This window comes from Pelophylax lessonae (assembly GCF_965119305.1).
Source record: "Pelophylax lessonae genome assembly, chromosome: 8".
Lineage (NCBI taxonomy): Eukaryota > Metazoa > Chordata > Amphibia > Anura > Ranidae > Pelophylax > Pelophylax lessonae.
Window position 1 is genome coordinate 140,859,771 of NC_138775.1, and position 72,089 is coordinate 140,931,859.

The 72,089-nt window shown below is 42.1% G+C and overlaps 1 protein-coding gene across 1 annotated transcript; it reads right to left on the reverse strand.

Moving 5' to 3' along the window:
* Positions 1-5,943: 5,943 nt before the first annotated feature.
* RGS21 (regulator of G protein signaling 21) lies at positions 5,944-45,576 on the reverse strand (the record flags this gene model as incomplete). The annotated part of the gene is made up of 3 exons (XM_082266084.1): positions 5,944-6,144; positions 29,549-29,715; positions 45,534-45,576. 3 exons carry the CDS (start codon positions 45,574-45,576, stop codon positions 5,944-5,946), a joined length of 411 nt encoding a protein of 136 aa, XP_082122210.1.
* Positions 45,577-72,089: the final 26,513 nt, after the last annotated feature.

The window sequence follows — 72,089 nt, forward strand, 5'->3', positions numbered from 1 at the left end:
TGAGCTATGTGAGAGAGACACTCTCAGCTCAGAGCCCTGCAGCCAACAACCCTGTTGGGGAGCCATAGTCTGGGCTCTTGGGGCCCCCCACACAGTGGTGGAATACCAGGGCCCGGTCACGAGTCTGGCATTTTGCGACCTTGGTAGTTCCACCATTGATCTGCATGTGACAGACCCAACCAGTACAGGGGCTTTTGGAGGGGACTGCAGGCTTGCCTAATGACTAAGGGCCCTGGCATTCAAGGGATGTACAAGCATTTAGGTAGATGTGCTGTTAAAAAATGCAGAAGGACATATTTACATTTAACAGTCAAGGAAGTCATGATGGTCTCTGCCAACTTGAAACTAAATAAGCAAGTATTTGTGAAAAGAAAGCTGGTTAATGAAATTTGGACATCCCTGGTCTTCTTGAAAACTGTTTCTGAACAGTCTGGGATTCCTGATTATTCAAAGCATCGTCTAGGTGTTAATTCCCATTCACCTATTGTTTCTGTCCGTTGGCTACTTTGACCAACTCTTGGAGGTATCTATGATGAGATTAGCCTTGTGTCAGCTCTACCTTGTTATATAAACTATTGAGTGATGTTTTGGGTAAATATTTGGTTTTATTGTTCATGTGGTGACTGACCTATTTTTTGGTATAAAAACCTGTATTTCTGTTCAATAAATTCCTTTGGAGGTTTTTGGATGATTTACTTACAAATACTCGACCGACCTTGCAGTCTCGCAGTGTGGTTATGAGTAAGCGACTGGGAATGTCGTGAAACGCGTCAACCTTGCACGTCTGTCTGTACACTGTCTGTCTGCCTTCACCTTGAGGAATAAAGGAACTACTTTTTAATTTCAACTTGTGACCAGAGTGCGGTCTCATATTTCTAATTTCTTAGGGGACAGGGGTCAACAGGGCAGAGGACAGGAATCAGCAGGATGGAGAACAGGGGTTATGAGGGCAGAAGACAAGGGTAACAAGGGCAGAGGACAAGGGTAACAAGGAAAGAGGACAAAGATCTGCTGGACAGAGGAAGGGGGGGGGGGTCAGCAGGTTACATAGTTACATAGTTAGTGAGGTTGAAAAAAGACATCAGTCCATCCAGTTCAACCTATGATGCGTGTGTGTGTTTGCTTTTAACCGTACATTGTATACCCCTGTATGTTGTGGTCTCTAAGGTGCCCATCTAATAGTTTTTTGAAACTATCAATGCTCCCTGCTGATACGACTGCTTGTGGAAGAGAATTCCACATCCTTACCGCTCTTACAGTGAAGAACCCCTTACGCACTTTAAGGTTAAACCGCCTTTCTTCTAGTTTTAGTGAGTGGCCACGTGTCTTATTGTATCTCCTTTCTCTGAATAGTTTGTTCCTTATGCTAGGGTCGCCAGTACAGTATTTGTACATTGATATCATATCCCCCCTCAATCGTCTCTTCTCCAGAGAGAATAGGTTCAGTGCTTGTAGTCTTTCCTCATAGCTGATGTCTTCCATTCCCCTAATTATTTTTGTTGCCCTTCTCTGGACTCTTTCCAGTTCCAGCACATCCTTCCTGAGGACCGGTGCCCAGAGCTGGACAGCATTCTCTAAATGCGGTCGGACCAGAGTCTTGTAGAGCGGGAGAATAATCTCTTTATTTCTGGAGTGAATCCCCTTTTTTATACATCCCAGTATTCTGTTGGCTTTGCTTGCAGCGGCTTGGCATTGCATGCCACTGCCAAGCCTGTTGTCTACCAGTACCCCCAAGTCCTTTTCCATCCTAGATCAGAGATCAGCAGGAGGACAGGGGTTAATACAGCAGAAAATAGGGGTCACAAGTGCAGAAGAAAGAGAGTTAGCAAAGCAGAAGAGGATAGGTCACTGCTGGCAGATCACTCAGCAGAGCTCCTCTTCCCATCACCACACTGAACACAGCCTGGGCAGTCAGCAGATCTCCTCCCCACACAGCACATAGCTGAGATCAGATTCCATTACAGACACAGCCTTGAGCTCCTGCTGCTGTCAAGCACAACCAGTGGGGAGGGAGCAGGGGGTGGGGCAGAGCCACACTCTGCATGTCTATGGCAGGCTCAGGAGTGAGCCCACACAAGTGCCCCCTAACAAGCTACTTGCTATGGTGGGCACTCGGCAGAGGGAAGGAGCGCAAGCGGGGCTCCCAAGAAGAGAAGGATCGGGGCTGCTCTGTGCAAAACCATTGCACAGAACAGGTACAGTAACTGCTAAAAAAAACTTTAGGCAAAAAGGCGTTTTTTACTGATCTAACTGCAACCTATTGTTTTTGTGTACACACAGATGCGTACACATGTTCTGCGTATAAATAGGAAGAAAAAACAAAGCTAAAATCTGAGTTGCCAGTTAGTATTTTATGCACGTACGCGCATACAATGTTAGTTTGAGGAGGTTAAAATTCCACTCTGAGATAGAATTTATTTTATTTGTGTATGTGCATACCGAAAAATACAAGCAAAATAAACACAAGAAATTTTAGCCAGGAGTATTGATGTTCAAACATCATTCCTATGTGCAAGTACCCAAAGAGAGAGCATACGGGCTTCATGAAATCACCTTTAGAAACACTTTATTTGTAAAATCCCAAAAGATGCATACAGAAATGTTAAAATGTTAAAATTATAGGTATGTAATTATAGGTATGTAACCTTCTGGACCTCCTCACATCTCTATCAAGCTCCAAAGTCCTCAAAATGATCAATAGAAGTTATCATTTGATAATATACAGTGGGTCTATGTTAGCTGTTGCATTTTGAGGGACAATCCATCTTCCTCAGAGTTCGTAAGATACAGTGGACCCTATCTGGGAAATGATTAAGGGTCCATTCACAATGACTTGCACTAAAATGTATGGAAAATGCATGTACATTTCCATTAATTTGAGTCGCGTTTTAACGTGTGCTGATGTCCGTTGACATACATTTTGACGTCCATTGACAGGCATGCGCAGTGTTATGGTGTGATTAGGACACATTGGAAATTATTGTTTTTCAGATGATCTTCCATTGATCTACATTTGTGCTAAAACGCAGATCAACGTATTGGTGTGAATTGGCCATAAGTTTCCTGCACCATTTTACCACTGCAGGAAACCAGCCCAAGTAGTGTGCTCCATATTGACGGCGCTGACAGATCTGTTTCAAGTCTATCTGTGCCCCCCCTGCCAGAGTCCAATAGAAACTGGTGTGCGTTCTGCCACTTAATTAACTAAGAGATCGCAGCAGTTTTCAGTATAGAGAAGTGCCACAGACCCCTGCCAGGTTGGACTTGGCGTATGAGGTGTTAGCTGCCAACAGACAGCTGATATCCCTCTCACTGCTTGTGCAGTGATTTCCCTGCATGAGCAGAGTCTGCACAGCTTTCCGCCTTTCCCCTGATCGTAGCTGAGTGTGGGGCAGTGACAGGGAACATCAGTCCTCATTCCGAAAGGAATGAGCCTGCACCACTGTTTGGTAATTCCCCTGTGTGGGACACAAAACTATCACCCCATGGTATCAGGCCTTCATCAGAGTTGCTGATGGTGCTAATATTATGCTGATAAAACTTTAGTGCACAACACTTGAGAATTCCCAAAATGTGACAGTCAACTAACAGGTAGACAACTTAAGATTCAGCTCATGTCTGTCTCCAGTGCTCAATCACCCTCTTACCTCCACCTCTTATTATGGCAATTTTTTCAACATAGTTTTAGAGTGAGGATGCATGTATGTCTGGATTTACAGAAAGCGCTGATGACTAAAAACGACTCACTCTGCAATCCAGAGACTCACATTCTTATTATTCAGCTTCTTTCAGAGGTATTATTCAATGCAGAAGCTTGTATTACCTTAAAGCGAAGTTCCACCTTCAGAAAGTTTTTTTCACTAAAAATACCCCCGGGACAGTCATAGCCTCTGAACTGTCCCGGGTCACACTTACATTTTAGAAGAAATACTTACCTTGAAAATGTCTTGTCCAGCGCTGCCATCTCAGGTGTGGGCAGCTGAAGCCAGCGTGTCCTCTTTGGCGTCCTCTTCTGTGTCCTCTTCGTCCCAGAATGCCCTGCACCAGCCCCGCTCGTCATGTCCGGTGCAGGCACGTCATTCCTGCACAGCTTCTGGGCATGCCCAGAAGCTGTTTAGCAGGGAATGACGCGCCTGCACCGGACATGACAAGTGGGGCCGGTGCAGGCGCATTGATTCCTGGGAGCGATGATGCTCAGCTCCCAGGAATCAATGCAAGCAGGAAGTGACGGCGCGGGCCTCGGCCGCAGAGAGAGGAAGAGGAAGTAAGGTTAGTATAAATAAAATAAAATTCATCACAGAAAAAAACAGGTTCTTTTCTTAGAATTTCAGTAGTGCAGGGATGGTGATGACCTCCTGTCATGTATAATATATAGCACAAATAACCAGATAGGTCAGATAAAGTGCATAAGTTGAATTAATGAAAACTTAAAACATTTAAAACAAAATCAGAGTCCTTAAAAAGTCCTTTGTTTTAAAATAACAGAGCAATATAAAGTGCATTGATGAAGTGCTGCATACAACAGACTCCAGAGGCTCTTCTCCCTTCTCACGATCAAACACTGTTGTATGCAGCGTGTACCGCAGATTGTGCTTTCAGGCTGTCAGATCCTCACCCAGATCGTTTTTGAGCAATTCTTTGACCAGTTCATGTACAAGTGAGTGTGATATTTTATGTTTAAATAAATTTTGTTTAAAAACGGTATCATGCTATGGAGGTGTTCTTTGCTTTTGTCTTCCACACACTGTGATTGAGAGGAGGAGTTTTGCAGCAGTAGCAGATACCTGGAGGAAGTTTGATGTTTTTCACGCTGTATCTGCCTATTCCATGAGAGTGGTTAGGCATGGTCTTCTGATGAGTCTGCACTTTGGCTATTCCTCCCGGCACTGGTGGTGGTAAAAATATATGGTGGTTCCTATAACTCACACCAGCGACCCTTCATCAATGCATTTTATATTGCTCTGTTATTTTAAAACAAAGGACTTTTTAAGGACTCTGATTTTGTTTTAAATGTTTTAAGTTTTCATAGATGCAACTTATGCACTTTATCTGACCTATCTGGTTTATTTGTGCTATATTTTATACATAACAGGAGGTCATCATCATCCCTGCGCTACTGAAATTCTAAGAAAAGAACCTGTTTTTTTTCTGTGATGTATTTTATTTTATTTATTCATTTTCTTTTGAAGTAGCAGCAATTGTTTACTATACTATTATATTCAGGTTTTACCTGCAGTCCTTAAGTGCAGATGATCACATTATTATTTATTTATTAACTGAATTGTTTTGTGGTGTTAGTTATATAAGTAAGGTGATTATATTTTCTTCTAAAACAAGGAAAGTAAAGAAAAAAAAATCGTGATTATCCATGTATTTTGCAGGTGACACAGAGCAAGCAGATGGGGCAAAGTGTCTTTTAAGGGTGGAACTCCACTTTAATGAATGCCAATAGTAAAATGAAAATGGTCTGTTGCATTAAAAACTGCTTGGCACTGTTATGGAGTCTACGCAGTAGATAACCTCTATCCTATTAGATTGTAAACTCCCTCAAGCAAGGCCCCTCCAACCCTTTTAACTAAGTGTAACTGTTCCGTCTCTCTTTATATCGTAAAGGGCTGTGCTATATACAGTATATATCCTGTATAATCATAATCTCTGGAGTTATAAACCTAGTTTAGATGCTAATCCTCATTGCCTATTGGCAATCATTTTCTGGTTTTGACTTTCTTAGATATGGAGATATTGCAATGCCAACATGCTTTGTACGATAACAAGGGATGATGAACTAGAAATCTACCTTTACAAAAAAAAAAAAAAGAAATGAAACAAGACGCAATACTGACAATTATGTTTATTTAAATGTTTTTTCAAAATACATCTTTCTAAATGACACTGACTAGTAAAGTGATATAATAATTGCTCCGTGTGGTGCCACATTCATTATTAGAAGGATAACCACCTTTTTTGTCCATTATTTTCTTGCTTCTTCGTCAACTCTTTATAATGTTCTGACCTTAAAAAACGAGGAAATGAGTCCTTTGCCATAAGGCACAAGATAAGTTCCTGAGCATCATCAAAACAATTAACTGTTGGCTGTGACATTTTCTGGGAGATCAGTTCTCTTGTTTTGTGGTCAATATTTACCTAAAGGAGATAAAAATACGTGTTATAAGGCCAGGGTATTACCTGATCTTTACTCATAAAGGAAATGAAATGTTGACTCCATCATATGTATTATTAGTTTAGCATGTTTGCTGGCAAGATACCATGCTCACATTCAAAATGAACAATAGCTTGCAAATAAGAGCAAGTCAGATCAGATAAGTGCAAAAATAGTATAAAGCAGGGGTCTCCACACTTTGTAAACAAAGGGCCAGTTTACTGTCCTCCAGACTTTGGGGGGGCTGGACTGTGGCCATTGGGAGTAGAAAAGGTCAGGACATCAGAGGTTAAAAAAAACAAACAATACCCCATCTCTGGTGTCAGTGGGAGGAAATGTGTCCTGTCGTTGGTGTTATTGGACCCAATTTCTGGTGTCATTGGGCGATATTGTGCCTAACCCTTAGTGTCATTGGAAGGAATTGTGTTCCATCAATGGTGCCATTAGGCCCACTGTTGGTGTCATTGGGCCACATTGATAGTGTCATTGGGAGAAATTGTGTGCTATCATTGGTGTCATTGGTGGAATTGTGTCCCATCATTGGTGGCATTGGCCCACATTGCTGGTGTCATTGGGAGAAATTGTGCCCTATAATTGGTGTCATTGGGCCTAATTGTTGGTGTAATTGGGAGAAATCGTGCCCCATCATTTGTGGGCCAGCATTGATGTCATTGCAAGGAACCATGCCCCTTCATTGGTGTCAGTGGGGGGGAGTTATGCCCCAAGGGCCAGATAAATACAAGTAAATGGCCGCATCTGGCCCCCAGGCCACAGTTTGGAGACCACTGAAGACTAGGTCTGAGCACATAGGACTCCTAAAGTTAATTCACAAAGATGTTGAGGCTAAAGCTGGCCGTACACTGTTTGAAATTTCAATCCATGTGTGAGCTTCCCTGCTTGATAGAATTAGATTGTTTAATCAACTTTCGTCAAAGGGACACGTTGAAAAACTTCCCAACGATCAGTGGTTGCAGACACTGATCAGTAAATTCTGACAGTGACGGGTGGCACTGTCAGAATAGAATGTCCCAGTGAGGATTGTGTGGATGGGGGAACCTGTCAGTTTTCATGTCTGGTGACTAAATCAAAAAACACTAATTGTGTATGGCCTGCCTAAAATGCTTCTGAAACTCCTATAGCGTAGTTTGCACTTCATGTATATTTTAGATGCTTTTCGGAGGTGTTTTATAGACTTGAAAGGGGCATTTTTCAAGCTTTGCAAGTTGCAATGCTTACCAAAGGTGGCAAGCAAGATCAAATTCTACCAAGATCAAATTCTACCAAACATGATGTATGTACTAGATCAGCCTTTTTCAACTGGGTTGCTATGGCAACCTGGGGACTGGGGTGCCACCAGAGGTCCTCAGGGGTGCTGCAGGATCCCGGTAGAGAGAGTCAGTCAGATAAGCCCAAACTCCCAGTCCCCAACCAAACTGTACATTGGCACTGGGAGCTCAATCAGTCTCAGAAACTGAAAGTAAAAGGACGGGGAGTGTGTGCTGTGCTCTCTGCCTCCTGCTACAGTGCAATAGCTGGTTGTGTGAGGGAAGGTACTGTACTACAACTTTTAAAAGGGATGTATATATGTGTTTGTGTGTACATGTGTGTATACATGTGTCTGTATGTGTATGTGTGTGTGTATATGTGTCTATGTGTGTGTGTACATGTGTCTACATTATATGTGTCTATATGTGTTTGTGTGGGTATACATGTGTCTGTGTATGTGTACTTGTGTGTGTGTGTGTACACGTGTCTGTGTGTGAACATGTGTCTGTATGTGTGTGTATGTGTGTGCATGTGTCTGTATGTGTGTGCATGTGTCTGTATGTGTGTGTGTGTGTGTGTGCACATGTGTGTGTGCGCTCATGTGTCTGGGTGTCTGTGTGCACACGCGTCTGTATGTGTGTGTGTACGTGTGAATACCTGTGTGTGTGCATGTGTACACCCCCAGCTGCTGCCTGTGCAGCTAATGGGGGAGCAGTTGGGGGTGGTAAAAACAGCTCAACCGCATGTTTTTACCACCTCCAACCTCACATGTGAACAAACCCATTCATTTCAAAGGGCTGCTGTAACCAAAGAAATGCAGGAAAACAGGTTTCCGACCCTTTTTTAAAGTTGTGCCGCACCAAATACACCCCACGTTTGCTAATGTGTGGGGTACCATTAAGAATGAATGGTACCCCTAAAGAGCAAAGCAATTGTCTGTGTGTTAGGAACAAGTGCGATTTTGCTTGCGCTCCGCAACACACAGTGACATGAACCACGTCTTGGACAGGGGTGCCTCAAGACTGAAAATACTTTTCAAGGGCGCCCCAACTGGAAAAAGCTTGAGAGACACTGTACTAGACTGATCGCTGACAGCTGATAAGGACGAATAAATGAATAAATAAAGGTTAAGGACGAATAAATGAAACAAATTTTAAAGAATTTCAATGAAATTCATTATAATTTCATTCAGAAATTCGGATACATCCGAATCTCCGAATAACCAAATATTTGTCCAAATTTGTATTCAGAAAGAAATGAATTACACATGTCTACCCTACACCCCGTCCAACTTACCTAAAATAAACCACAAAAAAATACATCCCCTAGACTGCTCAGTGTGTCAGTGTGACCAGATTGCCTCCTGACCGGACTCCTGGCCTAGGCTGCTTCTCTATACAGTAGATACAGTAAAGCTGCCCATATAGAGTTCACAATCTAGCCATGGGTGGCCGTTTCGGCACCACCAGGCTTTGCAAACTTCAAGTGTATAAATGATGGAGTTGAAAGGACTGCTATCAGATGCAGTCACTGCTGTAAAATACAATAGTCGACAGGGAAAATCCCCCCATATATTCTGTTAAGGGTAGATGGAAAAATTCGAATATATTTCTCTTGTTTAGCAGAACAAGAAAAATCTATGTTGGCATGGCCAGGTTTAGGTGAGTGAGTGTTGTTATGCTAGGACAAGAATATAAAGGAAAAAAGCATGAAAAATTAAAACTGCAGATACATTCAAAGGCTGGTAAACCGTAATATATTATATTTTTGTTCTCGGGTTTAGCTATACTTTGGCTCTATTTATACAAATAACAAGTTAACTGCACTTTCTGTAAAATCTTTAGGGCTTATGGATTTGCTTTTGGGCATGTCAATAAACATTGGTTTTTAATCTTCTGTGGGCCCTCAACTCACATCCACGAGCCAAAAAAAATTAAAAAAACTGTCTGTTATTTTTTTTCCCCAGGGAACCAAAAGGCAACACATTTGTCCTTTATTACATGCATCACAGTCTGCTGGGGGGGGGGGGGGGCAGGATTGTTTGCCTACACCATGTGCATTGCAGTGAAAGTTAATGACAATGCACCACAACACATACAGTGGGTACGGAAAGTATTCAGACCCCCTTAAATTTTTCACTCTTTGTTATATTGCAGCCATTTGCTAAAATCATTTAGGTTCATTCTTCTTCCTCATGAATGTACACATAGCACCCCATACTGACAGAAAAACACAGAATTGTTGACATTGTTGCAGATTTATTAAAAAAGAAAAACTGAAATATCACATGGTCCTAAGTATTCAGACCCTTTGCTCAGTATTTAGTAGAAGCCCCCTTTTGATCTAATACAGCCTGGAATCTTTTTGGGAAAGATGCAACAAGTCTTTCACACCTGGATTTGGGGATCCTCTGCCATTCCTCCTTGCAGATCCTCTCCAGTTCTGTCAGGTTGGATGGTAAACGTTGGTGGACAGCCATTTTTAGGTCTCTCCAGAGATGCTCAATTGGGTTTAAGTCAGGGCTCTGGCTGGGCCATTCAAGAACAGTCACGGAGTTGTTGTGAAGCCACTCCTTCGTTATTTTAGCTGTGTGCTTAGGGTCATTGTCTTGTTGGAAGGTAAACCTTCGGCCCAGTCTGAGGTCCAGAGCACTCTGGAGAAGGTTTTTGTCCAGGATATCCCTGTACTTGGCCGCATTCATCTTTCCCTCGATTCCAACCAGTCGTCCTGTCCCTGCAGCTGAAAAACACCCCCACAGCATGATGCTGCCACCACCATGCTTCACTGTTGGGACTGTATTGGACAGGTGATGAGCAGTGCCTGGTTTTCTCCACACATACCGCTTAGAATTAAGGCCAAAAAGTTCTATTTTGGTCTCATCAGACCAGAGAATCTTATTTCTCACCATCTTGGAGTCCTTCAGGTGTTTTTTAGCAAACTCCATGCGGGCTTTCATGTGTCTTACACTGAGGAGAGGCTTCCGTCGGGCCACTCTGCCATAAAGCCCCGACTGGTGGAGGGCTGCAGTGATGGTTGACTTTCTACAACTTTCTCCCATCTCCTGACTGCATCTCTGGAGCTCAGCCACAGTGATCTTTGGGTTCTTCTTTACCTCTCTCACCAAGGCTCTTCTCCCCCGATAGCTCAGTTTGGCCGGACGGCCAGCTCTAGGAAGGGTTCTGGTCGTCCCAAACGTCTTCCATTTGAGGATTATGGAGGCCACTGTGCTCTTAGGAACCTTAAGTGCAGCAGAAATCTTTTTGTAACCTTGGCCAGATCTGTGCCTTGCCACAATTCTGTCTCTGAGCTCTTCAGGCAGTTCCTTTGACCTCATGATTCTCATTTGCTCTGACATGCATTGTAATCTGGAAGGTCTTATATAGACAGGTGTGTGGCTTTCCTAATCAAGTCCAATCAGTATAATCAAACACAGCTGGACTCAAATGAAGGTGTAGAACCATCTCAAGGATGATCAGAAGAAATGGAAAGCACCTGAGTTAAATATATGAGTGTCACAGCAAAGGGTCTGAATACTTAGGACCATGTGATATTTCAGTTTTTCTTTTTTAATAAATCTGCAACAATGTCAACAATTCTGTGTTTTTCTGTCAGTATGGGGTGCTATGTGTACATTCATGAGGAAGAAGAATGAACTTAAATGATTTTAGCAAATGGCTGCAATATAACAAAGAGTGAAAAATTTAAGGGGGTCTGAATACTTTCCGTACCCACTGTATACACAATGAATTATTGTGCTTTACACTAATGTACATTAATGTGTGAATCATTTGGACCTACTTCCTGGTAAATATGCATGTGTTCTTGCAAAGGACGCATGGCATTTTTCTGGATGGGCTTTCTGATGGTGACAACAGCGACTATGCCTACATAATGTGTTGAAAGAGTCACCTGTAGTCACCCTTTAGTGTGTGCTAGCAGTTAGTGTAGTGTGGGTTAGAAATTAGAGTAGGTAAAACATAGTTTAGCTCAGGGCTAAGCTTGAGCTATGGAACCTGGGCCAGGGTTTACTAGAGTTAGGGGCTGGGTGACTCATCCTGGCAGCTGTCTGGTGCCTCCCCTGGGTCTAGAAGGTTGGAGAATCGTCTAGAATTAGTGGTTGGAGGTTAGGAGGAGCTGCCTTGAATATTTATGGAGCCTCAGCCAATCCTCAGAGACTGGCTGGAAGGGGGCTGAGACTACTCCATAAACAGACATGGGCCATACCAGCAGGGAAGTCGGTGGAAGATGGAGAAGCAGCGCTGAAGGGGCTGTCATTGGCCCTTTAGGTGAACCCCCTAGTCTGGGGGGGGGGTTGTCCTGCCTTGGGCTCGGGTGCTGGAAGGATCCTACCATAACGCACAGAAGGAAGGTTTTCCTGGAAGCACGGAAGCAAGAGAGGACAGAGTGAGTAGATCAGCACTGTTGGGGACTGATAAGGGGGAAGACTGCCACATGTAGCCGGTGTGCTTAAGTCTTTGTCCTTCCCTGAGAGATCTCCTGAGAGTCAGCCAGATGGGCTGGAGAAGAATCAGTCTGGAGGACTGGTGTAGAGAGTTAGCCTGGAGGGCTACTGAAAGGGGCAGCTGGAGCCAGGTGGGTTGGCAGTGCCTGAAGAGGCGGTGCTGGGAGCAGTGGCCACAGAGGAGAAGTGACAAGCTGTATCACTACAATTTTGCTACACAACAAGGGGCTTTTAGTCCCTGCCTGTAAAGGGCTATTGCTACAATATGACTGGGAGCCTGTCAGATTACCCTACCATGATTCAGCTGGTGCAAGCAAGTGTGTGCAGGAGGCAAGAGAAGTAGACTATATATAAACAGTATATAGTAATAAGTCCCTGAAGTTGTTGAAGTTTTGCTGAAGTCAAGTGGGCATCTCCTAACCACCCATATCTATCCAAGTTAATAACCCTCAATAAATAACAAAAACAAAGTAATGGACTGTTCTCTGATTCCGGGGTGCTTATGAAAATTCGGTGTGCCTAGCTGTGCAGGAGTGGGGGATCCAAGTTCATCTGCAGCTCCTTAGGGGCGTGCTACACAGGTATAACAGGTTGACAATGCAGTAACAGGAATGGGGTTGTTGTCATCCTGTAACAGGAAGTGCCATAACAAAGAACTTCATGGCAGGGTCACCCGGTTTTCATTTTAGTAAAAGCTACAAATTTTAAAATACAATTTACAATTTATAAGAGTTTTGTTGCATTCCTCTGTGGATTAGGGTTCTGATGATACGAGATGCTTTTATTTTTCTAATTTTGGCTTGTATTTAATGGACTATTATACCTTAACATTTCCAGTGGAGGTGTGTGGCCAACTGCAGTGCACACACATTACTCTGCTGTGATATAGTGATGGACAAACATCGTTTGGGGCTTTTCGCGAACGTCAGCCGCAAATTTTCTCAAATGTCCGCGAACTGCAAGTTTGCTGCGGGCCCCATTGACTTTAATAGGAGGCGAAATTTAAAAACCTTTAGGTCATATTTGCAGCCACAAAAGACTTACTAGCTGTGCACAAATAGTCCCACCACATGGACAATGTCATAACAGAAGTATTGCAATTGGAAAAGTTGCCCTAAAACTTTTATATATTTTTTTTACAGCAAAACAATGTATTTTTTTTTTTTTATAAATCAGCCAGAACTGACAGCAGCTGGTAAATACATGTCAAATACATATAGGGTCCATTCACACATCTGTAAAATGGGTCCACATCCATTCCACAATTTGGCGGAACGTTTACAGACCCATTGATTTTCAATTCCAGTCTGAAAAATTAGGTATTCACAGGATAAAGAAGTAAGTGTCGGCCATTCCAGGGCCCAAAAATTAGCCCACATGCATTTACCTGACAGCTAACAACGTTGCATTCTGTGGCTGAAGGTACATTAGGCATTCACAGGATACAGAAGTAAGTGTCGGCCAGTACAGGCCCCAAAAATTAGCCCACATGGGTTTACCTGACGGCTAAGAACGTAGTAATCTGTGCCTGGAGGTACATTAGACATTGACAGGATACAGAAGTAAGTGTCGGCCAGTATAGGCCCTAAAAATTAGCCCACATGGGTTTACCTGACAGCTAAGAATGTAGTATTCTGTGGCTGAAGGTACATTAGGCATTCACAGGATACAGAAGTAAGTGTCGGCCAGTATAGGCCCCAAAAATTAGCCCACATGGGTTTACCTGACAGCTAAGAACGTTATATTTAGTGGCTGAAGGTACATTAGGCATTGACAGGATAAATAAGTAAATTTCGGCCATAAAAGGCCCAAAAAATTAGCCCACATGGGTTTACCTGACAGCTAAGAACATTGTATTCTGTGGCTGAAGGTATATTAGGCATTCACAGGATAAACAAGTAAGTGTCAGCCATAAAAGGCCCAAAAAATTAGCCCACATGGGTTTACCTGACAGCTAAGAATGTAGTATTCTGTGGCTGGAGGTACATTACATAGGTTGACAGAAAAAATAATTGTCGGCCATGAAAGGCCCAAAAAATTAGGCATTCAATGAACATGAAATGCCTTTTATGCCGCTGTATTTAGCGAAGACAAGGACCATGAATTGTTGTGGGTGGATGGCGGTCTGGCGGATATTTGTGGCCTGTCATGAGGAATTTAAATGAAACATGGTCTACTGGTCACATGTGTTGAATTCCTCAGAGATCCATGCTTCATTCATTTTTATAAATGTGAGGTAGTCTACACTGTCATGAGCTAGGCGAGTGCGCTTATCGGTCACAATCCCCCCCTGCTGCGCTGAACGTCCTTTCGGACAGGACACTGGATGGGGGGCAAGCCAACAGTTCCATTGCAAATTGTGCAAGCTCTGGCCAGAGGTCAAGCCTGCCCACCCAGTAGTCCAGCATCCACATCGGCCGTTAACCCGATTTAGTCGGACACCTGTCGGTCTAGGCGTTCCCTGATGCTGGATCTGGAGTAAAGCTGTCGATGGGTCGGCTGAAAGAAGGATCTCATATCTGAAGTGACCAACACATCTTCAAACCGCCCTCTTCTTGTAGGCGCTGTTGGATTGCTACCCGCAACTGTCTCTCTGTGCAGTGGCGGCCGGTGTGTTGGGGGCGCATGGAGTTCAATGGGGCTTTTTTTTTTTTGCATCACCTGATTATAGCCAGAGGCTCTAATAGGGCGATGCAAAGGGTGGACCCTGGGCGCAAAGCAGTGCGTCCCCACTCCACCCATTGTGTGACAATAGCGAATGAAAATTCGCTATTGTCACACGGATCCTCCTCCCGGCCAATCAGGGAGTGGGTCTAATACCTGATTCCTGATTGGCCGCAAGCCAAACCCCATGCCATTGGGAGGAGGCGGGAGCGGAAGGACCGGAGGAGACGCGCCGGGGGAATGAGAAGAAGCCACGCCGCCGCTGCTGATGATCCAGGTAAGTAACTGGTCTCTGCATTGAAGGGGGCATGTATGCTGGTCACTAAATTGAAGGGGGCATGTAAGCTGGTCACTACATTGAAGGGGGCATGTACGCTGGTCACTACATTGAAGGGGGCATGTACGCTGGTCACTACATTGAAGGGGGCATGTATGCTGGTCACTACATTGAAGGGGGCATGTACGCTGGTCACTACATTGAAGGGGACATGTACGCTGGTCACTGCATTGAAGGGGACATGTACGCTGGTCACTACATTGAAGGGGGCATGTACGCTAGTCACTGCATTGAAGGGGGCATGTATGCTGGTCACTACATTGAAGGGGGCATGTATATGGGTCACTGCATTGAAGGGAGCATGTACGCTGGTCACTACATTGAAGGGGGCATGTATGCTGGTCACTACATTGAAGGGGGCATGTACGCTGGTCACTGTATTGAAGGGGGCATGTACGCTGGTCACTACATTGAAGGGGGCATGTATGCTGGTCACTACTTTGAAGGGGGCATGTACACTGGTCACTACATTGAAGGGGGCATGTACGCTGGTCTCTGCATTGAAGGGGGCTTGTACGCTGGTCACTGCATTGAAGGGGGCATGTATGCTGGTCTCTGCATTGAAGGGGGCATGCTGGTCAGTGTTTTGAAGGGGGCACGCTGATCACTGTGCATTGAAAGGGGGCACGCTGGTCACTGTGCATTGAAAGGGGGCATGCTGGTCACTGTGCATTGAAAGGGGGCACGCTGGTCTCTCTGCATTGAAAGGCACACTATACCTTAATTACTGAAGGCCCCTTTCACACTTTTGCAACCTCAAAGTCACGCAATTTTTAAAGCGTTTTTTGCCGCAAAGCAATGCCTATTACATTTTTCTGTTTGCGCCCCCCCAAAAATTTTGAGCACCAGCCACCACTGTCTCTGTGACTGGAAATTCCTCTGCCAGCGCACGCAAAAGCAGAATGCAGCATTTCTTGCAGCAAGGCCTGGAAGTGCTGCATTCTGACCGCCCTCTGTGATGGTGGTAACATTTCCGCCATTTTTGTACCGGGGGTGTAAGTACGTTGCCACCCAGTACTGGTCCTTGCCCTTTATGCTTTTTTTTTTTTTCAAATTATATCTTTATTTCTTTAAGTTCAGTTACATATACAGTATATACATTACATTTTAGCTTTCAAGGTTATAATTACAAACCATTTATTCCCTTTAAGGAACCTTAGCCTTTCTTTGGCAATCTATTACCGAACCCAAAAACTCCCATTTCGTTCCTTTTCCTTCTTTCCCCTTTTCCCCCCTGTCCCCCCAAAAAAAAAAAAAAAAAAAAAAAAAAAAAAAGGCAAGGGAAAAGAATGGTGCACAGGTCTCTACACTCCTATCTCATTATATATCTATCTTCTCTGCGCATGTTCTTGTCCTGTACTTGGAAATTACCTTTCTTCTGAATTAACATAATCTCTCCACTGTTTCCATTTCTTCTCATATTTATCAGTTTGTTGATGAGCAGATAGGACCAATTTTTCTAGGTTATGTATTTCCTCAACTTTCCTTAACCACATGTTTATGTTAGGTGGTTCAGTCTCTTTCCATTTAAGAGGGATACATATCCTGGCAGCGTTCACCAGATGTGGTATAATGGATTTTTTGTAATTTTGTATCGGTATGCTGGGGGTATGGAGCAGAAAGAGGGCAGGTTCTTTGGGAATATGACATTTCATAATTTCCTGTATTGACCTCCGAATCTGCTCCCAAAACTCTTCTAGTTTAGGACATTCCCAGAATATATGGAGCATTGTCCCTCTCTCTGTCCCACATCTCCAGCACAAATCTGTATTTAATGTAGAAATTTTATTCATCCTAACCGGGGTGTAATACCATCTGGAAAAAATTTTGTAATTCAGTTCTTGAATTCTAACGCAAATTGAAGTTGAGAATACTGACTTAATTATTTGATTTTCCCGTTCTAGTGAGAAGACAATGCCCATTTCCCTCTCCCATTCCTTCAAAAAAGGAGGTTTACGCCGTTCTACTGATGTCATTAGCAGGGAGTAAATTTTAGATATAACATGTTCCATAATTCCATTTTGAGTGCATAATTTTTCATAAGGTGTTACCTCTTTATCATCCTGGGAGGGGACTTGCAATGTTCCCAAAAAATGGCGTAGTTGGAAGGCACGCCATAGATCTAGGCCGAAATGGCCTGAGACGTCTGTTAATTCCTCCATCGTTACCCAGCCTGTCTCTGTTAGGAAGTCAGATATTTGTGTAATTCCTCTATCTGCTAAGGTCTTAAATTTCCTGTCTTGATATCCTGTCTCAAAGTGGGGGTTTCCTAGTATTGGATACAGTACGGAGTTCTCCCGTATTAATTTATCCTGTTTAAATATTTTTGCACAAGTTTTGATCGTGTTTCCTATAATAGGATGTTTCTTTATTGATACTGGTAGGATCTTATAACACCATGGGGCTCTTTTCAACGAGATCTCACATTGTGCCTGCTCTAAGTTTGGCCAGAGCTTATATTCTCTGTGTCGACACCAGTCAATCACTCTTCCCAGTTGAATGGCTTGGTAATATTTCTTTATGTTCGGGACTGCCAGCCCCCCATCTGTTTTCGCTTTAAATAGATATTTTTTCCCTACTCTCGGACGTTTTGAATTCCAGATGAAATTCATTATCATAGTTTCAATCTGCATCAAGTATCGAGGTGGGATGTGTATGGGAAGTGCCTGAAAAATGTACAGGAATTTTGGTATAACACTCATTTTGATTATATTGCACCTTCCCATCCATGAATGCATTCCTCCTCTCCACCTTAGCAGTAGTAGTTTTATAGATTTTAGTAAGGGAATAAAGTTCAGATTAAACAATTGCGATATATTTGGTGTGATCGATGTCCCCAAGTATTTAAGGGCTGTCTTAGTCCAGTTCAATTTAAAATTTGCCCTTAACTGTTGTTGGAGTGTCCCTGGAAGTTCTATTCCCATTGTTTCGGATTTAATGAAATTTATCTTCATATTAGATTGAGTTCCGTATCTCTCCAGCTCGTATAACAAGTTGGGGAGTGATATAATTGGATTCGTGATCGAGAATAGGACGTCGTCGGCATACGCTGATATTTTATACTGATCCTTTCCCACGCTGATGCCCGAAATATCCGAGTTAATTCGGATTCTGCACAGGAAGGGTTCCAGTGATACTACAAACAGGAGCGGGGACAGGGGGCACCCCTGTCTCGTTCCGTTTGTAATTAAAAACTCTGTAGATAAAATTCCGTTTACCCTCACTTTTGCAGAAGGGACTGAATAGCTCTGTGTTATCCATTTTAACATTTTCTCCCCTATCCCTATATAGCGAAGGACCGTGAACATATACTCCCACCTGACCCTATCGAACGCTTTCTCTGCGTCAGTATTAAGCAGGACTGTTGGTATTTTATTTTGGTGTGTTATATGTAGTAAGCTCAATAGCTTGGTCGTGTTGTCCCTTGCCTCTCGGGTTGGGACAAATCCGACCTGGTCCAAATGGATCAACTTTGTCAGGTATTTCTGTAGTCTGACTGCCAAAATCTTTGTGAAAATTTTAAAGTCAGTGTTCAACAGGGAAATTGGTCTGTAACTTTTGCACGAGGTAGGGTCTTTCCCTTCCTTAGGGATTACCGATATATGTGCATGTATGGTTTCTTTAGGGATTCTATTCTCTGCCCCCCAGGCGTTGAACATATCCCTCATAAATTCCTTCAGGTGTGGCATTAACTTCTTGTAGTAATGAATAGTAAACCCGTCAGGTCCAGGTGCCTTCCCTACTCTAATATTTTTTATAGTTTCCATTATCTCCGCAGATGTTATAGGGGACTCGAGTATTTTACTCTCCTCTTCTGACAACTGAGGCATTTGTGAGGTATATACATATTCCTCCATCTGCGTTTGTGAGGCTGTTTGGGTTTTTAAGTTATATAATGTTTCATAATATTTTTTAAATTCTTGAGTTATCTGTTTGGGGTATGCAAGTTTCTGTCCTGCGTCTGTTACTATATGTGGAACATATGTTGTCAGATTTTGATCTTTGAGTGATTTTGCTAATAGCTTCCCACATTTATCCCCTGCTTCATAGAAAATCCTTTTAGTTTTCTGGATTGCTGCTTTAGCTCTAAAGGATAAGAGTTCATTAATGTCTCTCCTTATTTTCAAGAGCTCATCCTTTCCCTCCGCTGATGGTGCATGTTTATGTTTTGCTTCTGTTTTATAAAGAGCTTGAAATAGATGATCTAATTGTTTAGTTCGCTGTTTTTTGATCCTGGCCCCATGTTTTATAAGAATTCCTCGTATAACTGCTTTGTGTGTTTCCCATATTATCCCTGGATCTGAGTCTGCAGTGGTGTTAGTTAAAAAAAAAAAGACTATCTCTGACTCGACCTCTGCCATAGTCTCCTTATCTTGTAAAAGACTTTCATTCAGTCTCCAGGTTGTTTCTCTCCTTTCTCTTTTGTTTGGTAACTCATAAACTAATGTAATTGGGGCATGGTCTGACCAAGTCGCTGAGCCTATCGTTATGTCTTTTATAGCGTGTAATTGACTGTGTGGGATTAAGAAATAATCTATACGGGAATATTGTTGATGCAAAGAGGAATAGAATGAGTAGTCTCTTTCTCTGGGGTGCATCAGGCGCCATGCATCTATTAATTGTCCTTCCTGTAATATTTTAGCAAAGTGTTTCCGCACCATAGGCGGGATTGAGGATTGGCCCCTGGATGTATCTTCTGAAGGGATCAGGGGAATGTTCATATCTCCTCCTATTATTAAATGTCCCCCCCTAAACTCATTGAGCATGTCCATGCCCCTCCTCAAGAAACCATCCTGCTTTATGTTTGGAACATACATATTAGCTAGTGTGACTTCTGTCTCTCGTATCGTCCCTTTTACAAATAAATATCGGCCATTTGGGTCGCTCAAAACTTGTGTACATTTCCAGGGTAAGTTCCTTGATAGGAGGATGGATACGCCCTTCGACTTAGCCTCCCAATTAGTCGAATGATATACTATAGGAAAAAGATTATTGTTTAACTTAGGGCATTTATCCTCTCTAAAATGTGTCTCCTGTACCATCGCAATATCTATCCTTGATCTTTTCAGATCATCTAACAAAATCCTCCTTTTCTCTGGAGTGTTGAGACCTTTTGCATTAATGGATAAAATCCGTATATTCTCCATTATATAAAAAAAAAAAAAAAAAAAAAAAAAAAAAAAAAAAGGGGGGAGGGGGAAAACTTAGGGGGGGAAGGGGGGAGGAAGGAAAGTACCTTCTTGACCTCTCTACTATAGAGGGGTCACTATATAGCTTCACGCTGGGTTGCTCATCCAATCTATATTGGTTCTTTGAGCAATTTCCTAAATGGGGTTATGTTTGGGTTAGGTTAGAGAATAAAACTCTCCCCTCCCTCTCCCAACCCCCAACACTGATCATTCACAGGGTATTCCGGCATATATATATAAATAAAATTCATTATTTTTGTATATCTACTTCTCCCGGCCTCATTTTCTCACATTCCTTGTATCTCATTTAGAGGCAAAGGAGAAAAAGAGAAAAAAAAAAAAAAAAAAAAAAAAAAAAAAATCCCCACCCCTAGATCTCATAATGTATTTGCCATCTACCATCTGCCCCCCCTCTTCTCCTAGTTCCTCGGTAGATCAGGTATTACCCGATGCTTCCTCCGCCCCTCCCCCCCGCCTCTAGGGCACCCTGTGCTCTGTCACCTTCTTAGAGACCACTGAAATTGGTCGTATTGTGGAATGTATTTATATTCAAAAATAGAAGTTAAACAAAAACTGTGCTATTTAATAAATCAGATTATTACCATTATTACCATTATTACCCTTATTAGTGTTTTATAGGTTACAAAGTGTATATTATACCCAAAAAAAAAAAAAAAAAAAAAAAAAATAATGTTGTGTGCCCAAAACAAAAAAAAGAAAAAAAAAAAAAACAACATACTTTCCCATACTCATAAAAAAAAAAAAAAAAGAGAGGGAAAACACCTTCACTACCACTCTACACTCGTGTCTTATGTGTTTTAAAATTGTGCAAAAAAAAAAAAAAATATGGCCTTATCTCTTATCCTCCTCCCAGGGGGGGGGGGGCGGGGTGTATCCATGTATCCATATACCCTCAAAAAAAGAAAAAAACATGTTGGAGCTGATTGCTTCAGAAAGAAAAGGGGGAACAGCCGACAAAGGGGTGGGGGGGAAAAAAAAAAAACAAAAAAAAAAAAAAAGTTATTGAAGAGAGAATTTTATAATAGCAGTATTTCTTCCTGTCATTTCTTCATTCTCTCGTTCCAATTGGATCCTCAATTTCACTTAGTTCTCTCAGACCTGTCCTTTCTTATTACCATGTCCATTCAACCTCCGTTCACGGGGTCCCCAGTTTGGGTACCCCATTGTTCTGGGGGAAATTGTAAGCCAATCCTCCACCTGAACAGGTTCTGTGCCCAAGAATTCAAATAAGTTGGGTAAATCCGCTGGGGTACGAAGAACAAACATGTCTCGTTCTTTAACAAAAGTCACTGCCAGCGGGTATCCCCATCTGTACCTAAAACCTTGTTGCTTTGCTCTCTCCAGCACTGGCCGTAGTAATGATCTGCGGTAAAGCGTGGTTTTAGACAGATCCGGGAGTATTTTTATTTTAGCCCCTGCGACTTCCACTGTGCCTATGTCCCAGGCTTTCCGGAGGATCTCCTCTTTCTGTGTGTAGTAATGCATTTTACATACTATATCACGGGGTCTGTTGGAGTCTGTATATCTGAACCCTGTCAGTCTGTGGACCCTATCAATTTCCATAGGGGCTGCAGGATGTGAGGTGGGGGCTAGCACTTTTAGAAAAATGTCTCTCACCTTTTCTTGTAAATTTTCCCCTTCCACCTCTGGTACTCCTCTCAGTTTTAAGTTCCCCCTGCGGCTCCTATCTTCTAAGTCTTCCATATGAAGTTGCATATTAATGGTGGCCTCTGATAGTGTCTCTGTGGTCTTCTTTATATCCGCTACTTGGTCCTTTACTTGTGTGATCTCGGTATCTTTTAAAGTAACTCTATCTGATAATTGGACCATATCTTTGCGGAGTTCATGGATATCACGTTGGTGTGTTTCCTCAATCCGCATTATTAATGCCTCTATCTCTGCTTTAGTGGGCAGTGCTTTCAATAAGTCTTTGATATCTAGATTTACCTTTTCCTGCTGAATCCCGGGGTCGGCTTCGGGTTCTCTCGCTGCTGTCCAACCTGGGTTTGTCATGTTCCCCTCTGGCGGCTTCTCTCCTTTCTCCGCATGCTGTGTGCACTGCACTCCCTGCGCATTCTGTTTGGGCTGTGTCCCCACACGTGCCGCCGCCATCTTGGTTTCCGGCACTCCGAGCAGCTGCTGCTGGAAGTATTGCTGTATTCCACCACCTGATCTCCTCTGTAGTTGACGCCGGTCTACTACCGAGCGATCGCTAACCGAGCGGGTCACTGGACGATTCCTGACCGGGTTACTTGTTTGCATGCCGTGTAGCTATGCCGTGTCGGGGCAGTCTGGGAGAGGGATTAGCGGGAGCTCCTACTCACACGTCCTCACATCTCTTCCTCTCCAAGCCACTCCCCCCCAATCAATATTCTCCCTTTATGCTTTTTATACGGGGGTCCCCCTTAAAACACTGGAGCATCAAGGCCCCCATTCGCACTAAACTGGAAGCGGTGTAGTGGCCTGGCTCCAGCTCATCATCCAGGATAATGTCGTCCTCGTTCTCCTCCGCCTACACACGGATTACACCAGGGATCCCAGAAAGGTTTAAAGCATGCTCTTCTTGCTTCTCCTCATCCGCCCCAGCACCATCCTCCTCTGACCCCTCTTAAGACTCCTGTTGTTGACTTGTCACAGATGGAGTAGCACCCCCTAGGAATTCATCCAACATTGTGACTTCCTCATCTTCCTGCTCCTGCTCCTCGACGGCTTGATCAATTACACGACGCAATGCATGCTCCAGAAAGAAGGCGTAAGGTACGATGTAACTGATGGCGCCCTGGCCGTGACTGACCAGTTTGGTGATCTCATCGAATGGCTGCAAAAGGCTGCATGCGTCGCGCATGAGCAGCCACTGGCGAGGTGAAAAAAACTTAAGCTCCCCAGAGCCTGTCCTGCCGCAGAGTTCGTACAGGTAGTCGTTAACTACACGTTTCTGCTGGAGCAGCCTATCAAGCACATGCAACGTTGAGTTTCATCGCGTCGGGCAGTCACAAATAAGACGCCTGACAGGCAGGTTGTGTCGCCGCTGTTAGCAAGACGAGCCATGGCTGTGTAAGATCTTCTGAAATGGCCCGAGATTTTCCTGGCCTGCCGCAAGATGTCCTGGACCCCAGGGTATTTGGCAACGAATCGCTGCACAACCAAATTCAGGACGTGTGCCATGCATGGCACATGTGTTATTTTGCCCTGTTTCATCACACTCAACAGATTGGCATCGTTGTCGCACACCACTTTACCAACTGTCAAATTGAGCGGTGTCAGCCACTGATCTGCCTGTGAACGCAAAGCTAAAAGGAGTGCAGGACCAGTGTGGCTCTTGGCTTTCAGGCACAACAGATGCAGCACAGCATGGCAACATCTCACCTGGCATGTGGAATAGGTTCTGGGGATCTTGGGCCATGCAGCGGAAGAGACGGTAGCAGCGGAAAAAGAGGAGTCAGCCGAGGAGGAGAGGGAGGATGGAGGAGGAGGAGAAGAAGAGGCAGGCCTGCATGCAATACGTGGCGGTACAACCAAATCTACACGGGTGCCACGGGTTACATGCTTGACGGCCGTCAGCAGGTTTACCCAGTGGGCAGTAAAAGTGATATACCTTCCCTGCCCGTGTTTGCTAGACCATGTGTCTATGGTCAGATGTATCTTGGCACCAACACTGTGTGCCTGAGATATATTCACTTGCTGATGAACATGGCCATACAGCTCTGGAATGACATTCTGCGAGAAATATTTCCTGCCTGGGACCTTCCATTGTGGTGTTCCAATGGCCACAAATTTCTGAAAGGCCTCCGAGTCCACCAGTTGATATGGCAGTAGTTGGCGGGCTATCAGTTCCGACAAGCCAGCAGTCAAACGTTGGGCAAGAGGGTTATCCGGCGTCATCATTTTTTTACGCTCCAACATTTGGGCCACGGAAGCCTGCTTTTTCCAGAACAACGTGACGACGGCATCATGGAAGGTGGAGTGGAGGACAATTGTGAAGAGAGAGGAGAAGGAGAAGAGGCTGGACGGTGAGAGCCTGGAGTGTGGCTTTGTGGGTTCTGATGGTGTTGCTCCCACTGGGCTCGGTGAAGGGAGTTTGGGTGCCTTCATAAGGCAGTCGTCCCTAGGTGAGTGTTGGGCTTACCGCGACCTATGCGTTGACTGCAAAGGCTGCAGATGGCAACACTGTTGTCAGCAGAGGACACATTAAAAAAGCCCACACTGCGGAGCCATGTGCCGGCGTCCTGGGAGCACCAGATGTGACTGTACATGGTTGATGGCTCGCTCCTGATACATTTGCAGTCTGCTTTGTACCTCTTGTGCAATGCAAGTTCCGCCTGCTTATCCTCCCTATCCGCTGGTCCATCTCTCCCTCTGAACTCCCCTCCTCTTCCTCTTTTGTGGCCACCCATGTGACGTCCATAGACACGTCATCATCCACGTCACCTTCCCCACCACTAACATTCGAGATCTCGGGGTAGGCAGCAACAGCGGGGACCAACCTCCTTGGGCTGATCTGGGTTCTGTCGTCAGACTACTGAGTGGCGGCTGTTGCTACCTCCTCTTCCTGATCCGATTCCAACAATGGCTGCGCATCGCAAATGTCTTGTGATGGATCGGAAAATAATTCCAGTGACTCAAGCGGAGGGTATATGGTGGTGGTGGTGTTGGTGGTGTCTTTGGGGGTGCACACAGCATAGAGTGAAGAGGGTGCAGATAGAGAGGATGAGGAGGGTGCAGAAGAGGAAGGCTGAGTGAGCCACTCAACCAAGTCTGGTGCGTCCTTTGACGTAATCGAACGCATCTTCTGAAACTTCACACTTTGGCTCCGGCCTACTGCTCCTGCCCTACCCCAACCACCCCTGCGTAAGGGCCTGCCTCTTCCTCTGTCTGTCATTTTTTAAATTACCCTGTGACAAAAGTCTCTAGAGAAGCGCAGTATATGTGGAACAAGGTATATAACACCCTGCTTCAATCTGTGGTATTTGGGGGGGGCACAGGTTTATCACACCAGTTCTACAAATAATTGGCCAGTAACTGTTGTCACTGTGTGTAGCACAGTTAACACAGCAAAAGAGGCCACATTTTTGCAGGACTAAAATACACTCTTAGAAAAGTATACTGTTAAATAACACTCCACTTCAATATGTGGTATTGGGGGGCCACTGGTTTATCACACCAGTTGTACAAAAAATGGCCAGTGAGTTTGCCACTGTTTGTAGCAGAGTTAATGCAGCAAAAGAGGCAATATTGTTGCAGGACACAAATACACTTATACAAGTATACTCAGAAAACAGCCCACTTCAATATGTGGTATTAGGGGGGGGGGGGGGGGGTCACTGGTCTATCACACCAGTTGTACAAAAAATTGGCCAGTGAGTTTGGCACTGTGTGTAGCAGAGTTAATGAGGCAAAAGAGGCAATATTGTTGCAGGACACAAATACACTTATACAAGTATACTCAGATAACACCCCACTTCAATATGTGGTATTGGGGGGCCACTGGTTTATCACACCAGTTGTACAAAAAATTGGTCAGTGAGTTTGGCACTGTGTGTAGCAGAGTATACGCAGCAAAAGAGGCAATATTGCTGCAGGACACAAATACACTTATAAAAGTATACTCAGATAACACCCCACTTCAATATGTGGTATTGGGGGGCCACTGGTCTATCACACCAGTTATAATACATTAAAAGCGCTTTTGTCACTGTTTGTATTATTGCTGCAGAAACGCTCAACACACTAGTCACAATGCTGCACAGTGCACAATACAAATCCACTATAATATGCTTTCTATATTAGAAAGTATATTATAAGTGGATTACACCCCAATATAGTGCACTGCACACCTATAACAAATACCAGTCCTTAAAATTACTTTTGTGGACCTTAACAGAGCGATTTGTGTCACTGACGATCTGTCCCTGGTGCACACAGCAAACCTCTCCCTACACTGACAAAAGAGACAGTACACCTATATCAAATACCAGCCCTTAAAAGGACTTTTGTGGACCTTAACAGAGCGATTTGTGTCACTGGCGATCTGTCCCTGGTGCATACAGCAAACCTCTCCCTGCACTGACAAAAGAGACTGTAGACCTATACTAAATATCAGCCCTTAAAAGAACTTTTGTGGATCTTAACAGAGCGATTTGTGTCACTGACAATCTGTCCCTGGTGCACACAGCAGACCTCTCCCTACACTGACAAAAAGCAGAATGTGAAATGGCCGCCAGCTCAGGTCTATTTATAAGGTAGGGGGTATGTTCATGTGCTGCAATATTTCAATTGGCTGTCCCGTTCCACCTGATGGCTGTGTCATGGGTCAAAGTTCTCCCCAATGTAAACTAATATGGCCGACGCGAACAACGACATGTGTTCGCAAAATTGGCGGGCTGCGAACGAGCAAAGTTTGCCACGAACCGACCGCCGGGCAAATCGCAAGGCCATCCCTACTGTGATACACTATATTGTCAAAAGTATTGGGACACCTGCTTCTACATGCACATGAACTTTAATGGCATCCTAGTCTTAGGCCGTAGGGTTTAATATTGAGTTGGCCCACCGTTTGCAGCTATAACAGCTTCAGCTCTTCTGGAAAGGCTGTCCACAAGGTTTAGGACTGTGTCTTTTATTACTTATTGGTTGAGCTAGATGCACTTGTGTCTTTTTTTAAATCTGACTAACTGTGAAACTATGTAACCATATGTCTATGGAAATGTTTGACCATCCTTCCAGAAGCGCAGTTGTGAGATCAGGCACTGATGTTGGTCAAGAAGGCCTGACTTGCAGTCTCCGCTCTAATTCATCTCAAAGGTGTGCTATCGGTTTGAGGTGAGGATGTCCAAATCATTTAGTGGAGGGGGGATTATGGTGTGGGGTTGTTTTTCAGGGGTCGGGCTTGGTCCCTTAGTTCCAGTGAAGGGAACGTATAAGGCATCAGCATACCAAAACATTTTGGACAATTTCATGCTCCCAAATTTGTGGAAACAGTTTGGGGATGGCCCCTTCCTGTTCTAACATGCACACCAGTGCACAAAGCAAGGTTCATAAACACATTTAAGAGTGAGTTTGGGGTGGAGGAACTTGACTGTCTTGACCACAACCTGATAGAACCCCTTTGGGATGAATTAGAGTGCAGACTGCGAGCCAGGCCTTCTTGTTCAACATCAGTGCCTGACCTCACAAATGCGCTTCTGGAAGGATGGTCAAACATTCCCATAGACACACCCCTAAACCTCGTGGCCAGCCTTCCCAGAAGAGTTGAAGCTGTTATAGCTGCAAAGGGTGAGCCAACTCAATATTGAACCCTACGAACTAAGACGGGGATGCCGTTAAAGTTCATGTGTGTAAAGGCAGATGTCCCAATATTTTTGACAATAAAGTGTGTGTGTGGTATGCAGTAGGCAGCATGAAATACATACATCATGATTACTGTCCTGTTCTGTGAGTAGAAGCATGTTATGGGGGTGTAATTGTGAGTGATCACTACCCTTGCACATGTAGCTGTAAGCAGGGTATATGGCAGGCAGATGCTGCAATGTGTGAAGAGAGATAATGACAGCAAGACCGGGGGTGGGTGGATGAAGATGCAAGGGTGACAAAAGGAATTATTATTTCAATATCCTAGTGTCAGCATTGTCATCTGAGGTAAGAAAAAGGAAATACAAGTGGCATGTCTGGCTGGACCATCGGGTATATTTTATTATTGATTGTACTTAACTTAACTGTAATGTTAAAAAAGAGAGATATCAAAGCCCAGGCATGGGCAAATCTGCCTGGGGTCAATTCGTATTATGTCAAATCCTGTTTGATGTTTGTGAAACTCAAACTTTGCAGTGAATTCCACTGAAGTCTAATGGGGCAAATCTTAAACCTATATAAAAACCATAAACCACAGCGCAAATACAGTGCCACTTATAGTGCAGTTACAACATATGATGTGCAAAACCAAACAGATGGTTAGTAAAAATCCATTGATTTAGAAAAGTGCTTAAGTGCCAAAACTTATGAAAAAGTTAAAAAAAAATGTTTTAAACATTCATCTACACTGAACATTCAAAAAGTATTCTTTTAAAGTGCAAATAAGTCATGTAAACTTTTCAGTACAAAAAATAATTTTCAATATGCAAAGCAAGCAAGTAGCCAGTGAAAGTCCATAAAATTATTCAAATAAAGTGCTTCTGTGGCAGAACTGTTGAAGTGCTGTAGTGTTCTGTAACTCTCTTGCAGTGATCTGTGCTCCACACCCCAAAGTTCTTGAACTTACAAGACGACGTGAACCCTTTAGCAGTACTATCAAGCTTATTCTGGTAAGTGGAGAGAGGTCACTTCCTGTGGGTTCTTATGAGATCACCACTGGCATATAGAAGAGAGAGGATCCAAATAGTGTAATACGTTCCTTTTATTTATATACGCACAAAAAAAATCACTTACAATGTTCCAGAGACAAAATCGCAATTCCATATAATCTGTGTAATACAAAGAGGGCAATCATTCTGTTCACCTAATCCAACAGAAAGCATGGTCTGCGCACTTCCGCGTGCATTCCACAGCTAACTGGACGTGATGACATTTAGGAACTGGAATCTGTATCAACATGTTTTGCCCCTCCCACAGGGCGTTATCAAAGAGGTCTTTGATAACGCCCTGCGGGAGGGACGAAACGTGTCGACTCGCTTAAAGAAGAAGGACCCCACCTCCTCTCAAACTTTGCTCTGAAGTGTAATGGGGCAAATCTTAAAACTATAAAAACCATAAACCACAGCGCAAATACAGTGCCACTTATAGTGCAGTTACTAAATGAGAAGAAGAGAGAAGACTGGGGACTGGAGCATCACATGACTGAAAATTTAGGGGGGGGGGTGAATACAGTATTTCTTTTCAATGCCAGTGCTTAGTTAAAGGGGGGTAGGGGCGTGTGAGTGTACAGGAGGAGTTACGGCCAGCAATGCACAGGCAACGTGTAGGAAAGGTGGAAGGATACTTATATAGATACAGCAATAGTAAATAAAGGTACAAATTATGATAATATTTTAGAGCCTTGATAAAAGTCCTAGAAACATTTTGTTAATTAAAATAAAAATACTAAATGCTCTCAATACTGTATATTAAGAGCAAGAAAAGTGGGAAACCGCTATCAGTTACCTTTTACCAAGAAATAATAAACTGCAGAAAAATGATCAAATATTGAATTTTTTTGCAGGTATAGAATCTTTACTTGCACATATAGAAATGTAAAATGTTAGTACTTATTTTCTATAAAACATATTTTTAATTTTAGGTTTATATTTTTCCTTTTATTGTATAGTAAGTTGACAAGCGATTAATTCATAATAGTGGTCAACCTTTTTTCTGTCCCTTTTGGAAATATTTTGTTAAGTTGTAAAATGCCCTATGTATATTTAGTATATAAAATAAATAAATAATAGTATTTTTCTTTTCATTTAAAATGTTTACTTTACCTCTCTTGGCGCTTCAGTTTTGATGAATTCACAATATATTTTGTTTGCTTTACCAGGAAGTTGGCTTGGTATTTTGGTTTTTTTGAAGTCCTCACAGGCCAACCAAAACTCTATGTTTTCATCACTAAATTCTGACTTCAAGAAATCTCTAAATGCAGTCAGCCCATCTATGGTGGAATGAAAATTAAGCAATATATTAAAATGTTCAAAAAAAGAAAAGGAAAAGATAAACTAACCTGTGGTAATTTGCCCGTGTTAGTCAACCGTTAACAAGAAAACTAAAAAGATGTTTGACCTGATCTGAAACAATGAACAATTGTTAGAAGGTTTGCCTCTCTGCATAACATCAGGTTATAGCTGCACACCCAGTGCTATAGCATGCCAAAAAATGTTTACCTATGGTTATGCCAGAGAATGCCCAACCAAGCATATTAGCCTGAACTTTCACAATAAAGTATGAGAATGATTATTGAAATATGTACTAATTCACCAACCTATACAGAAAAAAACTGAACTCTTCCTATATTATATACATAAAGTAAGTATTGGTATACCACAATTACCAGTGTTAGAGTGGACCAATACCCAAAAAGTAAAGACGTGATGATTTATAAGGAATAATAGAAATTTATAGTAATATTTTTAAAATCTAACATTTGCTTTGGATAGCAGTGTATTGGATACTTCTGTACTGTTGTGTAACAGAAGCATGAGATCATCTAAGTCAATGTTTCTCAACCTTTTTTCAGTCTAGGCACCCTTGACAATTCCGCACAATCTCGAGGCACCCCATTCTAAAATTTAAAAAATGAAATGAATGATTTTACATAATGCAGGACACCCATATGTGTAGGACACCCAACATTAGTAGTGATTTGTTCTTCCAAAGCAAATACACTTTTGCACACTGGTACTGACTAGTTTTCCAATGTTTCTGCTCTCCCTCAGTTTCTCTCCCTCACTCGGTTAACGTGACCCCGAGCACTGATGGAGAAGGTCAGAAGTAGGGCAAATAAGGGTATTGTGCAGGTGCCCAACGTCCTTCTTATCAATTGATGATGATAGGACACTGGCGACTAGAAGGTTGTAATGGTGCACAATGAAAACCTGTGGGTTTGTGTAACTAATAGGCAGGCTTGATCCACCTGCTGACATGTATACAATTTGTGAGCAGTTTCTAGGCATTTTGCCAAGGCACCCCTGAAGACATCTGAAGGCACCCCAGTGTGCCTAGGCACCCTGGTTGAAAAAGGCTGATCTAAGTCATTGCTGCCTCTGACTGCTAATCTCATGAGGTATTCAGTGGGATTTAGCGATGTCAATACTGCACCCCTTCTTGGAGAAAAGCCTGTAGCTGAGGCACTTTAGTGCAAGCATCTTCCTGCTTCTTCTTCATTTATTCTGTGGATCTGTGCTTTCTCCACCTCTTCTGTTACTTTTTCTACAAAACCGATGACTAGTCCTTTTTCTGGTATGGCTTCCACAGTACAGGTCCTGTTTGAGAATGTAGAAACACTGTTTTCGAGACTAGGGTGGCCCTGTCAGCCCCACCTTGTTCAAAAAACTTCTATTTAAAAATTGAAGGAGCAAAGTAAAAAATTGTCAGCCGAACAGTGACTGCATCTTTTTAGATATAGTTACTGTTCAGGTATTCAGACCAATGTGGGCACTGCGGCTGTCTGATTACAAGAGCCAGCTGGGGAGATTCTATTGGATTTCTATGTGAGTAAGGCTTGCCTTAGAAATCAGTACTATTCTGTCTTATTCTGTCTCAGCCATAGTGTATAAATCTCTGACCATTAATAAAGTTTTACATTTACATTAAAATACAAAATAGTAATAGACAGTAATGACAGTACTCATCCACAGGGGACTCCTCTACCTTCTTTTGTATACAATAAATTGAGAGTAATACAGAGAGCAATACAGAGAGCACTAGATTGTATTTCATTTTATCCACATACCTGGAAGAGACCATCATTTGTGCCACTAATTGAACTTTGGACTGCTGTTGCTGCCCAATATATGGGAAGGTGTTTTAGAACCTATTTAAAAGTAACTGTGATTTATATGGCCATCATCTGCAATGTATACAAGTAAAAAAGAAAAAAACCAAGAACATATGAGAAACAAGATGTAAGCCATTGTAATGAAGGTGTGCGTCCAAGCCAAAAACATGCAAGTGTCAATGTGAGTCCAACCCATTCACCAAAGACATTAGCAGCCGCTCACCTCATATGTGACCATAAGGTCAAAAACACATAAAAAATAAAAAAAAACAAAGAAAATCAGACTGTGCGGGCCAGAAAAAGGAGCATACATAGATTTAAGAAAATGTAAAAGTTTATTTATATCAAGCTTAAAAAATTAAACAAAGGTGCTAGGTGCATCCATTTGTATAAAAAAACCCCATAAAGCAGGTGCATAGAAAATCGTACCCAAATGATGAGCACTATATACTGTATGTTGAGTCTTCCAATGCCAACGTGTTTCACCAATTGCTTCATCAGGGCTGCAATGACCACATAGTACTCATCTATGGGGAAGAACATAATTTACAATCATATATAGGTACATTGATATAATTCAATTACATACAAATCATATGTTAAGACTGGTGTCAGACACAACAGGACCCACCTCTAATGGCAACCGCACACAAACTCCCTGGGTGGTGTGGGGGCCACAAAGAGAGACTTCAAACAAGGGACAACCACTTTAGAATATTATAAAATAGTTATCTACCTGTTATGGGCACTTACTATGCAACACACTCCCATACTATCATCCATTTGATCAAAATCCAAAGCAATGTAATTGGTGCGACTGTGTATAGGTAGATATATCCAAATAGAAGAAGGGATATCCTATATTAGAGGTGAGTATCACATCTTGAAAAAATACCAGGGAAAAAAACATGAAATATGTAACAGATAAGTTTATGTGTATTCAACTAAGCACATTGACATATATCAACAAGAAGACAGATTTGAAAGGTAATTTTTATGTTTTGAGCACAGGATATATGTCAATGTGCTAAGTTGAATACACATGAACTGTCCCTCATTTGAAGTCTCTCTTTGTGGCCCTGGCGCACACCCAGGGAGTTTGTGTGCGTGTGCGGTTGCCATTAGAGGTGGGTCCTGTTGTGTCCGACTCCAACCTTAACATATGATTTGTATGTAATTGAATTATATCAATGTACCTACAGTTTATATCAGGCATGTCCAACCTGAGGCCTGGGGGCCGCATGCGCCCAGAACCACAGGCAATGTGGCCCACTGCCCCCTGACAATTTTTTTATTTATTTTTTGCTGGGGAGGAAGGAAGTCGAGTCGGGGGGCATGGCCACAGAGGCACCCTTGGAGGGGATCATCCACTAGTTGTGTTAAATTAGTGCTGGGGGGGGGGCGGCAGCATGGGAAGGGGGCGCGGCGGCGTTTTATTACTTATATACCTTAACTATAGTATATATTTTATATGCGGCCCGAGAAAATTTCTCTATACTCAATGTGGCCCAGAGAAGCCAAAAGGTTGGACACCCATGGTTTATATGATTGTAAATTATGTTGTTCTTTCCCATACTATGTGATCTTTGCAGCCCTGATGAAGCAATTGTGCTCATCATTTGGTTACAAATTTTCTATGCAACTGCTTTATGGGGTTTTTATACAAATGGATGCGCTAGCAACTTTGTTAATTTTTTGGAGCTGGATTTAAATAAACTTTTACATTTTCTTAAATGTATTTATGCTTCTTTTTCTGGCATGCACAGTCTGAAAGTCTTTGTTTTTTTTATTTTTTATGTGTTTTGGACCTTATGGTCACATATAGGAGGTGAGCGGCTGCTAATGTCTTTGGTGGATGGGCTGGACTTACATTGACACCTGCATGTTTTTGGTTTGGACGCACATCTTCATTACAGTGGCTTACATCTTGTTTCTCATATGTTCATACAAGGACTTTCACAGATATTTACTATATCTGGTTGTTTGCTCTGCACTGTTTCTGAATCTAAAATAGTAATACTGCTGATTCATGAACAGAAACATTTGTATTAAAAAAATAGTAAATTAAAAGGATTTGGTGGAGAACTTGGAATTGCTAATAAATAACAAACAGCTAGATTTAACAAGGAACAATGTGGAGATCCATAAGGTTATGATTAGGGATTAAAAAATAGAGAGTTTTTGATATAAGTGACATTTCATAAAACTGTGGGGAGCATTCACTATTTTTTAACAAAATTGTAGTCAATGTGGTGGGATATATCACAATGCAGTGGTGCAATGGGCTTCAATCCTTTCGCTACCCCCAATGCAGCTATTACACTGTCAACGATGTCAGCATGTAAAAGGTTCCAGCAGTTAAAGGGTTTAAAGGAACCTGAGTGTAAGGGTCCTTTCACACAGGACAGAGTTAGTTCTGCTCAGTGGGGGATCGATCTGCCTATCCACGCTGAGCAGGCAGATGACAGCTCCAACTCCGCTCCGTGTGCAGAGACGGAGCTGTCACATCCCCGCTGTCCTCTATGGGGAGATCGGATGAGAACGGACCGCCTGTCAGTTCTCATCTGATCCCATCCGATCCTCCAGATGGATGGAAAATAGCGTTTTCATCCGTCCGGATTTCACGGACAGGATCAGAGAGCAGCGGATGTCAGCAGACATGTCACGGCTGACATGCGCTGTCCCATAGGGATGCATGGAGTATCCGATCAGGTCCGTCTGAAATACTGACAGGCGGATCGGATCGGATCGCCTGTGTGAAAGGGGCCTTACAGGTGCTTCTTTTAATTCCTAGCCCAGAGTTTCATTAGTGTCATGAGTTCTTAGTAATTAGACATGAGAAGAACATCTTGGAAGAATTATGTCAACAGAATAAAGAATTTTCTCAGGCCGGGTTCACACTTATGCGAATTGGATGCGGATTTCTCCGCATCCAATTCGCATGATAGGAGAGTGTGACCAGCTCTAAATGGAGCTGGTTCCCACACCTCAGGGGCGGCCGGCCAGCCAGCCGCAGTCTGAATTGCAGAAGGGTCCTGTACATCTTCTGGTCAGCTGTAGGTGCAAATTCAGCCCAAAAATTCGGACCTGATTCACACCTGAAATGGTGAACGGACATAAACCCCCGTGGCCGCAGCTAGTGTGAACCCAGCCTTAGTCTTCTCTCCCTTAGTGAGTTATGGCCTGTACACACGATCCGAAAATCATATGAAAAATACCCCTTTGGAAGCGATCGTACAATAATCCGATTGTTAGTACATAGCTTTCGGGAGCCGATCACAACATTTCATCCGATATTATCTGATTGGACAAGCGTGAACATTTTTCTTGTACGATACCAGATCATACGATTTTCGTTTAATCAGTACAGGTGTCGTTCAAAAATACAATACAAATACATTATAACACATTACATCACTTCTGAATTTTTATTCTGCTGTACAAAAATATTCGTAAGTTAACTTTAGTAAACTTTTCATTTTCGATATGTGACAAGCATGCAAAAAAAAACTGACGATCTGTCGTCTAATTTTTGGATTGTGTGTATGGGCCAGTAACAGCAGGGTGCTGAACTGTCGGGCAACATAAATGCAATGTTTCAGTAATAAATACTACTATCCAGTTGGCAGGATTTACACAATTCTGTGATGTAAGGCCCAGCAGCTTCTTCAAGTAAGTATATGTCTGTACAAAGATTACACCAGCTTTCTGGGGGCAACACAAAATAAAGGCATTGTCAGGAAAAATACAGTGATCTTTTTGATAAATAATAAGATCCAACAAGTGTTACACTTGCATATTACTAGCATGCATCATATATTTTTTTTAATGTGAGACTGCATAGACACACGTTACTGCATACCTCAACCTTTTGAGAAGGGAAGAAGGAACACCTGTTCTAAATATTGATGGTCATAGGAGTACAGTAAACCTATGAGGAGAAGTACTCACCTATAATATACTAGGAGGGTTTCATCAAAATATCTATATTAACAAACCCAAAAACAAAAAAGGAGGGGAAAAAGACAAATGCACATCCTCATGAGTTACCGCTACAAAAAAAGTGCTTTTTTTTACCGCTTCTATTCCATTATACTGGCTTTTGACATTTGCAAATGCAGCAATTCAGAAATTGATTGAAAGGCTTAGCACTGGGAAACAGTTTTTGAAACTTTATAGAGCAGACCAAAATAAAGGAACAAATGAGGAGGAGAGATGGACAGAGGGACTTTGTTCAAAATCAGGGACATTTCCTCAAAATCCGGGACAGTTGGGAGCTATGGTTTCAGCATTCAGCTAGCATAACAACTAGAAAAAATATCTTGTGAGCCAAACTAGCTGCAGCAGTCCCTAGTTTTACCTGTCAGATCTGGAAATTAAGCCAAAGATCCAGCAATCCGTAGCACAAAAATATTTCAATTACTTACTGTATACTGTTGGCTTCCAAAAGGGAAGTTCAGAAGGCCAGGACTGACTACTTATTTTACAATTTTTTTTTTTTTTTTTTATATTTAACTTGAAAACTTTATCGAACCAGAACTGAGACAGCACAACAGATTTTGCTCCAGGGATTACCAAAAATATTACTGTTGTGTCCTAAGGAAGCTCTTCAAATTCAGATTTAGGCTCCATTTACACTTGTGCAACTTGTCATGCAACTTCAGAGTTACATAACAAGTCGTTCCCCATGTTTTCCAATGATAACCATTCATATATGTATGACTTAAAGTTGCATCGATTTCAAAGTAGTTCATGCACTACTTTGGCCCGACTTTCTTGCAACTTGAGGGCCATAGACCTCAATGTTAACTCTGAAATGTTGCATGAAAGTCATACCTGAATGTTATACAATGCAACAGTTGTGCAACAGTTGTCCATTATAACTGGTCAAAGCCAAAGTCATATCCAAGTTGCACCCATTCAAAATTGTGTCAAAGTTGCATCAAAGTTGCACTCTAAAGTCAGATTGCATACAAATTGAAAGTGTTTAGGTTTGACCTCATATTATATGGTTTTGGTAAGTCTAAAGGAAAAAGTCTTCAGAAAATCTTATAATGTGTATGGCCCTTTAGGGTACTTTCACACTGCTCTGTAGCAATATCGTAATTTTGCTGTGTTTCAGATGTGTTTGCATGTGCGTTTCTGGTGCATTTTTGGGTTGCCTGCACCTGTGAAAAATGGACATGTGACTCAAAAACGCAAAATTGCGGTGAATTTTTACCACAATTTTACTGTAATTTTGCAGCAATTTCCATTCACTTCAATGGGAAGCTTCGGTTTTGGTGCAATTTTCAAAACCGCACCAAAGATGCAGCATGCAGGACTTTTTAAAATGTACTGCACCTGTAACTCAGTAGTGTGAAATGTCCCATAGAATTTAAACATTTTTCTTGCATTTATCAGTGTGAAAGGGCCCTTATTCCTTCCCATCTCAGCAGACCAATCTATCTTGAGAATAATAGAATATACAAATACTGTAGAATTAATCTCTGCAGACCAATCTATGTTGAGAATAATAGAATACACAAATACTGTAGAATTAATCTCAGCAGACCAATCTATGTTGAGAATAATAGAATACACAAATACTGTAGAATTAATAGAATACACAAATAGAATACACCAATACTGACCTAGCACAGGATGTCAATTTAAAGTCGCAGTACTATGAAGCCAGGAACATAATTCCCTCAGCAGCTGGAGTCTTAGGTACATTCTTTGGTGTCCCAATAGACGTCCAGCATTTCACATTCTTGGTATCATTTAACCTGGCCAAGCAATGAACTTTTAGACCTATTACCAAGGCATTGTAAAAAAAAGTTGGCATCAGCTATAAATGTGTTTTTTTTTCTTTCAACTAACCTTTTAATCCTTTAAATAAGAATAAAATCATCACTGACTGTGGAAACTTCACACTGGACCTCATGCAACTTGGATTCTGTGCCTCTCAACTCTTCCTCCAGACTCTGAGACCTTGTTTTTCAAATGAAATGCAAAATTTTCCAGTCAGTGATGATTTGGGGAGCCATGTCCTCTGCTGGTTTGGTCCAGTGTGTTTTATCAAGTCCAAAGTCAGCGCAGCTCTCTACCAAGAAATTCTAGAGCACTTCATGCTTCCCTCTGCTGACCAACTTTATTGAGATGCTGATTTCATTTTCAATGGAGCATGCCCAAACTGTCAAAAGTATTAATACCTGGTTTAATCACCATGGCATCACTGTTCTTGGTTGGCCAGCAAACTCGCCTGACCTTAACCCCATAGAGAATCTGTGGGGTATTGTCAAGAGTAAGATGAGAGATACCAGACCCAACAATGCAGACGAGCTGAAGGCCGCTATCAAAGCAACCTGGGCTTCCATAACACCTCAGCAGTACCACAGGCTGATCGCATCCATGCCACGCCGCATTGATTAAAAAAGTAAGTAATTCATGCAAATTCAATGCAAAATTGATTAATAATTCATGCAAAAAGAGCCCCTGACCAAGTATTGATTGCATTCTATACTGTACATGGACATACTTTTCAGTAAGCCAACATTTCTGTATTAAAAATCCCTTTTTTTAATTGGTCTTATGTAATATTCTAATTTTCAGAGATACAGAATTTTGGGTTTTCACTAGCTTTAAGCCATGATCATCAAAATGAAAAGAAATAAATGCTTGAAATATATCACTGTGTGTGTAAGGCATCTATATAAAATATATGAGTTCCACTTTTTGGATTACTGAAATAAATTAACTTTTTGATGATATTCTAATTTTTTGAGATACACCTGTATATATCAGATTTACAAGGCCTTGCCACAGATCCTCCCCTTATGTCTTCGCCCAGGCCACCAGAAACTTATGGATCATCAACAGACCCAAGGGGATTATTTAGCTCTCCTAGCTGAGTTCTGTCATAAACTATGACCCATTTATAGGACCATTTATAGGATAGTTGCAAGGATGAGACATTTGAGCTGTTTAGTAGTTTAAGGGAATTGTGACTACATGCAAACTCAAATGGAAAAGTACATTTTAAAAAGAGAAAACTATAAATACTGTGTAAACAGCTCTAACTTTCTGCTACACAATAAAATAAAACATATGTAGCCCTCTTGGGGGAGGGGTTATGAGAAATGTCCCTCCCCAGTTAGCATATCACACTAAACCTGTAGGTAAATAAGAGAACCAGAACATTTCCTCCACTCAGAATAGACTCTTTGAACAGAGGGGATTCCCTTTCTGGGAAATTAACCAGTAATCTAATCAAAGTAATTGGAAGCAGAAGAACTACTGCAACCAGCATATACCATTACCCATAAGCATATAGATAGCAGAAGAGAATATAGATAGTAGAGAAACAATACAAGCGTTATTTAGGAAAATATTAATAACAATACATACTGTACATGCTATGTACAAAACAGATATTACCAGCAAAGGGCCTGATAAGAGTTCTGGTGGAATTGTGCACACATATCAGAGTATACATATATAGTTATTTATAGATATACCTCCAGATGAATGTTGCAACAAAGTCCCATTGCAGGGGCCCCTGGGGATGATGTGGCATCTGTCTTTTTGTTGGAGTCCTGAAGACAGATCTGCAGTGATGAGGAGACCCTCCAACCATTACCCAACTAGCCTGGAATGCAGTCCTAGTTATCTGGCAATAATGGTCTCTCCTGATATGGTTTTAGTAGCATGGACAGGACATGTGGCTGAGACATTCTCTCTCTTTTTCCCCTTCCCTCTGACAGGATCTTTTCCCAACAACCCCAGAGTAAGGAATTTACATACACAATTACACATTACAGTGTGATTTTGGCAGCTGACAGAGGATAGCGGATCCCTACACAAATGGTAAGTGAACTGTTGTCATGTTTTCAACAGAGATTCAGTCACTTAATTTGTGTTACCATAACCTTAACCATTACCTTAAAGTTTCCAAAATAGTCTTTACTTGTGGTATAAACATTGCTGTCATCTTGCAGCTAGGGAACTTAAACACAAACTTAATTCTGAACTCCAGGCAAACAACGAAATACGCAGATAAAATACATTATATTACCAAAAGTATTAAGACGCCTGCCTTTACACACACACACACATGAACTTTAATGGCATCCCAATCTTAGTCTGTAAGGTTAAATATTGAGTTGGCCCACCCTTTGCAGCTATAAGAGCTTCAACTTTTCTAGGAAGGATGTCCACAAGGTTTAGAAGTGTGTCTATGGTAATGTTTGACCATTCTTCAAGAAGCGCATTTGTGAGGTCAGGCACTAATGTTGGAGAGATGGTCTGGCTCGCAGTCTGCACTCTAATTCATCCCGAAGGTGTTCTGTCAGGTTGAGGTCAGGACTCTGTGCAGGCCAGTGAAGTTCCTCCACCCCAAACTGGTCTTTATGGACCTTGCTTTGTGCACTGGTCCAAATTATTTGGTGGAGGGGGATTATGGTGTGGGGCTGTTTTGCAGAGGTTGGGCTTGGCCCCTTAGTTCTAGTGAAGGGAACCCTTAAGGCGTCAGCATACCAAAACATTTTGGACAATTTAATGCTCCCAGCTTTGTGGGAACAGTTTGTGGATGGCCCCTTCCTGTTCCAACATGACTGTGCATCAGTGCACAAAGCAAAGCATAAAGACATGGATGAGTGAGTTTTGGGTGGAGGAGCTTGATTGGCCTGCACTCCAACCCAATATAAAAATAAAAAAATTGATCCTGTTCTCCTAAAGTATGTTATACAGCACAGTGCTTTGCTGTGTAATTTGGCCCCTTCTATCACCCAAAATACCTGGCTGATCCTGCCTGGCTATGTCCTCCCCTCTGTAAACTGACCACGGAATACCATGGCTGCTGAGCCCTGACACTGTGGTCAGTTTACGTGCCTCCATCATCCCCAGCTCACCTGTCCTCCTCTGTCCTCTATCCCCCCTCCCTCCCTGCCTGTCTGCTCCTGTGTCAGTGCCTGCCCCTCCTCCCCTCCTGCAGTCTCATTTAAAGTTTTATATCCTGTCTACAGTCTGTTTAATAATCCTATGTGCCCCTGTGTCTGTTTTTTATAAAAAAATAAGCCATTCTTTACAAGTTTTCAGAGCGCCAATCGCCGCTCATGACCCGCCGCCTCTTCCCTCCTCTCCCCCTCCCCTCCCCCTCCCCCTCCCCTCCTCCTCCCCTCCCCTCCCCTCCTCTTCCCCACCCAACTGACGACAGCGAGGAATCCCGCTGCAGGCAGCTGTCAGATGGGAACAGGAGAGAGCCGACGGGTCACGTGAGTGGTGCTCGGCGATCTGAAAACTAGTAAAGAACGCCTTATTTTTTTAAAACACAGGGGCACACAGGATTATTAAACAGACCAGACAGAATGGTAAAAAGTGGCTTAACAACCACTTTAAACGGGAAGTTAAAATTCCAGGGGGGGGGGGGCATTTGCCCCGCCTTTCCCCTACCTGCGGACGCCCATGCATGGCACCACACTGTACCTGCCTAGAGCAGTGCTATAGCTGTTCGGATGAGCACAGATTCAGTTAACCAAAATCAAATCCATGCATGAATAAAAATGAATCACAAAGTAGACACTCATAGCTCCTAAAGGTGATGAATAAGGATCGGTCTCAGAATCCTGGTATATTAAGCTGCCTAACAAAGTATCCATGGAGAGTTACCTGAAGTTAGCCAAACATTAGTAGATTTTGGAACAAATGTTTGTGTGAATGTCGTTAAGTTGAAAAAGTCCATATAGTTTAATAAATAGAAAATTATCATCAATACATGTAGGGATATGATGAATGTTGTTCAAAAGTACTTAAAGAAATGTTGGCTTTTAACATTCAATTTTGGAGTGAATGGAGTTTCCTGTGTGAAAACCAAATACACTGGTAGAAATTCATTAATTCAGGAAACATTTCCTGTTCTTAAAAAATTGAGCGAGCATTCCTAAAATGTTCAAATTAAATTCTACTAGCTTTAGCTAGCGTAAAAAGGCAAGTCAATGAAGGCAGAGTACGGTGGTAGCTAAATTTGCATTTTGCAAGTGTTCCCGCTGCTTCTGACTTTTATGAAACAGACACGTACCTGTCCCAGAATTGTCTGAGGCATGTGCAGGAGACCATCTTTGGTCCATGGCGCTGGCATCTTAACTGTGGCTACCCGGCTGCGACCCACTGCTCATGTCTGAGCCAGGCTACGCATTGATAATGGTCCCGCAGTTTTCTGGGACCTGTGACGTGTCCCAGAAGACTGCAGTGAGGGAAGGGGGAAGGAGAACTTCAACTCGGATCCAAGCGGAAGTGGGAGCTGATACCTGTCAAAACCAGGTACCCACTTCCTCCCAAAAAAATTGAAAAATGTCAAAGAGGAGCGGGGGAGGAGGCCTTAAAGCAGAACTTCCCCTTTTGGGTAAAGTTCCCCTTTTAGGACCTCAAAATCAATCAAAACCATTAAAATGTAGATCAGAGTTTGTTCCCTGTGGTCAATTAACATACTAACAGCATATAACATCCCAGTTTATTTGGAGACCAATAAAAAAAAACATTGTAGCTCTCTACATGCAGCTGTTCTCAAACACACCTTCTCCTCAACAGTGGTTATTGACTTTGGCTCCTTAGCCCACTGTCCCTCTCGCTCTGCCTGTGTGTGCACGCGGGGAATGGCTGCATGTAAGGATATAGTGCTAAACAGGAGCATGCATGAACTGAAGACTACCAAGATTCTATAGGTCCTAGAGGGCACAGGGGGCACCCGCATTTTTTAAGTCGAACAGTACAGCTGGGGCACATGTGGCAGAGCAAGAACTAGGCAGACATTTTCAAAAAGAATAGCAAGAGAATATACAAACCTGATTCCAAAAAAGTTGGGACACTGTACAAATTGTGAATAAAAACAGAATGCAATGATGTGGAAGTTTCAAATTTCAATATTTTATTCAGAATACAACATAGATGACATATCAAATGTTTAAACTGAGAAAATGTATAATTTTAAGGGAAAAATAAATTGATTTTAAATTTTATGGCATCAACATATCTCAAAAAAGTTGGGACAAGGCCATGTTTACCACTGTGTGGGACCCCCTCTTCATTTTATAACAGTCTGCAAACGTCTGGGAACTGAGGAGACAAGTTGCCCAAGTTTAGGAATAGGAATGTTGTCCCATTCTTGTCTAATACAGGTTTTTAGTTGCTCAACTGTCTTAGGTCTTCTTTGTTGCATCTTCCTCTTTATGATCCGCCAAATTTTTCTATGGGTGAAAGATCTGGACTGCAGGCTGGCCATTTCAGTACCCGGATCCTTCTTCTACGCAGCCATGATGTTGTAATTGATGCAGTATGTGGTCTGGCATTGTCATGTTGGAAAATGCAAGGTCTTCCCTGCAAGAGACAACATCTGGATGGGAGCATTGTTGGTGCCTTTCCAGATGTGTAAGCTGCCCATGCCACACGCACTCATGCAACCCCATACCATCAGAGATGCAGGCTTCTGAACTGAGCGCTGAGAACAACTTGGGTTGTCCTTGTCCTCTTTAGTCCGGATGACATGGCGTCCCAGTTTTCCAAAAAAAAACTTCAAATTTTAATTCGTCTAACCACAGAACAGTTTTCCACTTTGCCACAGTCCATTTTAAATGAGCCTTGGCCCAGAGAAAACGCCTGCGCTTCTGGATCATGTTTAGATTTGGCTTATTTTTTGGCCTATAGAGTTTTAGCTGGAAACAGCGAATGGCACGGTGGATTGTGTTCACGACAATGCTTTCTGGAAGTATTCCTAAACCCATGTTGTGATTTCCATTACAGAAGCATTCCTGATGCAGTGCCGTCTAAGGGCCCGAAGATCACGGGCATCCAATATGGTTTTTCGGCCTTGACCCTTATGCACAGAGATTGTTCCAGATTCTCTGAATCTTTGGATGATATTATGCACTGTAGATGATGATAACTTCAAACTCTTTGCAATTTTTCTCGTAGAAACCCCTTTCTGATATTGCTCCACTATTTTTCGCCGCAGCATTGGTAGGAATTGGTGATTCTCTGCCCATCTTGACTTCTGAGGGACACTGCCACTCTGAGAGGCTCTTTTTATACCCAATTATGTTGCCAATTGACCGAATGAGTTGCAAATTGGTTCTGTAGCTGTTCCTATATGTACATTTAACTTTTCCGGCTTCTTATTGCTACCTGTCCCAACTTTTTTGGAATGTGTAGCTCTCATGAAATCCAAAATGAGCCAATATTTGGCATGACATTTCAAAATGTCTCACTTTCAACATTTGATATGTTATCTATATTATATTGTGAATAAAATATAAGTTTATGAGATTTGTAAATTAGTCCATTCCTTTTTTACTCACAATTTGTACAGTGTCCCAACTTTTTTGGAATTGGGTTTGTATTTCCTACTATAAGCATCTAAAAAAAAAAAAAAAAAAAAAAAACTGGCTTTAATGTAACTTTAAGTAAAGAAATAAATATTGGCAAATCAAGAAGTCCATGTTAGAAATGTAAAAAATTGTTGTGATCAAAGAGATGCATACAGGTGTAGGGGCTGAAGTGGTTGCAAACAATGTACATGTACATCATACTGCCCAATTATACATCTGTAGTAAAAATTACCTCTATTTGGGGCTGTGTATAAAAAGTACATTTTTTAAAAAATGTTGTCTTTTTGAGAGTCTTTTTGTTGTTTTTTCTTACAAAAAAGATGGAGGTTTTGTAATAAAGCAGTGCACCACATAAAAAAAATGGCAAAAATGTTTAGTTAGGAAAATGAATCACAGAGTTTTTGTAAAGTTAAAAAATACATAAAGAAGCATCTAAATTTGTTCGGGGCATCTAGACTACAATGACTTCTCCTTATGCAGGTGGGTGTTAAAGGGACAAACAACTATAAAATAGAGCAAATCATTTTTTTGGTTTCTTTTCTGTTATATTGCTGTGCAGTATTCAAGAATATATTATGCCTAGGCTTTAACAAAGTGAAAGTGGTTAATGGTAAATAGGATTGCTGTTGTTAAGCTGCCTGAAGAAATTTGCATGTTCCATTTGCATTGATGGAGTCATGCATTTGCAACCTATGTCTGTCTTTTCTGCCAAGTTTTTTGTTAACTGTTTTTTCCCCATTTTTGGATAAACAAGGCCCCGTTGCTACAGTATATTGCATCTTTATGTATTCAAATGGGAACTGTGATGTTAACATAGTCAGGTAGGAGCTAGACCCACATAATTCCTAAAGCTTCACCAACATGTGTGCTACATATATTATTAGAGTATATGATATTTTTCATTAGTGTAAATGTTCAATTCTGCCAAGATTTTTAACTTGGATGGCCATTTATGCATGCTTGTGTAGAATGATTTGTCTTTGGCCAAAAACAGATTACTATTCTCTATGGTCACCCAAAGTCCAATACATTGGTTAACAGCTTAATTTTCCCATTCTTCCTTATTTTAAGGGGTAAAAGGTAGGACTGGCCCCTGTATCCCCTCCTCTTTGCCATTAACATTTGAAAAGTGCAGCACTTTAGAGGCTTTACCTTTGGGGAAAATAACTGTACAAACAGGCCTATAAAGTATACTGATGATTAAATATTATATCTCCACAATACAGGCCCTTTTTTTATCCTTGGCCATTCAGACCACTAAAGAATTTGGTGAAAACTCAGGCCTTAAAGTTAACTCCCATTAGTTTTCTAAACTACTGTTATATGTATGTTACTGTTATATGTATTATATAGTAAAAGATAATTGATTAGAGGTTAAATATATTAACTGGATATATGAAAGATTAATGAATTTGGAATGTATGTATTTCTAGCACTGGCTATTTAACATACCAATGCTATTTTGTATGTATTTGCTTGGCACCCAAGGGTTGTTTCTGCCCCCAAAACTGTTGCTAATTTGATGTAATATTGTATTGGGTTTGTTTCTCTGAATAAAGAAGAAGTATATGCTGCAACCTGTCTTTTCAAAACACTTGAATATTATGGCAAACTTACCTTTGTTGGCCAGACATTTCCTCATGGGCTCATGACATTCCATTATATTGCTTAGCAGAATTTGGGTTGCTTAATGTTTTCCTGTATCTCTTCTGTAAAAGAAACAGAGCAAACACAATTTACAAAATACAATAAACTGATCATTTTTAAAAAGAAATCTAGCAAACCTCTGGGGATAAAAAGAGAGCCACCGTTGCTGACTTTATAACTGTAGGGATAACATCCTGATCTTGGCTGCACTACCTAGTGAGTAAAACATTCAACTAATGAAGACTAAAAGTCTAAAGTACCACCTTGCATGCTTATTTAGCAATAATGCATTGTTCACACAGGGCTTTTCAAACCGTGTCCCATGCTGGGTTGTGTTTACCGGTGTGGAGATGCACAGGTGTTGCGTGTATCCCCATGCCAGCAGTCTCATTGTTGTCAAATAAGAGAAAGGGTTATGATGAGTCATATTGCATGTATCCCCATGCCAGCAGTCTCATTGCTGTCAAATAAGAGAAAGGGTTATGATGAGTCATATTGTTCTCCATACCCTGCAATACTGGGTAGTTTCTTTACCTTCAGAGGTTCCAGTATGCTGCTGGGAGATCAGACATCAAAGCAAACTTGTTTGCCTTAAGTTGGGATTTGCATACTGTGCACACCTGGAATCAGAAGTCGAAAGGGAACGCAGGAGCGGAATTTTAACAAGCCACTAGTAGTGCAAGTATTAGAGAAAACACAGAGTATATGCAAGCACACAACATAGAGACCAGAAGCAAAGCATAGCTGTAGCAGGGGATATAGTGACAGTTCTCTTGTAACTTTTACTCTGGTAAAAAAAGATATACTTTATATTCTTTTACAGAGAATCTCCATCTGTTTTTCTCCAATAATAAAATCAAGATTTGATTGAGTATGTAAACATTATGTAAATTCGAGAAGTAGAAGTTACATGAAAGAGAGAGCTTGCTATGACTACTTTGGCAAATTAATTGTCCTTAAACAAACTCTTGGGTGTAACACAAATATGTCTTTAGTGAATTTCCACTCAACGTTTACTCTGTGAACAAGATAAAGATTCTCGCTCTTTTTCTTATATGCCCTTACAAAATAAATGTATCCACCTTTTCTCATACCCTGAGTGTTTAAAATTATATTATGATGTCTATTATCCTGAATTTGGAGATGTTATTTCAGTCCAACCAGATGTGTGACAGGATTTCAGTGGTGTTTGGCACTACCATCTTCTTGTGCCCTATACATTCTCCTTTCTTGCATGCAGGAGCAATGAAAAGCATATGCTCTCTTTGTTTCAAATGGTGGAGAAACTGTCACTTCAGCTTCAACCATCAGCTTCCTCCCTATGGCCAACTATAGCAGCTTTGTTTTTAAATTCTTGCCTATGACACAAGAAAACAGAACATTAGTTGCTAAACAAGGGTGTATTTAAAAAAGGATAGAGTTAAGGCTAGCTAATATTGAGTGGTACAATATCTTCTCTCTAGTACACAGAATAGCCTTCACATGGCTATTGGAGAATTAAATATTTTAGACCTTTAATTAGAACAGCAAGTGGCAGATGGTGTCTCTTAAGCTGGCCATACATTATACCATTTTATGGATGAAGTGGGTGAAATTGCCCAATTTGTTAGTTTAGAGGATGGGTTAAGTTTGACAGATTATTTTTTCCTCTGAAAAAGCAAGAACTACATAGGGAGAAGTAAGCAAGAATGTCTGGATTTGATGGGGAGTTTAAATCTTTTCTTGAAAAACTTCCAAACTTAAAGAGGACAAGGATTTAGATTTCCTTTTAAGTTCGTCAAGGAAATATTATCTATGGCTAATGAGTATTGAATATCAGATCTATACAACTAAAAATTGAGTAAAAGCTTTCCTAACATGAACAACACTGAAGAATCTATAGGAGAAGGTTACAGAAATATGTGTAAATTCATTGCATGTAGTGATCATAGGGTAGTTAACTTAAAATTAATGTATAGAGAAAAATTCAAAATGAACAGGGGCTAAGAAATGTATCTGCCATTAGTATGGGGCCCCTAAACCAAACCTGAACCATATGCTTTATACGTTACTGCAAAGTAAAAAAGAGATTTTGGAAATTGTGTGGTCATTTCTTTCCTCGCAAAATGGATGGAAATTTGATAATTAAAATTATTGTAGTTACACATATGGAATCGGTTAAAAAGATGGTTATCAAGAGTTGACTGTATTAGACAGCAGATGGTGGTTTGAGCTTTGAGCTTTATCTTACATGCCTGAGGTCCAGCCGCCATTATATTTTCTGACTGGTGGCACTGGATGTAAGTTATCTACTACCAGCTTTTATTTATATGTGGATGTTATTACTGTAATACGCTTGGGGTCCAGCTGCCATTCTTCTTGTAGTCTGGCGGCATTAGATGTAAGTGGTGTGACCCAGCAATATATGTCATAGCTCTTTAACTTGTGGATTACTATGTTTGTTTTTAAAGTTTTTTATACTTTTATTCCAAACTTTAGTTGAAAATAAATAATACACTATAAGACTTTATCTCTCTGGCATTGGTGATTCACTGCTTGGATGGATGTGAGTAAGTTTTTCCTTTTATGTCCATGTAAAATATTGGAGGAATATTCATATTCCTATATTTTCTCTGCTAGTTCAACTCCTCGGGGAGTGATACCGCCATATTCCCCCAGCCCTATGCCAAGAGGTCAAGGACATGATCCGTAACATGCTTCAGAGTGGGATAATCCATGGGAGTCGCAGTCCTTGGACTGCCCCTGTCCTCTTAGTACAGAAAAAGCAAAAGCGTAACTAGATCCTTCAGGGCCGTGTTGCAAGAAACCATAAAGGGCCCCACTGGCCCCCAGCTGGGACCCCTCCATGGTGGAGAAATGCCAGAGGTTGGTCGCAAGTATGACCTTTGTGAACCTGGTAGTTTCGTCACTAGTTTTTATCATTTTTTTATGTATTTATTTTAACTATTTTATTTTTTATTATTTTTTAAATTTTTTTATAAGCAACGTTAGGGGGCTTTGGTGAAATATCAGGGGTCTAAACAGACCTCTGATGTTTCACCTTTGAGACAGAGAAAGTAGATTGAAGACACAGCCCTCGATCTCCATCTTTGCAGCTTCAGCAGCACCGAATAAATGGACTGGAATAGCGCTGTAAAGAGCTTCCCATTTTGTTATAAACTGAAGCATAGTAAACAGTTTATGCAGTACAGTTTACCATGCCTCGTATATGAATGAACAGAGTCAGGCATCAGTACAGATCACTGACTCTTTTCAATAAGACAAGGAAGGGGTCGGTAAATTACACATTTATAAGCCCCTTCCATGCTCTCCTTCCCGAAAGCATCCCCCACAGCAGCAGGCAGGAGAGTGGAGGGGGGAATCCGGCAGCGCTGCAGGGGATGAGGGGGGACCAGTGGAGTGAACAGGAACCCAATCACAGCAGGAGGTGGATAGGAGGGGTGGCATGTAGATGAACCAATTCCCTCCATTTTTCTCCTGCATCTGCTGAAAGGCTGTGGATCGGTTTCTCTATATGCCGCCCTGACTGCCCCTCCGATCCAGGTGTGGTATACAGGGGGCCGCACAGGCCCACTTGAGCATGGAGTCGGATTGCAATTGCGACCCCTAAGACCCCTGTTCATACGCCCCTTGGAAAAAGGATGGTAGCCTGAGGTTCTGTGTGGACTATCGCAAGCTGAATGCCTGCACCCACTGGGATGCCTACCCCCTGTCCAGAGTGGAGGAGTCTCTCATGGCTCTGGGCCAAGCTCAATACTTCTCTACACTTGACCTGGGAGCGTTTACTGGGAAGACCAGCGAAAAACTGCTTTTATTATTCCCTGGAACTATTTGAATTCAACTGCATGCCCTATGAGCTAAACAATGCCCCCAGTACTTTCCAGTGGTTGATGGAGTGGTGCTTGGGGGATTACAACTTCGAGACTGCGCTAATCTATCTAGATAACATCATTATTTTCTCCAAGTAATTTAAAGGCCATATACAACACCTGGATTGAGAGTTTACCTGACTGGCTCAACAATTGAAGCCCAACAAGTGCCACCAGATGTGTCAAAAGATCCAATACCTGGCACATGTTGTGGAGGCTGGGGAGGGGGGGGTCTCTCCAGAACCAGCCAAGGTCCAGGCGGTACAGGAGTGGCTTCCAGTCAAATCTGGTGGCATACTAAAGGAGGTTCCTCCCCAAATTTGCACAGATCGCTGCACCTCTTACACAGCTTCTGAGTGGGGATCCCACTTAGAAGAAAGTAGGATCTGCCCTGTTAATCCAATTCCAGTGGTGGGAACCGCAGCAACAAGGGTTTGACACCCTGAAGCAAAACTTCTGAGTATACACGAACTGTAGCTTACAAGGCCAGGGGGCCATCCATACCCAGGAACGGAATGTACAGCAAAGAGTAATTGCCTATGGGAGCAGTAGTCTGTGGCCCACTGAATGGAATCCCCACAATTATAGCTCCTTTAAACTGGAACTATTAGCGTTGGTGTGGGCAATCATGGAGAAATTTGCGGATTACCTTACAGGGCAGAAGTCTAAGTGTACCCTCTCTCCCATCTGGGGATGACTAAGTTGGGGGCACTGGATCAGAGGTGGGTCACCCGGCTGGCCTGCTTCAACTACATGATACATTACAAAACGTGAAAATTTAGCAGTCACCCTCTCCTGCTACCCTGTGGAAAGCCCAGGTGAGGACTTAGATGTAAGTTAAGAGGATCTGGAGATCGCCCTGTTGCTGCCCACGGTGGCCATTTTCCACTTTCTAAAGGAGCAGCAAGGCAGGGGCCACTTCAACGTTTTCTTTCCCGACGGCATATACCTTCTTTTCGAGAGTGACTGCTGGACGCAGTGAGAGCACATCTAAGGCAATTGGACTAGGTTGACTTCCGAGACAATGTCCTATACCGGCAGGAATACATCCCCACCGAACAGCTGAACATTCTAGAAATTGTGGTCCCCCAGTTGCAGGTCCTGCAGTTTTGTCAAGTGGCACATGCCCCTGGAGGACATTTCATAAGGAGGCCCTGATCAGGAGATATATCTTTTGCCTATAACTGGCAGAATGAGTGCAATATGCTTGCAGGGAGTGTGCAGCTTGCACCATACACAAAGCCCACCAAGAAAAGACCACCCAAATGATGATCACCACCTCAGAACTCTTTGGGCTGGTGACGATGAGCTTCCTTACACTCTTCAGCTCCCCTTCTGGGTTCCGATATGCCCTGATTTTTGTGGATCACTTTACTAAGTTCGCTTTGGTAGTGCCCACCCAGGATCAGACAGCTAAACTAATGTGGGAGTATGTGGTTCAACCGTATGGCTGACCCAAACACATACTCTCATACCAGGACCAAAACTTTGAGTAACAAATACTGACTGAGCTATGCCGCCTGAGTGGTTTAGTTGCATACCATTACTTACCACCCTCAGGGTAATGAGGCCTGTGAATGCTTCAATTATACCCTGCTGGGAATGCTATGGACTCTAGCGGGGCCACTGAGACTGATGGAACCAGCATGTGAGGGCCGTGGCATGGGTCTACAACAATATGGTGCATAGGGGTACTGGTTACACTCTGTTCTTCCTGGTGTTCAGATGCTATGGTAGGCTATCAGTAGACCTTCTGCTGGAATCCCCAGAACTTGATGTAAAGGGGCACTGCGGTGGGGAAATATGATGAAGGGGGGCACTGTGGACAACTGATAAAAAGGGCACTCTGCAGATTGAAGATAAATATTATGGAAATGCTATGGAAATTCTATTGCTTATTTTTATAACTACATACAGTATAAACACAGAATCAATCATAGCGCAAACATGAGATAAAGCCCTCTGCCGCTCTGACCACCTTCAATTTTAAAGGATTAGCTCACCTTTACAGTCAAAATGTAAAGATGAACTAACACTGGACCCTATAGAACAAAAAGTGTGTCTGGACAGCCGCACTCCAATGCAAATATTTATTGAGAAGAGGATAAAATACCACAGCATACAGAGGTATGGATCAAAGACAGCTGACGCTTTTGACACTACTAACAGTGCTTAATCATAGCTAGTGTTAGTTTTCCCAAACTTTTTTTTTTTGCTTTTTTTTGTTTAGTAAAGATGAACTCACAATTCTAAAATCCCTGGTTAACAGATAGGTTAGCCTCCTGTACACTGTTCTGTATTTTACAATTTGCCTGTGCCAGTACTTGATATTGTCAAATCCTGTCTGTATTGCAACTGTCCTTAAAAGGCTTATTCTACGTATAAAAAAAGCCCATTTAACTGTTTCTGTTGTGTTGGTGGTCGCTTAGGTACTTTTACTCTGCTGCCTGCACTGACCCAGGCTTGTGACCTTGATGCTAATGTGACTTTGCGTAATCCACTGGTAATCCCACTCTCAAACAATGGTGCAACAAAGCAATCATATCCATTAGACCAGCCTTTCTCAACCTTTTTTCAGCTGCAGCACCCTTTAAATGTACCGAATGCAAGATCTCAAGGCACCTCAGTCTAAAATGTAAAAAACATAACTGTTACTTATCAATTAAAAGAGTATGGGATTTTTTTTTGTATTTTTGAATCATACTTACCTAGGTGGATCTGTCTCTCATCTGTCCCCCGCCAGCTCTAAAGCTGAGAACCGAGCAATCAAACACCGCTGATCGCTCAGTTCTCAGACCTCCGTGAGCAGAGAGCTGGTGACTGTCAATCACCAGCTCTCTGCTCGGCCCCCAACACTCACTGGAGTGCTGGGCTGTGGAGGGGGTGGGAGTGGCCGGCTCAGGCTCTCAGTGGCTCGCTAAGAGGCTGGGGCGGGGTGCTGTTCCAGGCATGTTGGCAGATCCCGACCATATTGTCCCAATCTTGCCCCAGCCTGGAGCAGCTCTTTGACATCAGCTGATTCTCCTGATATACAGGAGAAGTACAGCCAAGCAAGCTTTGGCTGTACTTCTCTTTTACAAACCTGAGCCTTGATGAAGTTAACTTCACATCAGAAGCCCTGCTTCACATCAGAGGTTCCACCATCATGTCAGAGGTCCCCCTTTCTTGTTAGATGTCCATTGTTCATGTCAGAGTCCTCCCATACTGTCAGAGTCCCAGTCCAGTGCTCACGGTACCCAGGGGAAACCTAGTTGGCACCTCTCTTCAGAAACACCTCATTAGACCACTAACTAATATGGACACCGAGCAGTGTCGGATTTAGACCTTGGGGGGCCCAGGGTACTTCAAGTTCTGGGGGGCCCCTCAACATAGAATATGTATATGACAAATAAAAAAGTGAACTGAAATAAATGATAATCCACATTTGTTATAATAAAAAAATTAAGTCAGGTTCCAAAGAAGACATTTGTCTGATTTATTTATTTATTTATTTCAATTTTATTGACTGCAGGAGTACACATTACACAGATAAATGGAACTGGCAAATCATACATTACAGTTATGTATCACACTACAATATTTACAAAAAGTCTTTCTTCCTCCTGCACTTAGCATCTGCAAAATCTTTAACTAACTCATCAAACTGTATCATCTTGAGAACACTGCTCTCGACAGTCAGTACGCACAGATCACTTAGTCTTTCATGAGTCATCGTGGTTCTCAGATAATTCTTTATCTGTGCCCATTTAGTTGAATGACTTTTCTCCCGAATACCTAGAGACCATCATGCTCAAATATATTTTAAGAGCTACAATAATACCTGAAAAGGTATCAGCAAGATTTTATATCATGTAATAAAACTGCCTGTTGAGATGGATTGAGACATGACATGAGCTTGGAAAAGGCTGCAAACTGGACAATTTCCTCAAGGAACACACTACTAAAGTCTCAAAGGGAAAACAAGCTTCAATTTTTTTTTTTCAAGGAAGTCTGGGACCCCCTCTTTTGCCCCCTTATTAATCCAGCACTGCTACCAAGCAACCTTTAACCTTGGGTCATACGATTAAAAAGTTTCACTCTCTATCCAACAACCCATTTGCTTTCTTAAAAAGTCAATCTTTTGTCTATTCTGTTAAAGAGACCCAAACAGTCTGTACAAAATAACTGAACAAGTCCCAAACAGACTGGACAAAGCAACTGAATTACCCCTACAACATACCAACCCAGAAAATGTGTTATCTCCAGTCTTTATAACTCCAGCAGACATTTTTTAATTGATTCTGCAACAACTACAGGACTTACTAAACGGCCCAAATTTTCCCTCCACAGAAATCCATTTTGCAGCTATCCCGGAGAATAAACAAAGCTACCATGTACCATGAGATGATGTGAGGATTCTATTATAATTTATACGCTTCTCCAAACAATAGCCTGGCAACAATACAACAAATTCTCTTTGTAAATCATTAATACTTTCCTTGTGATATTATGTGACTGTATGTATATGACACACTTAAAAGCTGATTGTCATAGCTTTCTTTTTGTTGATTGTATTCCTAAATAAAATAAACCACTGAAAAGAAGAAGGTAAAAATAATTTTCACAAACCAAAACCTAATATAAAAATGCAAATACTGAGCTTAAACCTGGTTTAAATGCAAATGCTTGCCGTTTTAATGCATCAGCCATGCAAAATATATATCTCTTGACAGAATGTTTGCTTCTATAAGTTTTTACTGGAAAAATTTTAAGGATTATGAGTTTGCATGTTCAGTCACATGAAGAACACATGGCACTAATCATTTATCAGACATTTCTTGATTATTCAATTAGACATTTCTTGAGCAAATAAAGAAAAGTGTCAAAAAATGGCTTCTCTAACCCGATTCTACATTAAAAACAAAGGCCCCTTTTGCATACATTTTTCAAGAAATCTGGTTGCAGCACATGTGTTAAGTTGCTTCTTTGATGTCCTATTCTAATCAAAAAGACCACCCATAGAAGAAAATATGAGAACATTATTTGAATAGACAGCACTGTCCTAAATGTGTTTTATATAATTTATTCCCAATTCTAATGCAATATGTGTAAGTCAAATATTCATCAATTCCAATAAACTTCAGCCATAGATCCACGTATATCAAAGTGCCATGTGCAAACATATTCATGATTGTGCTATTTTATCAGAAGCTGATTTAAAAGTTCTAGGGCTAAAGTATATAAATCATGTTAAAGGATAAGTTCACCTTCTAATTATTAGGGACTTTCTAATGACTGGAATGGTACCACTTGATTGGCGTAGAGCCAATGTGGTGACCATATTTAAAAAGGGATTAAAGTCTTTACATAGTAACTATAGACCTGTTAATTTAACTTTTATAGTCAGGAAGATACTAGAGAGTTTAATAAATGGCCACATAGATGAGTTCTTGCTGGTAAAAAAAAAAAAAAATTAGCAACATATAGCATGGATTCATGAAATACAGAAGTTGTCAAACAAACCTGATTTCTTTTTATGTGGAGGTAAGTAAAACCTTGGACAGAGGGGTGACTGTTGACGTAGTATACTTGGATTTTGCGAAAGCGTTTGACATAGTTCCCCACACATGGCTAATGTGTAAGGTTAAGTCTACTGGCTTGGATAGATCAGTTTGTAAATGGAAAGAAAACTGGCTAAAAGATAGAATTCAGTAGTGGTTACTGATTCTTATTCTGAATGGTCTAAGGTTATTAGTGTTGTACCCCAAGGTTCATTGTTGGGACCCTTACTTTTTAATATCTTTATAAATGATATACCGTATTTGCCGGCGTATAAGACGACTGGGCGTATAAGACGACCCCCAACTTTTCCAGTTAAAATATAGATTTTGGGATATACTCGCCGTATAAGACTACCCCTCTTCCAATGCCCATATTGTACCGTATATACAGTTGGGAAACATCATTTTATTTATTTTCTTCCACTTAATTTACACCCCTTTATCTGGTAATAATAGATGTGACCAGATAAACCCGCCTCTTTCACCTGTCTGGCCCCTGCCCTGCTTGTACCGTAGTCTATGACACAGGACTCCCTGTCAGAGTTGGTATCCCCGCCGCCGGATCTTGTCGCGCATGCGCACCTACACCGCTTCAGGCCTCAGGAGCGAGACGCAGGGATGAACGCCGATAAGAAGGTAGGATACCAGAGCGGGCGGGCGAGCGAGCGGGCGGGTCAGACGGCTGAAAGGCATGTTTTTCCCGATGCATCTGGTCACATTGCCGCTCTCTCCATACCCCGGGCATACCACGGATGTTTTTGAGCGTCCCCTCCACCGCATATTCTGATTCGGCGTATAAGACGATATCCGGCGTATAAGACGACCCCTGACTTTAGAGAAGATTTCCAGGGGTTAAAAAGTCGTCTTATACGCTGGAAAATACAGTAAATTATATCTTTATAAATTATATAAATTATTAATATCTTTATAAATCATATATGCAGATGACACCAAGCTATGCAGTGGAATAACGTCCTTACAGTCTCCAACTTACAAGCCAACCTCGATGCACTATTTAAATGGACAACTATGAGGCAAATGAGGTTTAATGTTGATAAATGTAAAGTTATGCACTTGGGGGGCTAAGAATATGCATGAATAATACATACTAGGGGAAGACAACTGGGGGAATCCATAGTGGAGAAGGATCTGGGGCTTTTGGTAGATCATAAGCTTAATAATAGCATGCAATGCCAAGCTGCGGGTTTCCAAAGTGAGCAAAATCCTTTCTTGTATTAAGAGAGGTATGTAAATCCTTAGTAAGACTTAATCTGGAATATGCAGTTCAGTTTTGGGCACCAGTTCTCAAAAAGGATACCGGGGAACTGGAGAAAGTGCAGAGAAGGGCAGCCAAACTGATAAGTGGCATGGAGGAGCTCAGCTATGAGGAAAGATTAGAGGAACTGAATTTATTCTCCCTTGAGAAGAGGAGTTTTAGGGGAGATATGATCAACATGTACAAAAACATAAGGGGTCCATATAGTGAACTTACTGTTGTGTTCACTTTAAAGTCATCACAGAGAACAAGGGGGCACTCTTTACGTCTAGAGGAAAAGAGATTCCGTCTCCAAATATAGAAAGGTTTCTTCACCGTAAGAGCTGTGAAAATGTGGAATAGACTCCCTTAAGAGCTTCTTCTGACAACTCAGTAGATTTCTTTAAAAAAGGCCTGGATTCTTTCTTAAATGTACGTAAAATATACCTGGATACTAACATTTATAAGTAAAGTTGATCCAGGGAAAATCTGATTGCCTCTCACGGAATCAGGAAGGATTTTTTTCCCCTGCTGTAGCAAATGTAATCATGCTTTGCTGGGATTTTTCACCTTCCCCAGGATCAACTGTGGGTATAGGATTGTGTATATAGGATTGTATGATTGTTTTTCTTTTTTTTTTATTGGTTGAACTAGATGGACTTGTGTCTTTTTTCAACCTGACTGACTTTGTAACCATTCTTAAGGTGCAACATGTTACAAACGGACTGGCCCCCGCACCTCCCTGATCCCCTGCTGTGACAGCTAGCGGGGATTTCACCCCAATCACGTTAGCTGTCAATTTATTTTTTAAAAAGTGCTCTCTGAATGGAAAACTACAAGGTCCGTCTTTGCCACTGTAGCTTGTAGTCTGCAACGAACAACTACAGCGCTGTGCGCGCTGTTGTAGTTCATTGAGTCTTATTGTCAAAATGTATCGGCTTCCTTGTACAAGGTACATGCAAGCCAATACACTGACAGATCTACAAGAGACCTCCATGGCATGAGTGACCTGCAAAAAATGTGCATTTATTATTGTTTGTATCCTTTAATATTACCAAATTTAACACATATACTGTATTGATATACAGAAATTTGTATGAAAAATTAAATTTTAGAAAGTTTTTGTAATTAAATAAGCATGGTGTGAAGAATTCTAAACTCCCAGAGTTCTGCTTTGTTAAGAAATGATTACGGTGTGTGAGAAACCATGTTTGCTCGCCGATGATTACGATGTGGATTCAATATAACATTATATATGTCTATGTTACTACAAAACAGAAGTATTTTTAGAGACAAGCTTTGTAACCATGTGAATATCATGCTTTGTATTGTGTGTTATGTCATGGATGTGAACTGTTGATCTGTGGAAAAGTAATGCTGTTTCTGTGAAAATAAAGAGTTTATTGGAAAAAAAAAGATTTATAAACAAAAAGATATAGAATACCAACATAGTAATCTTAGAAATGTTTCAGTGTTTAATCCGAAGAATAAAGGAAACAAGTCTTTGGAAGTACTTAAGGAATATCCTGATTATATAGAACAAAGTATCAAAGAGCTAAAACATAGAAGTGAGAGATGCAGATAAGGGGGGGGGGGGGAGAGAATCATTATTTTAGATAAGAAGGATTATGAGAAAGAAATGGAGAGACTGTTATCAATTGAGAACACATAAAAACTATCTGGCAACCTGACGAAGAGACTATAACATAAATTGAAGAATATTAAAAAAAAAAAAGGAAAAAAGTTAAAAATATTAACCTAAAAGGAAGAAAGATATTTGATCCCAAAAAGGCCTTAGATTCCCACAATATATTACCTCCCACAAAAATAGAAAAAAAAAACACTGGGAAGACCAATTGTAACTGGATTTGATTCTTTGTTCTCTAGAGTAGGAGAATACATAGATTTGTTTCCATAAAATTTGTAATGAACAAAAAAAAAAAGGCTTTTCTAAAAGATAGTAGTGAGCCCATTATGTTATTAACATTCATGATATTAACTGATGATAGTTTTCTAGTGACCCAGTGTGGCAAATCTCCTGATGACAAAATGGGAGGCAGAAAACATTTATGAAAAGTGGCCTGAGATCACGCTATGTAAAAAGTATATTGATGACATCTTAATTAATCAGATTAATTTAGACAGCTTTTTAAATAATATGAACCACAACAGGTATGGCCTTAGTTTTACAGGATATCTAGATTACAGTCAGGCAAACTATTTAAATTTGACCCTCTCTAAAGAAGATGGGAAGATGTGTACCAAAACCTATTTCAAGGACAGTTCACAAGAATTAACAGAAATTGTGATGTAGATTCTGATTTCTTAAAACAAACAAATATGCTAATAGATAGATTTCTTGAAAAAAGGTACAAAAGGTCTTATTATATACTAGGCCTCTTTTAAGGCCCAGTCTAAAATGGGAACTCTGAAAATATCTCTTATCCAATCATATAAATTCTTGTTTTCACAAACAATCAGAAGGTATCCTCATTTTTCCTGCATAAAGAGAAATAAAACATACCCCCTAAAAAATAACTACAAAAGGGTAAATTTACCCAAGGGGATTCCTATAAAATCTCCATCGATCATAATTCTAGCCCATCCCATACACAAGAAAAATTTGATCTCCCACATCGTATTTTTATGACGTTTTCTACTTCTATTTCTTCTGTTTTTGGAACATTCATTCTGCTGCTAAAACTGACATACATATAGTTTATTTAAACTTTGCCATCATTTATTTATTTATTTTTTTCTTATATACAATTATATTGTTCGTTATGGTGTTATACTCCTATAATGTTAATTGCCAAGTCATGTATTGATCAATTTGCCCCAATGGCAGCCGGCACAGTAAGCCCCTGTTCACATCAGGGACTACTAGGGACCAATATGGAGAATACCATCTAATCCCTTACAGATTCCCCCAAGGGGAATCGTGGTTCCTTTCATCCGTGTCGGCGGCCGCTAAGAAACGTCAGATCGGCTCCCTGATGCACGCGCAACCTTCCGGCGCATGCACAGTAAGGGAAACCACGTCACTGATGTTAGGCCCAGTACGTGCGGCACCTACGGCGCATGCGCAAAGGGCTTTAAAAGGCCGGGGAACCGGCGTCTCTCCTCACTTCCCTCACAGAGAGGGAACTGGAGAGACAGAAGGAAGCGCTGTCTGGAACCACCTTGGAAACCTAATAGCAAACCAAAGATGTAAGTCTACAATAGTGGAACCACCATCCACTTAATATACAAATACACTCTTCAGAATTTTATTAAATACCAACAAATTCTGTACTAACTGTGGAGCAATTGACCTTCCTATTTATTCTTATTTATACTTACCAACATACTCCCATTTTAGTACCCTGGTAAAAGAAGGGAACCCCAGAAGCTCCTCTCCATTTGGAGCATCATCGTGACTGCTACACTTCAGCACAAATCTGTGAGTTCCCCAAAAATCATTTACTGCATATATATTTTCAACTGATAAAGCTATAAAAGACTTAATATAAATGCATATATACTATTACAGGCCACATCCATTGGTTCCTGTTGCGATTAAGGGACAAAAGGAATCATACATGAACAGGCAAATAAATGTATGTAGTTACATATGACTATTTAATACCAACGGCATATTGTTTAATGACCGTGGTAACCACAGCTAATAATTAATCAATTATTTGCTGCTCTTACAGACCTGGTGATAAATCCCTGAAAAAGGCTATAAGATAGCCGAAACGCGTCGGATACCCATTGGGAATCTCTATGACTACCTTTCCAAGCCTCCAAGCATGGAAAAACAGAGATAACATCCCTACAAGTCACCATATTTACACCTGTCACGGAATTTTCCCAAACTTTCTCTTTCACCTACTCACTCTTGGGTCTATAACATAACCATTTATATGTGTTTTTTGAATTTATGTTTAAATTTATTTCTTCAAATTTATTTTATTTTATTTTATTTATAATCTTGTATATGATCACTTGCCCATAAAGTCCCACCCCCTTGGCTTGAGGCACCAAAGCAACCCCCTGTATATACATTAAGGGACGGAGGCAACCTATATTGCTTTAGCTACCTAGAGATCGAAATTCCCCCCCCCCCCCACCTTTTTAGGAATGGAAAGGAATACAATCCAAGAAAAAAATAGATTCCTTGTCAGGGAACAAAAAAGGAGAAAAAAGAATATTGTACATTGTGGTTTTATTACAGATTACAATGTATAGTATAAACAAACTGAGAAAATTATAAGAATTTTATTTAGAGAAAAAATGGTTTGTTGCATAAAAACATTCTACACAATGTTATTGGACCCCCAAAAAAGCCGAAGATGTCTTTTGAGTTAGAAGGATTTTTATAAATGCAATTGATGTAAAGCCTGAAGGATGACCAAGAAAAATAAGAGGAAGTTGCCAAACTTAATCTTGATACAAAGAGAAAGAGAATATTATATAAAATATCTCATCACTTTGTTATTCTTCCCATGTTGTGTATGTGTTAGAATGTCCTTGCTGTACACAATAAGTTGGCAGAATGACCAAAAATATTAAAACAAGCCTAGGAGAACATATAAATAATATAAAAAATGGTTTAGTAAATCATAGTGTATCGGGATATTTTAAATTAAAGCATAACAAAGATCTCAGTCTATTGACCTTCTATGGGATAGACAAAATTGCTCCCCACTGGAAAAGAAAAGATATGTTAAGAGATCCTTAGATTGTATGCTCCTTGAGGGCAGGGACTGATGTGAATGTACAATATATGTGTAAAATGCTGACCTGTAACAAATAAATAAAGTTTACAAAAGAGAAACAAAATGAATATTTGAGATGGACACATTGCAGCTAAAAGGATTAAATATTGATATAAATTTAAACTGTTTTTAAACCCATTTTTAACATTCAACCAACTCGTTGTGATGGTTTCAATCTCTTCTTTTCCTCTCTTTTATAAAGTAAAATATGTCTTGAATAAAATGTATTTGTTAGTCAAGAGTGTCCCTTTAGGTGATGCGGTTCCTTTAAAGGAATTGTAAAGGCAGGAAGGTTTTTGATCCTAATGCATTCTATGCATTTAGATAAAAAGCCTTCTGTGTGTAGCAACCTCCCCAGCACCCCCTAATAGTTACCTGTGCCTCCACTCTGTCCAGCGATGTCCATGAGTCCCTCAACCGTCCTGGGACTCTCCCTCCTGATTGGCTGAGATACAGCTGCGGCACCATTGGCTCCCAAGGATGTCAATCAAAGTCAATGAGCCAATCAGGAGAGAGAAAGGGGGTGGGGCCGAATGGCAGCTTCCTGTCTGAATGGACACATGGAGCTGCAGCTCGGCTCGGGTGCCTCCATAGCAAGCTTCTTGCTGTGGAGGCACTCTATAGGAGGGAGGGGCAAGGAGCAGGATCGAGGGACCCGAGAACAGGAGGATCTAGGCTGCTGTGTGCAAAACCAACTGCACAGAGGAGGTAAGTATAACATGTTTGTTATTTCTTTTTTTTTTTAAAACAAAGACTTTACAATTACTTTAAATGTTCTGTCATTTAGTTGGTGGACGTGAAGATGATAGCATTTACCCAGAGTGATAGATCAAAAGTAGGAATCACTTTAAAGCTTCTATTTCATGTTATTTTTATTGTACATTATTGCCGTTCAGTTACAATTTTGTTTTAAAGTGGAATATTGCACCATATGTGTATATTTTTGGAGTGGTTGGTGGTGTACATCCTACTGTCCCTGGAGGACGTTGGATATTAAAACACATATGGAGGAATCGCAGTCAGAACTAGCCCAGCCTTTACTTGTGTGAGTGGAAACACGTATAAATGTGAGTGTTCTGGATTATTTTTAAAGAATAGAAATAGTTTTAACAATGTCACACTATTCAAGTTTTTTCTCTCTTCTCCCTGGATATAAGAACAGATAGTTGTGAGCACTTTTTTAGAAGAGTTTGCTGGCACTGCAGATCATAACTCCCAGAGGGGTATGCGCTGTTAGCTGGTTTATACTATTTCCAGCTGTTACGGAACAGGGCACCCCCGAGCAGGTACCTCCATTGACAGATGCTCCTAGTGCTTCCCGAGGGCTCCAAGCACTCCACCAGACACCGTAAGCACTTCAGACTCCACGAACCGCCGCAGCTTGGTTAAGGTCTTGGCATCTCCTACCCACCCTGGACCAACGACAAGGCTTCAGGTACCTGTGGGTAAACCTCTCTTTCCCCAGAGAGTGCAGCAGAACAAGCTCTTACACAAGCTCTTACAAGAGCTTAGTGATTCTCTAAGGGAGCATGGAAGACCATAGCAATCCCTGCAGCAGATTCCCCCAATAACGAGACAAAGCTCCGAGTTGAGGGTAAAACAGGAACAACATTTATTGGAAGAACACAGCACACTTTTATACAGAATTTGGAACATCCTTCCCCCAACAACCGCTTTCCCATTGGTCAATTTCACAGTACCTGCAGTCCCCCATAAGGTCCTCTCCAGCTATGCAAATGAGGGCTCGAAAATAAGTCAGCAGTGATTGGTCAGATAGCTTGGCCAGAAGGGCTGCCAGGTGCAAGGAGACAGAAGCCCCAGGGGGCAATCAATGTACACAATAGTCAGACACAGAACAATGGTTCCCTAACGAGCCCTCAATACACATTACTCTGAGTGTCAATACATCCCTTAGCAGACAACAGGTGAGGTCATTAGCACACCTGACAATAGGTGAATGGAGAGCCCCCTCAGACAATCCGTCTCCTCAGAACTTCCTGGAATGACCATATTAGGAGTTGACTTCCTGTTCCTTACAGTTTACAGGAATAAGTTTTAGCTTCCAGGATAGAGGCAAGACTCCAGTAGCCACATAGTTAGAGAAACACAAAAAGACACAAAAATGCATAACTCCCAGTCTACTGAACAGAACCCCCACATTCAACCCATCCCCAGATAGCCTGGATCTGAGCGCTCAACATATCCAAACAGCACTCAGATGCCACAAACACAGTCAAATTGCCATGGGGTTTACGTTTAGCATGGGCTGATGAGAGAGGGTCCATAGTCACCTTGCAGGAGGCGAGCAACCAGGCTTCTCCAATGCCCAGTGGTGAGATTGGTCTCGTCACACCAGCATTTACCTCTGGTGAGTTAATTTTTACATAGTTACATAGTTACATAGTTAGTGAGATTGAAAAAAGACATCAGTCCATCCAGTTCAACCTATGATGTGTGTGTGTGTGTGTGTGTTTGCTTTTAACCGTACATTGTATACCCCTGTATGTTGTGGTCTTTAAGGTGCCCATCTAATAGTTTTTTGAAACTATCAATGCTCCCTGCTGATACGACTGCTTGTGGAAGAGAATTCCACATCCTTACCGCCCTTACAGTGAAGAACCCCTTACGCATTTTAAGGTTAAACCGCCTTTCCTCTAGTTTTAGTGAGTGGCCACGTGTCTTGTTGTATTTCCTTACTCTGAATAGTTTGTTCCTTATGCTAGGGTCGCCAGTACAGTATTTGTACATTGATATCATATCCCCCCTCAATCGTCTCTTCTCTAGAGAGAATAGGTTCAGTGCTTGTAGTCTTTCCTCATAGCTGATGTCCTCCATTCCCCTAATTATTTTTGTTGCCCTTCTCTGGACTCTTTCCAATTCCAGCACATCCTTCCGGAGGACCGGTGCCCAGAACTGGACAGCATACTCCAGATGTGGCCGGACCAGAGTCTTGTAGAGCGGGAGAATAATCTCTTTATTTCTGGAGTGAATCCCCTTTTTTATACATCCCAATATTCTGTTGGCTTTGCTTGCAGCTGCTTGGCATTGCATGCCACTGCCAAGCCTGTTGTCTACCAGTACCCCCAAGTCTTTTTCCATCCTAGACTCCCCCAGAGGTTCCCCCCCTAGTGAGTAGCTTGCTTTCTGGTTTCTGGCCCCCAAGTACATTACTTTACATTTATCAACATTAAACCTCATCTGCCATGTAGTTGCCCACCCCGTTATTTTGTTGAGGTCCGCTTGTAAGGTTTCCACATCCTGTATAGAAGATATTGGCATGCTTAGTTTAGTATCGTCCGCAAATACTGAGATTGTACTAGATATCCCCTCCTCTAGATCATTTATGAATAAATTAAACAGGATTGGCCCCAGGACAGAACCCTGGGGGACCCCACTTTCCAGTTTCCAAATTTAGTACATTTGCTAGTGGATTTCACTGTGGTGTGATGGAAGAAGCAAGATTTAGGGATAAAAAGAAAGAACTTAAACTTGGTTGTAAAGGCTGAAGGTTATTTACCTTCATGCATTCAGTAAAAAACCTTCGGTGTGCAGCTCCCCCCCCCTCCCCACCACAATATTTACCTAAGCCTGATATCGATCCAGGGATGTGCACAAGACCGAGGCTCCCGGTGCTAACAATCACAGCCAGTGAGGCGGGGCTGAGCTGTGCCCTCTGTGTTTTTTGGATGCAGTGAGCAGGCACAAGTGCCCCCACAGCATGTGGCTTGCTATGGGGGCACTTGGAAAGGGGGAGGGACTCAGAGCGCCGGCGGGAAACCTAAGAAGAGGAAGATCGGGGCTGCTCTGTGCAAAACCATAGCACAGACAATTTTTTTTTACTACAATTACTTTAATCCTGATTTAATATATTAAGACTTTTTGCACATATATGAATTGCATGGACTTTTTCATTTTCTGCAGGGGTGTGATCAGAGTGGATGGGGGGGGGGGGGGTGAGTGATCAGAGTAAGGGGCATCTTGGGGGTGATCAGAGTGGGGGTATCTGGGGGGGGGGGGTGAGCAGAGTGGGGGGTATCTGAGGCATAAGCAGAGTGGGGGGGTATCTGGGGGGTGACCAGGGTGTCGGTATCTGGGGGGTGTGATCAGAGTAGAGGGGTATCTGGGAGTGTGATCAGGTTGGGGGTATCGGGGGTGGGGTTATCAGGGTGTGGGTATTTAAGGGGTGCGATCAAAATGGGGGTTATCGGGGGTGGTTGATCAGGGTGGGAGTATCTGTGGTGTGTGATCAAAGTGGGGGGTATCTGGGGGTGTGATCAGGATGGGGGTATCTGGGAGTTATGAGCAGAGTGGTTGGGTATCGGGGGGTGTAATCAGAGTGGGGGATCTGGGGGATGTGATCAGGCTGGGGGTATCTGGGGTGTGTGATCAAAGTGGGGGTATCTGGGTGTGTTTAGGATGGGGGTATCTGGGAGTTATAATCAGAGTGGGGGGTATCTGAGGGTGTGATTAGGGGTGGGGTATCTGGGGGGGTTCAGTGTGGGGGTATCTGGGAGGTATGATCAGAGTGGAGGAGGGGTTCTTGGGGTGTGATCAGGGTAGGGGTATCTGGAAGTTATGATCAGAGTGTGGGGGGGGGGGATCTGGTGGTGTAATCAGGGTGGGGGTATAAAACCACAAGTCTTCCTCCTGGAGGGCACAAATTACTTGCCTTGCCCCAGGCACTGACAACCGGCACTATGCCACTGCCTCCAGGCATTTCTTTTCTGGCCATCCATTTAGATAAAATCCTCCCACATGGAAGCTAAAGTCCTGAGTCTCCAGCACACTGAGGTTAGGAGCAAATGAAAAGACACTCACAATACACATTCTGCCCAGACAGAGCCCAGTAGGAGAGAGACAATGTTCTGGTGAAAGTCATACCAAGTATTGGTTGTGCCATATATATATTTATAATATCTACAACATTTGGTGGTGGACTTCACTGTGGTATGATGGAAGAAAGAAGATTTAAGGATAAAAAGAAAGAACTTATACTTGGTTGTAGAGGCTGAAAGTTTTTTTTACCTTCATGCATTCTATGCGCAGCTCCCCCCCCCCCCAATACTAACCCAAGCCTGATCTCGATCTAGCGATGTGCACAAGACCCGAGGCTCTCCCGGGCCTCTCCCCTTCTGATTGGCTGAGATGCAATCACAGCCAATGAGGCAGGGCTGAGCCACGCCCTCTGCGTTTTTTGAACGCAGAGAGCTGGCTCTAGTAACATGCGGAAGTAATCAAGCCACTGAGCGTAGGGGAGACCTGCAGGGCCAACAGAAGGGCATGTACAGCTTGCCAAATCTCAAAGGCTTCAAAGTAGTCCCTGTACTACTTTTGTCCGACTTTGATGCGACTTGGGGTCTATAGACCTCAAGAATACACAGGTATTGCTTCAAGTCGCATCAAAATCGCATCAAAGTCGCGGGACTTTCAGGTTGTTCAAGTGTAAAACGGGCCTTAGACAGGAACTGCAGAATAGCATTCCACAGCTAACAACTCTCTCTGTAGAGAACTGTATACAAAACTGATGGTAAAATGTTCCTTCCATGCAACATTAATTTGCCAAAACTTTTCACAGACCACAGAAATATTACCCACTTCTGGACCGGAAGATTTTCCCCCTTAATGAGCAGGCCATTTTGTGCGATTCGTCACTGCGTTACTTTAACAGACAATTGCGCGGTCGTTCGATGCTGTACTCATATAAATTGATGTCCTTTTTTTCCCACAAATAGAGCTTTCTTTTGGTGGTATTTGGTCACCTCTGTGATTTTTATTTTTGCGCTATAAACAAAAAAAGATCGACAGTTCTGAAAAAAAAACAACAACATTTTTCACATTCTGCTATGTAACATTCCCAATAAAAAAAAATTTAAAATCAAACTTTTTCATCATTTTAGGCCAATATGTATTCTGCTAAATATGTTTGGTAAAAAAAAATCCCAATAGGACTATATTGATTGGTTTGCGCAAAAGTTATCGCGTCTAGAAACTAGGGGAAAGATTTGTCATTTTTAGTTATTTATTTAATTTTACTAGTAATGGCGGCGATCAGCGATTTTTAGCAGGACTGCAACATGGCGGCAGACAGATCCGACACCTAACTGCCATTTTTGACACTTTTTGGGGTCCCAGTGACATTACTAAAGTAATCAGTGCTAAAAATATGCACTGTTACTGTACTAATGACACTGGCAGGGAAGGGGTTAACACTATCAAAGGGTAAATATATCCCTAAGGGGTGCTTTCTAACTGTTTGGGGGATGTACATATGGAATGAACACAGAGACCTGTGTTCCTAAATAGGAGGAACACAGGAGCCGTGTGTTAATCACTGACAGAACAGCGGTCTGCCGTGTTTACAATGGCAGACCGCCGTTCTGTCTTCACGGGGACGGATCGCAGGTGCCCAGCGGCAATCGCGGCCTCTGGACCATCAGATCAGTTTCCCCTGTGGCAAATGGGCGCAAGCACGCCCCCACTCGCTGTCCGGTGAAGCGACGTACAGTTACCTTGTTTCGTGGGACAGAGCCGACCTGCCACAGTATATGTACTGCTGGCGGTCGGTAAGTGGTTAAACATGTAATCAGGTTCCCTACAAAGGATCTTTTTTCAAATCAAACATGCTTAATCTTTCTAAGTGTAGCACCCTACAGGTAGGTGCTAGGTAAAGGTATAATGGGCTTTGTCTGCCTAACAGCAGGGCTGTGATTTATTTAGTCAGGGTGTCATGGTTTCCAGGTGTGCCTGCTGAAGGGGGAGTCTCCCCACTGGCTCCTGTAACAGGCTTCTCATAGGGAGGTGGAGGAAACCCAATCAGGGTACACATCCAGGCCTGTAACTACCCCAAAAGGCAGATTGTGCTGCAATGGATTCTGGGAGTGGGTATAAGTTTGGGGGTGGCGCATGACACAATGTCTTTGGTGGGAGCCCCAGGAGAGAGAGTAAGAGTGCGGCTGTCTCTCCTCCTGTCTGAGGAGGTGGATGTCTCGGGGTGTCGCCTGAGGATCCAGAGAGTGTTGAGCTAAGTTGAGGGGATCCGGTGTGCCGAGAACCTGCGGAGAGTCAGAGGGGTCCAGTCCCAGGAAAGCCTACACAGGTCGTGAGTACTGAGGATTGCCCCTGGGGGTCTGCCTGAAGTTAGAGTGGACCACTCCGGAAGAGGTTCGGGGATCCAGTGCCAGCTAGTGGTGAAAGGGGGTACCTAGGTTGAGGACCCTGAAGTGACAGAGGGGGTACATAGTCAGTGGACCCTGAAGAGCTTAAAGTGTAAAGGGGGTGCCTGCGGTTTGGGCCCTGAACTGTCAGCGCACAGTGTGAAGTGTGCCAGTTGAGAGTTGCAGTAGTACAGGAACTTACAAGGAGCTTTCTCAGCCAGTGCCAGTGCAGTGCTGGAGGGAGCCATTCAGTGACTTTGAGCTATAGCAGTGTTACAAGTCAAGCAGTTCTACAGTCCTGGATCTTCTGGACTAAAGTCGAGGATCCAGCACAGTTTTCAGTGATACACAGTGTTCAAGCGTCAGGAAGCGTTGGCTAGCATCAGCTGGCGTCAAGACAGCGCTAACAGGCATTTTTGCCAGAAAAGTCCCACAATTGTATTTAGTTGAGCCTAAAGGAGTATCCCACTCATTCCCTTCTCCCATCCCATTAAATACAATAAAACAACAAAACAAAGATGCTGGAGTTGCCAATGTCTCAGTGCTCACACCCAGGGTCGTAGCTCACAAGGGCTAGAGGGGTAACCGGTACCGATGGCAGACCCACATCAGGCCACAGGCCTGGAAAACCTGCTACATAAGCTTTAGTTGTAAGGTTTTACATTGCTAATAATAATTTATTTGCATTGCATTGTGTGCTCAAAGCTGCAAAGCAGGAATTTCCAGCACCTGGATTTCCGCACTGTTTTCCAGTGCAAGTGAATTAGTCTTCGGTGCAGAGATTCTTGTCACAGAAAACAAGGGGCTAAAACAAATTCCAGGACAAATTAAACTATTCCTAAAACTGCTCCCTCCCCCTTCCTAACACCTAGGCTGACTAACCTGTGTAAGAAAGATATGTATACTTACCCAATTTTAGGCCACTCTGATCTGGTCACACGATCCGACTCCCCTGTGTCAGCCAGTAGTGGCTGCAGGGGGGTGGAGGGAACACCAACAAAAGATGGCTCATAGTAGGCCCATGGGTGATGTCACAGCTTTCAGGCATTACCAGCCATTGTTGAAGGTTCTCCCCTGATACAGGACCCGCAGGAGCTGCCTGAAAAACGGTAAGTATACTAATCTTTCTTACAGGGGTTATTCAGAATTAGTGTTGTGGGAGGGTAATTTTTAATATTAGTTAGGTTTATCCTGGAAATCTACTTTACAGCACATCTAAGCACCAGAGGCGTAACTAGAATCTTTAGGGCCCCAGTGCAAGAAACCATGAAGGGACCCCTGGCAGCCTGGGGCTTTTGCCACTGATCCTGGGGCCCTTTACTCTCATTGCGGGGCCCTTTATTATGGTCTCGCAGTGGGACCCTTTCACATGTTCTGCAGTGGGCCCCCTTCCTGCCATTTTGGGGCCTTCCCACAGTGGTGAAATGCCAGGGCCTGGTTGCAAGTGTGACCTTTGCGATCCTGGAAGTTCACTCACTGGTGTCAGTAGTTTTTATTATTTTGGTATTTTAATTGTATTATTTTTTATCATTTTCTTTTATTTTTTTACAATATCACTGACTATGACTCTGTCCATTCAGAAAAGGAAGGAGCTGGTAAATTACATATTAACCGACCCCCTTCCTGGTTCTCTATTGTGACACATCCCCTGCAGCAGCCGGCAGGAGAGAGGAGGGAGCACAGTGGGGGGGGGGGGCAGGGGAGCACACAGGGGTCCAGAGACAGCTGAACACAAGTGAACTGGATAGGAGGAGTGACGGGGGCAGCATACAGAGGAACCAATCTCCTCCCTTTTCCTCCTGCAGCTACAGGAGGAAAAAGGAGGACGATGATTTCTCTACATGTTGCCCCCGCCACCCCCCCCCCCCACACCTATCCAGGTGTACAGAGGAGCCGCACAGGCCCCCCGGAGCATGGGGCCCAGTTGCAATTGCAACCCCTGCAACCCCTGTAGTTACACCCCTGCTAAGCGCAAAAAAAACAGCTTACCAACCCTTAGATGTTTTGCATTCTTTTTTTTAAGCTTTTCCTGTTTGTTTTTACATGGTAATCCTGTGTATAACACAGTTTTTGTCTCTTCATGTCTACAGTCATTTCTCCATTGCATATTTGTAGGCAACCATAGGTGTTATACACACTAGACTTGACACATATAATATATGCCTTTGTTCATCTCTAATACAGGGTCATTGATGGGACTGGTACCGTATACAAAAAAGATAAGGATTTTTGAGCTTCTTTGGAGATCACTGGAAGTGATAAAGACACTGCATTTCTTACAAGATCGACAGGTATTTACTGTACCTGCTGAAAATATTCATAGCCTTAAAAACAATTTAAAAAAAATAACGCAGCCATGTCTAAGGACTGGTAAGCTGCAATAAATTATATTTTTGTTTTTGGGCTTTGATATGTATATGTATGGTCAAATCTTTTTTGGTCATGCTTCTCTTTTTGGTCACAGGAGTTCACTTACTTGTGCTGTCCTGTAACCCAGTATCAGCAGAGAGCAGTATCAGCAGAGAGTGGGCTAAAGTCTGCTGTCTTCTGACTTCACAGAGCGGGTCCAGGCTCTGGAAGGATCCCAACAATAATTTTGGGATCAACCTAGATGCTTGACCAGCAGCTGGCTCAGTCTCTCAGCACACCACTGACCGCCTGAACCAATTGCTCCCACCCCAGCACAGTGCTCCAGTAAGCCAGGCACCCGAGGAGCAGAGTAGAGAGCAGTGACTGACAGTCAGCACTCTCTGCTAAGACTGATCAGTAGTCATGTGATTGCTCAGGTATCGGTCTTGGAGCTGGCGGGTGACAGCTGCACTATAGGGGTAAGTATGAATGTTTACTTTTTTACAATCCCACAATTTAAATTTGCTTATGAGGGAGATTGCCTAAAAGCTAACATATCATGAAAACTAGACTCCACAGTCTAGGTGTGGTCTTACTAGTGATTTTTGCAGAGGCATATTAGCATCATGTGGTTTTATCTACATTAATACATCAGAACATTTGGTTGCTTCTGAAACTACTTTAGGGCTCGTTCACACTTGTGATTGAAGGGCAGGAAAACCAGCGTGGTTGAGCTGTTGGTACTGAGGCACACAAGCCGCACACATGCTGCAGCAGAAATTGTACCCCCCACGAGCGCCACCCATTTAAGTGAAAAGTGCCACAATGTGCGTGGTTGTGATGCGGTTGTCTGGTAATTAGAGTTGTTGAAACAGGCAACATAACGCCTCCTCACTGCCTGTCTATTGCTGTCTGAAGAATAATCCAAATTCAAATCGCGTTTTAGACAGCGAAGCCAGTATAAATGAGGCCTTAGAGTTACAAAGTTACATAGGTTGAAAAAAGGAAAAATTCTATCTTGTCCAACCAATAAAAAAATCAAACAAATAGAAAAGAAAGGAAAAAAAATATGGTCCAATTTGCTCCACCAGGGAAAAAATAACCTTCTTGATTCCTCAGGAGGCAATCAGATATTCACTGGACCAACTATATCTGGTGTTATTACCTATAAATGTTAGTAGCCAGTTATATATTGTGCATTTAGGAATGCACCCAGCTCTTTTTTTTTAAAGAATCTATTGAGCTGGCCAGAACTCTTTACTACCAACTTATTGGCATTAAAGACAAATGGTTAACAGCTAACTGAACCCCTGTTTTTAACGCAAACTGTTAGACAGGTTAATTTGGTTGGTAGCAGGCTGGCTGGCGAGTTGAGCTGGGAATTATTTTTGGTTTTGTTTTACATGCGTTGCCCTTCCATGTGCTCCTTGCTGAAAAGGCCAGTTATAGGTGGAGGCAGTGGCCATTTATTTGTACTGTTGCAATACTGGTGAGGGAACGCATTGGACACCTTTGCTGCCATTATGCTATGTGCTGGGTGCAGAGATGTATAGTAACGAAGTAGAACTACTTCACTACTGTACTTAAGTACCGAAA